This window comes from Oryza glaberrima, chromosome 11, assembly GCF_000147395.1.
Source record: "Oryza glaberrima chromosome 11, OglaRS2, whole genome shotgun sequence".
NCBI classification, from domain to species: Eukaryota; Viridiplantae; Streptophyta; class Magnoliopsida; order Poales; family Poaceae; genus Oryza; species Oryza glaberrima.
The window spans coordinates 11366791-11438879 of record NC_068336.1 but is presented as its reverse complement, the minus strand read 5'-3'; the positions used below and the strand labels follow the sequence as shown (position 1 = coordinate 11438879).

General features: G+C 42.1%; 1 protein-coding gene and 1 long non-coding RNA gene across 27 annotated transcripts; one reads left to right on the top strand and one right to left on the bottom strand.

Annotated features, from left to right (window-relative positions):
* Positions 1 to 5286: 5286 nt before the first annotated feature.
* LOC127754247 (probable pre-mRNA-splicing factor ATP-dependent RNA helicase DEAH4) lies at positions 5287 to 21159 on the bottom strand. The gene is made up of 16 exons (XM_052279734.1): positions 20857 to 21159; positions 20193 to 20285; positions 20009 to 20113; positions 18965 to 19182; positions 17324 to 17376; positions 16628 to 16744; positions 15247 to 15338; positions 14396 to 14482; positions 14051 to 14265; positions 12606 to 12698; positions 8518 to 8641; positions 8298 to 8439; positions 6981 to 7050; positions 6406 to 6563; positions 5788 to 5963; positions 5287 to 5703 (listed from the first exon to the last, which is right to left on the bottom strand). Exons 1-16 carry the CDS (start codon positions 21087 to 21089, stop codon positions 5553 to 5555), a joined length of 2127 nt encoding a protein of 708 aa, XP_052135694.1. The 5' UTR covers positions 21090 to 21159; the 3' UTR covers positions 5287 to 5552.
* A 29868-nt stretch (positions 21160 to 51027) lies between these two features.
* Positions 51028 to 61441, top strand: LOC127754504 (uncharacterized). Of its 26 annotated transcripts, none has more exons than XR_008012866.1 (18): positions 51028 to 51567; positions 51664 to 51960; positions 52176 to 52241; positions 52371 to 52459; positions 52580 to 52706; positions 52813 to 52877; positions 53037 to 53176; positions 53348 to 53436; positions 53553 to 53698; positions 53794 to 53940; positions 54049 to 54189; positions 55736 to 55853; positions 56398 to 56824; positions 58866 to 58982; positions 59231 to 59518; positions 60104 to 60211; positions 60952 to 61008; positions 61135 to 61441. It is a non-coding gene; the product is annotated as an uncharacterized LOC127754504 (long non-coding RNA). The 26 variants fall into 26 exon arrangements; XR_008012850.1 differs by lacking the exons at positions 52371 to 52459; positions 52580 to 52706 and adding exons at positions 56040 to 56175; positions 56262 to 56316 and having other exon boundaries at positions 51029 to 51567; positions 51664 to 51970; XR_008012859.1 differs by having other exon boundaries at positions 51029 to 51567; positions 51664 to 51970; positions 52816 to 52877.
* The last annotated feature ends 10648 nt before the right edge of the window (positions 61442 to 72089 follow it).

Here is a 72089-nt window from a genome sequence, read left to right as displayed (position 1 = left end):
TAGGAACTGGGCCAGGGCTAGGTACCAGAAACATGATGATGGCACAATCTTCATGCCAAATGCAGAAGATCAACGAGTATACGAAGCTATAGTAAGTGTCTAGTCAAACTAGATGTTCACATTGTTTCCCATCGTGCAGTTTATTTGACCCCACTAAATTGTAATGCAGAAGGAGTTGGTTGCCGAGCAACAAGCCTCGCAAGAGGCCTGCTCTCAAAGACGCGAGGACGACCTCCTCACGAAAGCGTTGGGCAACAAGGAACACCGTGGACGGACACGGGGCGTTGGGTCTTCTGTTCCCTGGAAGTATGGATTTCCAGACTACGTGTGGCAGTACAAGAAGCGGACTTCCAACAAGGCAGAGAAAGATGCACGCCTTGAAGCCAAGATCCGGGAGTCGATACGAGCTGAGCTGACATCTGAATTCGACGAAAAGCTCGAGTCGATGAGGGCCAAGATTAGGCAAGAGATCCGAGAAGAGCAACAGATCCCCCAGGCCGCCGCTGCTGCTGCGCACAAAGAGTTAGGAAGTCCCACCGAAAAACGCAGCAGTTGCGCATCAACTGAGTTGGCGGAAAATCCAACATCGGTCGACAGCGCCGTCGACCACATAACGGTAACCGTGAACTTACTCAATACATGAAAGACGTAACGAATCCATATGATATATAATATTCTAAAAAAATTGATTAATCTATCGCAGGAACCAACGAGCTGCACCCAAACAGTTAGGGTGATGCCGACCTTCACTGTTCCAGCAGCCGAGGGACTTGCGTACAAGCCGACCCCAGAGACAAGAGTGCATGGAGCGCAACTCAGGGCCGACTGTGCAAAAGTTCAAGTCGACTCGGTGAAGCCCAAATACGAGCTGTTCCCTCTGAAGTATCCACCGAACGACGAGGTCCTCTCACTAGGAAATGCCTGTGGTACCTTCATCCAATGGCCCAAGGACCTCATTGAGATCAGGGTTACAGCAAGGCCAACCATTGCACCAGGCGGTCGTCCACCAAAGAGACCCGCCTCTGCTCTTTCAGCCCCTCCTGCTCAAGATCGTCATGCACAATCTTACGATGTGCAGTTGCAGTACGACATGGATTTTGGGGAGGACCGAACGGAGGCCGACAGCAAGGCGATTCATGAACCCCCACCGATGAAGAAGAGCAGGAAGGTACACTCTTCCCCTCAGAGAATTACTCTCGATAAACCCGAAGCAAAGGGGAGAGGAAGAGGAGGAAAGGTGCAGGCCTCGCTTCTGGCTCCAAGAAAGCTAGATCTGGGCAAGGGCCAGGAAGAGACTAAGGGCAAAGAGGTCAAGAAGAAATACGTCGCTCCACAGGAGTTCCAACTAGGCATGCCATTGGTTGGAGATGACGTGCTTGCCGCAATGGGTATCGCTTGCAAGGACCTTCACTTATACTACATGGAGAAATCTAACGCCAGGAAGCCAAGTAAAGCTACCGATATCCTTGGACAGCACGATGGAAAGCCATTCCTTGGTCCAACAAATTATGTCGTGGTCGACTTCAAGGATCTTTTCGACCTCTACAGGCTCCGAGCGGTGGACACAAGCCTCCTTAAGTGCTACTCCTTGTAAATATTGTCGCCCAACTCATTCTGGTAATAACAATCGGTTTAACTTGCTTACAAGATCGTTGATCCTGTGTGTAGGTTAAGTTGTCAATGGTGTCAGAAGCATGCACTGGAAGTTGCCTTCCTTGATCCACAAGTGGTCACTGTTACAAATCTCCAGAATGACCGTCAAGGAATGGTCAACTACATCTACGACACCTTGTGGTCCCGCCGAGACAAGGAGTACATTATGTGTGCCTATAATCAATAGTAAGTGTGTTAACTAAATATACACAATAGCATGACACATTCCTTGAGTACTTAATTAACTTTCACTATATTAATGCCGTAGTGCCCATTGGATCCTTCTGGTCATAACACCTAAATGGAGTACATGTCATTACCTGAACTCCAGAATTGATAAGAACGCATATGATTGGACCCCAATTCAACTAGCGATAGATGAAGCGTGGGACCAATACGTGCAAAGAGGAGGCCTCAGGAAGACAGGACATGACACCCTCATCCACAAAAAAGACTTCCCGGTGAAGCAACAAATAGGTGACCAGTGCGGATTCCATGTGTGCCACAACATGCGACTTCTGTATAGAGAAAAGGTGAAGACTTTGGCTGAGTTTGAGGTCGGTGGTCTCAATTGTGATAGACTAACTACATTTTAGTACTTATATATGATCGATCAACTAATCTGGAATTATGACAATGTAGGGCACAATAACCAAGTCTCTGACTACCAGCTTTGAGGAGGTTCGCGAGGAGATAGCCAGCTTCATCCTCCGCGAAATAATTAACCCCAAAGGAATGTTTAGGCTTAAACTAAAATGATGAACATTGTTGAACTTCTATGTTTAGGCAATGATGAACACTTATTATGCAACTGTGATGATGTAACTGTGATGCTTATATTTATGTATATATTTCATATGTTTATGTTAAGACTTGCTAAATAAATATTTGATCCAATTAACTCGGTTTTGCAGGTGAAATATGATAAATATTTGAATGGATGTGAAATATGTGAATGGATGTGAAATATGAGATGGCTGTGAATGTGTGGTTGTGTGAAATATGTTGATGTCTGTGTATGTGAATGCATATTTATGAATGGGTGATGCTGGGGAGCTGGGGATATTGGATATCTGTGTTTGTTTCTGTCATTTTTGCAGCGGGCATGGCTAGCAAAGTCCTGAGGCTAGCCAAAAAACAAAATTTATTTTTTTTGTGGATTATAGTCATCTGTGACAGGCCATAACTAAATGCCCGATTGAGATGAGGTCATCTGTGACGGGCTCTAGCTTAGGCCCGATTGAGGTCACTAGTCATCTGTGACGGGCTCTAGTTTAGGCCCGATTGAGGTCAGCAGTCATCTGTGACGGGCTCTAGTTTAGGCCCGATTGAGGTCATCAGTCATCTGTGATGGGCTATAGTTTAGACCCGATTGAGATGAGTATCATCTGTGACGGGCTCTAGTTTAGGCCCGATAAAGGTTAGTAGTCATCTGTGACGGGCGCTAGTTGTGGCCCGATAGATATAGGTCATCTGTGACGGGCTATAGTTTGACTGGTCGTCTGGGTCAAAGCTATCGGTGATGGGCTTTACTTAGGGCCCGATTGAGATATATTCATTCGTGACGGTCGTTTGCCCGATTGAGATAACTCTTCACATCAGTGACCTCTAGCCTGTGACGAACGCTGTGTCCGATTGAGATGGGGCTTACCGCCCGATTGAGATGAGGGTATCCGTTCTAGTGGGAGAACGTGAAGCAAAGACCAACGACGACCAGCACAGCTTAATCGGAGGTTTCTCACGAGTTTAACTCGCGAGAGTAATTAACCAGGTGTCTTCCGAGACCCCGGGAAACAGGAGAACACAATCGCCAATTCAGATCCACCTTGCCTACAGGACATGGAGAGCATTTGACCAAGGATTTTGTACTTTTGTAATTCTTTGAGAATTATAATAAATGCATTTTCCTTCGTCTATTTTATTTGTGTACTTAGTACACTGCACGCCCGCGCATCTTATTTTATTTTATTTCCCTGTGCAGAGGGACGAAAATTTATTTTTTTCTCTCCAAACACTTTATTTCTTGTTGATTGCAGAATCAAATCAACTGTCACGCTCACGAACCTAATGGCAAGATTTTTGGACCTGCACTGGAGTTAAACAGATCTCCCAGGCCTCGTGTTTTTCGCATCAACACCTATATGCCATTTTATGTAAAAAAAATGATCATAAAAATCCAGGTTTGGTTAGATGAAAGTAAATGAATAGTTTTGGTACTGGATTTTTGGATGGTGCTCTAAGAGCATCGCCAACAGATGCTCAGCATGGCTTCTAATCTCAAAATTTTGGTTTTTTTAAGTACACCCCAACAGTTCCCCTCACTAACTTGCAAATGAAATCCCCTTCCCTATCCTTCTCATTCTTCACTAATGGGGAGCACGCCGGCTTCTAGTAGCACGCACGAGATGATGAGAGTGACACACGGGAGGAGGCGGGAGCGATCACAGGGGACCGAGAGTGACTTTCTTTATCCATTGGTAGTTTTCGGGCGAAATATTTTTTATATTAGTAGATGAAACCTCGTGCAGAAGTTTAGTATGATTACAGTAACAGTAATGTGTAATATAACTAGACATCTAGATACTGGAGAAACCATTTTTGATCGGTTGCCAAAAAGCCACAATAGTCCCGGTTCAACTAAAAACCGGAACTAAAAATCATTTTTAGTCTCAGTTTAAAAGTGCACAGGGACTTCATGATCTTTAGGGCCTGTTTGGCACAGCTCCATCTCCAGCTCCACCCCTCCTGGAGCTGGAGCTCAGCCAAACAGTTTCAGATCCACCAAAACTAGGAGTGGAGTTGGATGAAACTCTCACAAAATGTTCTAGAGTTGTGGAGCTGGGTTTAGGCAGCTCCACAACTCCACTCCAGACTCAACTCCTAGAGTTATATTTAGGAGTTGGAGCTGTACCAAACAGGCCCTTAATCCCGGACTAAAAATCATCTTTAGTCCCGGTTCTATTTGTGTTAGACAATGTTAGAGCACTGAGAAAATAGATCTTTAGTCCCAGTTAATATCACCAACTATCTCCCTCCCACGTCTTAAATAGATCGAACCACCATAGATTTAGACTTTCTCATCCTTATCTCTCCACTATCTATTTTTCCTCTATCCTTATCTCTTTCCTTCCTCTAACTCCTTATCTCTTTCCCCTATCTTTTCTCAGCGTAGGACTAAAAACTTGTTTCACAAAACTACAGATATATGTTGTAGGGTAAAAGATGTGGCCCTTGATTGGTACCCTCGGTCACAGGATCTTGCCGCCGCAAAGGCCGTTGCGCGAAGCTGCCAACGCTGTTGCAGCCAGCGCCGCCGCTGCACTGTAGCCATCATGTGAACCGCCAGTCATCTCTGCAGCTTCCACTTCGCTGAATAGATTCAAGAGCTTATTTGGATAGATTTTAGTATGCAAATTATTTGTTTACGGAAAGTTGGCAGTGGATGGATTTTGTTTGAAGGGGCGATGCATGATTGCAATGGTAGCAAGATTATCTTCCGATCAACATTTGATTAGCAGTAATCATCTAAAGCCTAACCCAATTTTTCCTCAGACAGCTGTGCGAAACCAAACAATCAAAAGAGACAGGCTGCCTGACTAGGCAAAATTCATCATCTCGGGTGGCTCTCTGGCATGCAAAATCCTCAGGCATATGGCACCAAGACACCAGCCAAACAGGCCTTTAAACGGTTACAAAGTTCTCAAGCTTGACAAATGGATGGATATGATGAAATTTAGACTCACATAAATGTCTCTGCTTGTACCTACAATACTTCTGCTATGGTAAGTAATAAGAGGTAGGGAAATATGATACTGAAGATTGTCATGTTATCACTCCCTGTTCCTCTCATTACGTATGGGACCTACCCTCCAAAGAATAGCTTGGTTAAGCACATACTGTCATTTCTTGCCTTTTCGAGCCAGGTAGCGCTCGCGAGCTGCCTGTATTTTACTGTCCACGTCAGATTGTTTAACATCCATTGCTTTCTTTGGGGAGCTTACTTGTTTATCCTCTAGAGGTTCTGGATCTTTCGATCCGCTGGAACCACCACTGTAATATAATTGAGATTATTACTGTAGTAGCATAAATTGCCATGTTAGAAATAGTAATTATTTTAACCCATATATTTCATACCTTAATTTGTTCATGTCCAATCTTTCAAGCTTCTTCAATATAGGTTTAACCCAAGACTGATCCACGGCACAAACATTTCTCATGAAAGGACGAGTAGTATTTATTAACTCATGGTAGACAACATATACCGGCAGTTTCCCATATTCATCACCTTCCAGTACGGAAAATGGATGCACCTGCAAAAAGAATATATAACAAACTGTAAAGGGTCAACAGTAATTAAGTTTGTAAACTAAAGAATGTAGTCAAAACCAAAATGACAAAATTCTACAAAAACAGCTTAAACCAGTCACTGTGAGATTCATGCGTTCCTGTTGCATGAGACAACTATTATTTGCAGCTAATATCCAGCATATCTAAAATACTTTGTCGACAATTACCCGAGAACAAACTGCATACTCTCAGCAAAGCATATTCAGCATATCTAAACAGTTCAAGTAGCAACTGAAAGTTTCATTGGCTTCTACATCTAGTAAAAAGTTTGGCACAAAAAACTGCTACCTTTTGGTTTGGTTAAGCTGGCTAATGTTTCATTCGCCAGAATCATCTCAATTTACCCTTGCCATTTATGCTTGACACTATAGCAAAACTAATCTGATAGATTGCAGAAGTCAATACCTGCACTAGTTGTGCCCTGTATCCAACCGTATGATAACCATTGTGATGCAGCATCCTCTCAGCGAGCTGGTTACCATATCCAACACATAGAGCTCTCCTTAATTTTCTATAATCAGGGTCACTCTTCCGCTCTTTCTTTGCTTGCACATCTGTTGAACCTAAATTTACAAAAAAAGAGGTATGTTTAGTAGCTTTTGATATACGGGCCAAACTTAAACATAATAGTTGAGTGAACATTGGAATACGTAATGCGCTGGGCTCTGGATCTATTACATATTTTGGTTGCAATACAAGCAAGATGAGTTCAGGTTATATTGCATCTGTAGTCGAGCACTGCATGGATATTACTGAGATTCTAGAGGTAGGACGTACATCTTCATGGAGGGCATATGTAACAATATCTTTGTGGTAGTTCCTAGAAGTTAAAATTCAAAAAGTAGAACAACGAATTGACAAAAGAGGAAAAAACAGCTCAACAACAGAGGTGTCCCAGGAAAGGAAGAAGCAAACAGGTAGTAGGTTTTTGAAAGGGTGGGTACACAATAAAACAGAAACTAGAATTACTGATTACCGACCTTTTGCAATTTTTTGAATAATCTGACTTAATTGGTTTCTCACATCTTTGCTGAATTTCATGCCTCTCACCTGCAAAAGATAGTTCTGTGATCTACATTGTAATCTAATGTCTAGAAAACTATCTAGGGGGTATAAAGTCTTTAAGTATCATGACAAACAGTATATGCAGGCATATAGATATGATGATCACACAATGTTATCCTTGTTATATGTTTCAAAGTTTGCATTGCTAGCATGAAAACTATAAATGCTAAAAGGCAATTTAAGATGGGAACGTATCATATGCACACAAGCTTCCGGTGCACACTTCATGCACACCAACTAACAAATATCTCCAAAAATTCTAGAAAAAAGTAGACTTGTACTCTCAATAGTATTGCACCTATGTGTGAAATCTCATGTTTGAATTAATTATTTTTAGACGTAACATAAAAGACAAAATTCTGATAGTATACTCTTATACCTGACAGTTTTTTCTTTTTTTGCTACGGCTAAAATATAATGAATTTTCAGATGAGACTTTACACATATGTGTAATACTCCCTCCATTCGAATTTGATCAACCTATTTCACCTGGGCTCCAGACTAAGGAACACTTGCATGCAAAATGAGAAGACGAGCAGCCAATTTTTATTCAATGAAGCATCCTATTTTTGCTCAATTGATTGGCTTGAATGAGAACCGAAGAGCCAGGCAATCCTTGCATGCCAAAGCAATAAATCTGCATGCAAAACTGATTGGCTAGCATGTAAATCAAAGAGCCACCCAATCCTTGCATGGGAAAACAATAAATTTACATGCAAAACTGAACAGCCACCACATCCTTTATGCACTGATCAATTCTGAATGTTTTGCTTTTGCACTTATCAATTCCAAATGGAGGGAGTACTATTAGGATTGCATGTCCAATTTTTTCTAGAATTTTCGAAGACATTTGTTAATTGCTGTGCACAGAGTGTGTATCAGAAACTTGTGTACATAGGATATGTTCCCATTTAACATGACATGCTTCGAGGAACAATGACAACTAGCAGTCCACAGAAATGGTACTTAAATATAGAGAAAATCCCATATGAACAAAGAATTGAAAGTAAACCTGAGCTTGTGGGGCATAATTTTTAAGCATGAAATTTCATGACAACAAAGATCAATGGCCTATTTAAAATAAAATTCAGGTATTATATCATGCTTTGTGATTCGGCTTGTTCTATGCAGGAAGGTCCAACACAGTTGCATTTATTTTTGCAACACTAGTACTTACTAATTTTATTCCTTTCACTGTATCATATTAGAATCAAAATGTTATTTTCATTCACCTGCAACTCATGATCTGAGCACCATCTTGGATCATAGCCTGTTCGATCCCAACTTTCAAATATCTGAAGCAACTGTATATGGTCGCCCCAACCAGAACCATCAGGAAGCTCTTGCCTTTTCCTCTTTCCCTCCATGTCTTTGCTGTAAGGGTGCAATAAGTTCACCATAAAATTCAATGTGTTACAGTAGCTTAGATGAATTACAAAACAAAATGCCCACCTTCTAGTTGACCGGAATGTGATTTCAGCTGACAGAACTGCAGCAACAGTCAATGCCTGAGATAGACATCCCAATTCGTTTGCTTCAATCAAAGTCCTTGAAAGAGAAGGCTCAAGAGGGAGCTCTGCACACATATCACGGGACAACATATCTTGCATAAGTCCATAAGTTACTTGACACTAGAATTTTGACGTACTGGTTCTTTTCTAAACAACATTCCAGCACCATCAACCCTGGTGCAGCTGTGCGACGCTGGATCCCGACGTGGCCATGGGTCAACGTCAGGTAACTGGAGCCAAGGGTTATTGGCACCAAGTCTTTTTAGGCAGAAGGGGGTGCGTTGGCTGCCACAAAAATTTGGCATCACCCTTGCACATTGTGTCCATCACAAATAATTTATCTATCAGTGGCATACACACAAATCATATCCAACAAACAGAATTCATCACATGTGAATAACAGTCCATCATGAAGCCATCATAATTTATCACACACTCACAATTTCAGCATCATCGCTACCCAGTACCCACTAGGTTCTGTTATGTACTCCAGTACAGATAAGCAATTGCAACATTTCTAGTAAAGGGGTAGGAATAATATAGCTACTTTTAGATGGGTACAAATTACTCTGTGGGTACCCGTTGACCCACTCTAGTTCAACAAAAGTAAAATTGGTTTTGTTGAACCAGAGTCAGTCAACAGGTACAAACAGAGTGACCCACACCCACGTCATACTCCTATATCTACTACAAGCACCATATTTAGTCTAGCAAATCATGTCGCGTACAATCATAAAATACAATAGCATGTAATGGGCATTACTAAGATAAGGGCCTTAGGCATAGTTGACCCAAGTGGCACATTGGCACCATGGAGGCTGTGCACCACAAGGGCAGGCAAGAAGATGGCGAGACTAAAGACACTTGTTTATCTCTTGCTTAATGAACAGAGATACAGCCCCATCCTTATATTGCCTCTTAAGAAACTTATATCTAAGATCATGGTAATAAATAACTCATTAATCTAAATTAAAGCAATCACGTGAGCTTCATATGTTTGAACAGTAACCACGCGGGTACTGTTCACGTGCGCAATGCTGCTGGACCTGGAGATATTGACCACTGCTTTTATATGGGAACTAATGGGCTCAGATGACATAGGTAAACAATTGGTTATCAAGCCTAGCAACCTATTGCAGGATTTAAGAAGTTATGAATTACAAGTAAAAATCTCACAACAGTTTTCTCATATACCAGTCATGTAAGAATGTGACCTGATGGAACACTGGCATGTGAAAAGAATGGTTTTCGAATATATAGTTGACAACTTGATACTTCTTCCTTCCATTATAAGTCATTATGGGTTTGTCCTAAGTCAATCTTCTATTCTTCTATAAGTTTAACCAAGTTTTACAGAAAAATGAATAGCAATATTTTCAACACAAAACAAATATAGTATACAAATAGTAATGAAACTAATTTGGTGTTGTAGATGTTATTACTTTTTTTCTATAAACTTGGTCAAACTTGAGAAGTTTGACTTATGACAAACCCAAAATATCTTACAATATGAAACAGAGGGAGTATTAGACAAGTTACTAGTTGCAAATACAAAATTTTCCCAATAAATATCATATATCTAGAAAATTAGAAGCAGATAGTACAAAACTGTGGAAATTTCCAGATCATTACAAAAGCAACAGCTTGTTCCCAAGACAGGTTCTATAACATTGTGGAGATATTCAAATTCCAAACATTATATAGACATGTAAACGGCTCATACTCAAGACAAAACAAGAGGAAAACTATGGCCATTGCACAGGGAACAAATCTTACTACACAAAAACTCACCAGACATTAAAAAACTAGACGTGCCCACGCGGCGACACGCCGCGCTCAGGCAATTACTCGTTTCACTTCAGTTTTATTTGGCCTAAAAGAATACTAAAAATATTTTATACACATGATGACAATCCACACATGGCTAATGTAAGATAAAATATCAACTTATAGAAACTTGATGATCGCACATCCACACATGATGATCACAGCACAGGTTAATATCAACTATCATATAATATTGCTTATAGAAACTTGTAAACATGCATATGTGCCGTGATTAACTAAAAAATTCACTCTTTGTTGTAAAAACCCCTAAAATCCAAATATGCTTTCCGTTCGCTCTCATGTGGTTCCATATTAGCCTGTTGTTCCACTTCAAAGCATTAAAGCAAGCATAGATATAGTACGTTTTCTAGCTTAGTAAACTAGTCTATGCCCAACAAGCATCTTGCGAGAACAAATCCATCTGGTTCATTGCTTTATCAGTTGATCAGATAACAGATTAGGAATGGAGTTTTCCTTGACCTGGAATTGCACTTAGATAAGTGTAAGAAACCATGGCACTACCTTGAAACCGAAAAAAGTGCACTATACACTCCTGAAGGCTGCTTCTGGTTGGAAACCAGTGGAAAAGACAAAACTCGAGATACTATATTTTGTAGTGTAAAATTTTGATACCTCGAGATACTAATTTTACATAAAAATTTTTGGTACTTCAACATATTTCTCAAGGATGGTACAAAAAAACCCAAACTCATAATCTTTTAAATTCCTTCAGCTCATGGATGAGATGAGAATTATTGAGATTTCTAGCCCTGTAGACATTTCAGGCTACCTGGCATGGGGTATATGTGGACGGATTCCTGCTGCTACCTTCATGCTCAATGAAGAGGCAACAATAGAATCATCAGAATCATCCAGCACAAACTATATGTAGTGCCAAGCAACCAGTGGCATACCCGCATAAGTGCAAAGCAAAATTAAGAGAACGATAGCAATTCTATCGGAGAACACACTGTGAAGTGTGAACACAAAAAGGATTTGAGTCAACGGGAGGAAAAACACACGGTTGTAGTATAAGGAAAAAAAAACTGTACAAATTATAAAAGTAAAACAAGAAACAATAAACAGACCATTGCCAGCTTGAAGATCAAAACAAGAACGGCACCGAACAGCAGCACAACGCGACCTAGCAACCGAAGATGACAACACAACGTTGATTAAGGAAACGTAACATACAGCAAGCATGAAAAACTTTGGGACGATCAAGGCTAAATAGATGAAAGGGAAAAAGAAAATAAGAAATAGGAGTAGAAACAAAAGGGTTGGGAGCAGCCACGTAAGACAGCATGGGCACACCCACGAGGCTACACACGCAAGCGCATGGCACCACGTGCAGGACGCATGCAAACACAAGCCGTGCACAAGCAGCAGCCGAACACACTAAGGAAAAAACACGCAGAGCAGAAATAACCAGGTAAGCAAGTCAACTACAAAAATTGTAAAAACCCAAAGACCGGCACGTATACGAAACCCCTGTAGAAACGTCAACAAACAAAACTGGACACCAGCTACGTCATTAAGAGAAAAAAGAGCCAGTCACAGCTAGGAAAGAAAACAGTTTAACACGCGGCAAACACTGGAGGGGTAAAAAAAAATGAAAAATCCCCAAAACGCAGTAATCTGACCGGAGGCTACTAGGTAAGTATTCCTGTTAGAAATACCAATAAAACAACAATGTCAACATAAACTGCCTGAAGCTTTGCACAAAAACATTAGACCTCTTAACAGTTGTATATATCAGACATTTCTGAATTGAAATATCAAAACATTGCCAGGTATGGCCTCCTTATATAGAACATTAGAGGTTAGACCGTTACATATTTAAGAGTATAAACTTCTTAAAATAAAGCCAAAAGGTTAACAAAAAGAAGATGACAAACACAGAAAATGATCATCCCTGTTCATGCTGCCGCTCCACACATCAACAGTTACTTCATGTGCTGGATGTGCTAACAGAGTCATCAAAAACGCACATGCACATATTGAACTAAAGATACAACAATATTATATTGGTATGCAACAAATAAAATTAGACCATGTGAAGTTCAAATAAAAGAAAAAGAAACCAGATATGCTCGTGATTTGATCAAACTTTAATTGCATACATTGTTCAAGAGTGAAGACAAACTCAAATAACCACCTGATTTCATTTCAATTGAAATGGGACAAGCAAGCTGAGAATACCTGCCATAATTCGTCCTACATCTGTTATTTGCCCATTTTCATCAATTGCATCGATGAGGTATAATTGCCTCAAAGCATCTTCTAATGATTCACCTGCAGGTCATTGTGCATCAAAGGTAAGAGATAGACAATATTAGTTTTTATTTCACAAGACAATTTGTACAGGCAAAGAAGTGGATGCAGTTTCACTGAGGATCTCCTGATACCAAACAGGAATAGTAAGCTACTAGTTGACATCCCCGCGCTTTGCTGCGGGATATGTGGATGAATGCATATTGTACATTGTATAAATGGTATATGTATATGTTTAAATAATGTAAAAATGATGTGGAGATAATGATTTGACATTGCTTGCATATTGAGTTCTAAAAATACAACAAAATTGTAAATGATATGTCATGTTTGCATGACATTTAAAATACTCTAGATAATAACTGCTATGGATGATGATGTGGTACACTTGCATGTGATTTAAAATATTCTAGATAATAAATGCTAGAGGGTGATCATGTGGCACACTTGCATGCTGGGCTTTAGGAGTTAGCGGGCATCAACTCCTAAAACAGGTGCATCAAAAGATATTATCATAATCCACCACAGTGCCAAATGGAGCGTAAGGTTAGTACTCTCTCTGTCCCATTTTAAGTGTAGCCATGATTTTATGTGTCCAACTTTGATCGTCTGTCTTATTGAAAGTTTTTTGGAAAAAAATTATAAACATAAGTCACACATAAAGTACTATTCATGTTTTATCATCTTATAACAATAAAAATATTAATTATAAAAAAATTTCAAATAAACGGACAATCAAAGTTGGGCACGAAACCTCATGATTGCACTTAAAATGGGACGGAAGGAGTAGGTCATATGCCTTTTGAAATAGGCTCGTCCAGCCACCATGAAAGTATTTGGGTGGAGGCTGGACCTAGAACAATAAATGTAATAACTTAAGTTAAACCATGCAGAACCAAGATTTTACCAACAGCTACTTATGTTGTGAATAGCACTACATTTGTATTCAAATATATGGCAATTGACTTTATTCAATCTTTGGTGTGCAACTTTGACCACTACTTGTCTATTAGAATATAACGATAATATCTAACAAATTATAATATTGTAAAAGTACTTGTAAAAAAAACCTACCGATATGATTTTTTATGTTTTCAAAATAAATATTTTGAGAGCTATTGATGGTAAAACTTTCCAAAATTGAACGAATAAAGTCAATGGGATCATATATTTATATACGAAGGGAGTATATATCTAGTTTCTGTAGATTAGGGTGTTCTTCTCGTTTTCCTTTGCCAATGGCCGTTGTCTATGTTTGCCTTTTGGAGCTAATCCAATAGATAAAGTGATTTCTAACAACAAAAAAGCATTAAAGATGGATGAAGATTGAAGAGCTATAATTAAGAATAGAGAATTCTGGAGTTTTATCTTACGAGATGGTGGGTCAAGGAAATCAAACTTCAGTATGTTGATATCAGGGAGATCTAACGATTTTAGATACAAAACACTTCCGGCAAGAGAAGAACGCTGGATTTCTGGGATTGTAGCCTCGAGAAACTCCTTTTGATAAATGGAAATTGGGTATAACCTATAGCACTTCCCAGGCCGAGTTCTTCCAGCTCGCCCAGCTCGCTGGTCAGCCTGCACTCTTGTTATTCAAGAAGTAGTATGGTAAATATTATGGATCATAACTAGATATCTCTGAACAGGATCATGATCTAGTTGAACAGATGAAGACAGTAGACAGATAACCACAGTGTGTGCAACATAGTATTTACCTGCTAATCTGAACTACGTCAAGTGAATACATTCCAGACGATGGGTTATACTGGCGTTGCTTTACATAACCACAATCAATCACAAACCTAGTGCATAAAAAAATATTTTAGTGATTTGCATACAAACCCAAAAGAAAAAGGAAAAAACACATCTCCAAGAACAAAATTGCAGCCATTCCAAGTTCAGCAGGGTAATAGAAAGATTGCAAATTTTGATAACACAATATCAGTTCAGCAGTTTCTTATTTATTAACAAAACAGCTAATGAAATCACAAATGTTCATCAGCACATTATTTTAATCGTAACACTAATTTCTCAGGATGAAAGATCATACTCAAATCACAACTTCGTACGTACATTAAAGAGCGAGTGGCAAAGCTATATTCAAGCTTTTTCCTCCTAGACATGTACAAGGTATCTCCAAGTTATGCATATTTCTTTTATATAAAATCAAATAGATAATTAGTTTGTGAATTCAACATATAAACCATATATTTTTTTCCTTTTAAGTTTAAGAATATAAGCATTCATGTGAATTTAATGATATTATAGCCATTTGCTCCTACCATTTTTTTTTTACAAAAATACACTTCAAAAACTGATACTAGCAGATCAGTTGATGTAACTCTCATAAATTTAATAGCATGTTACTAGTAGTTCATAACAAAAATTCTAGCCATTTCCTTGCATAACTCTAAAAAAAGTATTTATTTGCATATACTTTTCCACAAAATCAGCTAAATACATCATAAACACAATAATCTATCACTAAATAAATAAAAAAGGCTGAAGATGGAAACTGAAGGTATATGTGCACTTTAACTGACTATGTTTGCAGTTTGCTGCTTACACAACACCATCCACAGTAAGAGATGTTTCAGCTACATTTGTTGCAACAATGAACCGTCGACAATTTGGAGGTGCTGGAGCAAATGCCCGGACCTATTGTGACAAGGGAATACATCAGCAATGATGCTATAGAGCATCAAACATTTACCAACAAATGGAATGAAGGACAATTAATGAATATAAATACTAATAAGTGTGCTTAAACCCAAAAAGATTAGACCAAAACAGCAGCTTTGGCAACAAATCGGGATCGACCTTGCTTTTCAACTCTCAGTTGAGCCTATTATAATTCGCATCCATCAGTGCATCCATTTGTTAGAACGTGATCCCCAGGTAGTTAAATTTTGCTATCATAGCCATATATTGTTAGGGGGTTGGTTAAATATCATCCAAGGTTATCCTGTTGCAGCAATGCAGCAAACACAGAATAAAAAAGATACTCTAGTCCCCCAAGAAGGTCGATCAACAGCAAGCAATACACACAACAAAAAAGGAAAAATAAACATTGAAATATTCCTGGTTGGCAATTTTTTTCAGTGACATCACAAAATCTTACAAATTTTGCTTTAATATAATCTACTACTAGATAAGTAATTGTAAGGCTTGTTCAGAAGACTTTTGCCTGCTAAGAAATTTCACTTAGCTGCAATAGTGTAGGAACTGTACATTGCAATGCCAAGCTTCATTGATCAATTAGAGAAATGGAGAAGAAACATGGCCAGGTGTGTTTATTAGGTTCAGTAGCTATGGATCACTAGATAAGCTCATATACGAAAAATTAAATTGATTAAGTAACTGAAAGATTAAAATATATTCTCTGTTCAAATTTGTATTATAATCTAAAACATACACTCAAATTTCCTTAAATTCAAACATCAGTATATAAAAAACATATTTCAGGTGAAGTTGACATTATCAAATTTGTTAATAATAGTATTTCACACTCCGTCTATTCTCAAACAGATGATGTTTTAGAACGTGTGCAGTCAAACCTTGGAATCTTGACTCATAAACAAATGCAAACACCTCCTAATCGCTATAAGATTTATAGGTGAATGACATTAATAGGCCCGTCATGAAGAATACCTAAAAGATTTATAGGTGAAAATGAAATTAATAGGCCCGTCATGAAGAATACTTTCATATCGCTATCAATAATGAATTTTATAACTATGTCATGTCCCAAAAGTCACCAAAAAAGAACGGAGGTAGTAATATAAAAGCTCCACGAAATTTTCATGAGCATAATCAAACAAAGTATTCAAAGGCGCATATTGGAGACCACATACATGTCCAAAATGTCATATACAAGCATTCATGGGATGTCATATATGCAAGAAACAAATATAACAATACACTAGAATGGAAGATTAATGAATTACCTGTTGTTCAGGTGGCAAAGAACCGTGAAGTGGAAGGACAAGAGCATCCATACAAGAACCTTCCTCTAGATTTTGAATTCTTTCCTCCAATTTTGATACCATCTTATCAATGTCATCCTGACAAAATACCATTCAATTAATTCAAAAGGTCTGTATAAGTACGGAGTACAACAAAAGAAAGGGAGAAAAGTTTAGCAAAGAAATGGAGATCATCCATTGATTCATAAATGTTTAGTTAATCAGTGTTCCAAAAACAGACCAGTAAACGTTGTGTTTTTTTGCCATACTAGTAACATGCCCATGCATTGCAACATGCCCATATGATTAGAATGGGTTGCATGGGCCCATATGACTAGGGATGGGTTGGGAGTGTGAATCGAGACCCAACCACTTATGGGCGGTGGGGTGAGAGAAGGGATGGAGGGAAAATCGAGATACAACTGATTACACGATGGAAGAAGAGTAAGGAGGAGGACTCCGCTTTTAAGTAGTAGTATCTATACAATAAAGTAAACACGGGGCTGTTTTGGGGCATTAAATTATAACTAGATGAAAGCCCAAAAATCCAGGAGTATTACTGATTTTATAGCATATCTCTGACGATATCCTTAGTGTCAAATAGAACAAAAAAAATATCCTTCAAAGTTTCAGAAACATCAAGCTCAAGCATGCAAAAAAAATATATATTCTGCTAACCTTTCCTGTCATGAATATTAAGACATCACCAGGGGATTCCTTAACATGAATATCTGTTGAAGAAAAAGAATGTTTGGAACTGTTAGAAACACTAGCTAAATACCTGTGATTTGCTATGGATAAAAATGAATTATACATGTGCTAACATTGTTTGGAACAAGTTAATTGTAAGATTTTTGGAACAATATCATCCCTGATTCCCTGTGGATGTCTTTGCATGGTAAACATAAATTCTAGGGATGAAATAAGAGATTAACAATATGTAGAAGTACTGTTTTATAAAATTAAAGTACACAAAGGAGTAGTTGGTAAAAAAATACAACAGAGTTGGTGGGTGGCAGATTCACTGCCACCACCATTGTCTTCTTTTAAAGGAGTATAGATATCAAATAGTTAAGCAAATATGAAACACCATGGCCCAAAAGTTTAACAAAATATATTGTTATTATTTTCAAATAATAAAAAATTTGATTTTTCCAGCATGAATATAAATCATATGTCAGCAGACATACTCCTCTGACACTAATATGTGTATTTCGTTAAAAAAATCATGGTATTGTTAAGGCGGTAAGGCGTAAGGCGAGGACCCAGCACGCCTTACACCTTAGGCAGTAAGGCATAAGGCGAGGCAACGCCTTATACAGATAGAAAAATAGGAAATGAAAGACTTTTTCGTAATATCTAGAGTCCAAGGATTAAAATGGAAGATGAAAATAGGAAATGAAGGACTTCTTCGTAATATCTAGAGTCCAAGGACTAAAATGGAAGATGGTGACAGATATTTATCTATCCATCCCCATCCCCGTCCCCATCCCCATCCTCAATCCCATCGGCGCCACCTACTCGCCTCCGCTCCACTGCCGCCGACGGCAAGACCTCTCCGCAGCCGTCGCGTCCATCCCCTCTGGTCCTCCCTCTTCCCCTGCCGCCACCGCTCCTCATCATCAGGTGGTGCTGGGCATCGAGGGAGGTGGATCTGGCTTTGCCAGTGGTCGGGGACGACAGCGACAACCACGTAGGTCAGCTATTTTCATTCCTCCCCCTTCCCCTGCTGCCGCTCCTTCTCCAGGATTGGTTTATCCCCTTGATTTTGCCCTTTCTCTAGTTTTTCCCGTAAAGCGGAGGCAGCGCCTTACCGCCTTAGGGGCGCCTTAACAACCATGATGGTATCCCAAGATATGGCTTTAAAAAAAGTAGTTTTTTAAAATGATGTTTTATAATGTTAGTAAAACCAGTGCGGAGTGTACTTAACATAAATAAGAGCCATCAGATACAGACACATCCCAAATTCGCCAGAGCTTTAAAGAGGTTATTCATAGGTGTAGCAGGTCCAGCACTTATTTCATCTTTTTTTTTTTTACATTATTTGTCCATCCAACTTGACCATAGCAGGACGAATACTGTAAGAGAGATTCAAGGGAAACTGGCCTAGTTACCCTCTTGCCACTATAATGCTAGCCCATTCATGGGCACATATCAAAACCATCCATGACATTTGTTACATAGCTTATCTCTTATGACAATGATTGATGTATTCCAGTAGTGAAATAACACATAGTGACTTAATAGAGATGCACCAACAATATTCACATGTCATTGTCAAGGTTTAAAATATAGCTACATAAAGAAAATGATAATTACCTATAGCGGTTCTCAGAGAAGATTCTATATAATTCGTTGGACGTTCCGTGCTGTAAAACTTCTCCACAGGGAATAAGGTTCCAGGGATATTCAACACAGGACATCCAGAGAAGAACTTTGACACTTTCAAACCATCAAGAGTAGCAGAAGTGATCAGAACTTTCAAATCTGAAGCTCGATCCTTAATTAATCGTTTCATTAAACCTAGAAGAATATCACTGTAAACAAACAAATATCAGAACGCGACTAAAGCTTTCAACAAATAGCAACAAAATCCAGCGGTCGTGTGGCCGATACCAAACAAGAAAAAGTTAGTACTGACTATCGATCACTTCAAAAATACAATTGCTAGCTTACAATTGAAGCATCTGAGAACCAATTATAATAAATATGGGCAAAATATGGAGAACGAAAACCACAGTAAAGTTGCATCCTACAGTTAGTAAATAGTTACTAGGCATTTGCGATCCGAGGCCCTCCCATTCAAAGTTGTCCAGGTAAACATCTAATATAGAGAACTATCGATTATATCAAAGTCAATTTTGAGAACACATACTAGATGTCTACATTACTTGTGAGTGAAAATATCGTATAGGTACTAATTCCTAGCAGTAGAGAAAGAACGCATCAGAAGAAAAGGCAAAGCTAAGTTGATTTATATAAAATAGGTACAGGAAGACCAAATATAACCAATACATTTATGTTGACTCCCAGTTTCATGGCACACAGAATGGCTTCCCAGCACTGTTTTGTTCACTGTTCCAAAAACCGGACACATAAGCAACAAAAGTTCAACAGGCATGCAATCAATCTTGGGTAAATCTATGTAGTGTATAAGCAACAAAAGTTTAACATATTACTATAACTAAATGTAGTGTATGACCCATTCCCGGTAATTATCTTATTTTGTTTTCAAATCACAAGTTTTCAATTCAAACAACAAGAAATGGGTGTGGAATAACTGAAGAGTAAGCAGCAAACTTGATAAAGTGCTAAACTTTAATTCAAACTCTTATAGATCAGTTGAACATATAAAACGCATACGTGTTTAAACTGCGCTCGTGAGCTTCATCCAGAATAATTACTGAATACTGCTTCAACTCAGGGTCTGAAAGGCTTTCGCGCAGAAGAACACCATCTGTCAGGTACCTGCATATCCGAAAATAGAATGAGTTCGCATATTGTTCAAGAAGAAATTCAAGTCACATAAACACCCTCTGAGGCTTACTTTATGCAGGTTTTCTCTGAAGTTCTATCTTCAAATCGGATGGCATAACCAACTTCATCACCAAGGGGAACACTGAGCTCCTGTGCTACTCTCCTGCAAATATTCAGATTGCCAGCATTCATAATGGCATCCTAAAAAACATTTTCCACACTTGAATATAGGCATAGCACAAGACTACACTGGAAAACTATTCTTCTCTGTACATGTATAAATATGCATATGCTGTAAACATAGTGCTGCTCGCCAGGAAGAACCACTTCAAAATTTCTTAACAAGCAGGTTCTTAAGTTTTCTCCCCTTAAAACACTTCTAAATTAAAATAAATGGCTTGGCTATCCAGAAAGCAGCTGCAGTTTTTACAAACGATGTCCTCGTATCTCCACCATCACGATTCTAAATTTCAAGATGAATCTGCAATTTTCGTATCCCTTAAGTGCTAATGGCCAAAATCCAACACATCTGAGAGCTTTTCAGGCATAACCAGACCCACACGAACCCAGTAAGAATGTACCCTGAGCTAAAAGGAAACCAACATTTGAAAATAACAACATGAATAGAAAGGGGGAAGTTGTACTAAACTCCCAGGTAGCAGATAACAACGAGCGCGCGCAGGTGCGACCGTGCCACCGTGGGGGAAGACAAGCGAAGCACGGAGTCGGGTTACCTGGAAACCGAGACGGCGGCGACGCGACGGGGCTGGGTGACGGCTATGGCACCACGGCGGGTGTAGCCGCCGCGGTGGAGTATCTGGGAGAGCTGGGTGCTCTTCCCCGAGCCGGTCTCACCGATCACCACCACCACTGGGTTCGCCTCCACCGCAGCCATGATCTCGTCCTCGTGCTCCGAGATCGGCAGCGCCGGCGGCGACGGCTGCGGCGGCGGCGGCGGCGATGGCATGGCGGAGGAGGCAGCTGGGATGTGTTAGGGTTTTGATTTGTTTTTGTTTTTCCTCCTCTCTCTCTCTCTCTCTCTCTGGTTTTTCCGGCCGTTGGACTGCCGCCCGGTGATGAAAGGAAAAAGTCCACCGAAGGTCCCTCAACTTGTCATCCAGTTACAAAATCATCCCCGAACCACACCAGGTATTCGACGTACCTCAACTCACAGAGCCGTTCATTTTAGGTCCCTCAATGGCTTTGACCCCAATTTTTTCCTACGTGACGGCTGAGTCAGTATGAGACCCATATGTGCCCACATGTCAGGATGCCACGTAAGCTCCTCTCCCTTCCTTTCTCTCTCACTTCTCCTCTGCAGGATCACGGACGGTAGGGGATGAGTGCCGGCGGCTGGCGGAGGAGGAGGTCCTGCGCGGCGAGTGCGGCGTGCGCGTCCGGTGGCCAACAGGGGAGGAGGGCCAGCGCGACGGGCACGGGCGGTGCCCAGCATGGGAGGAGGCCCTGGCCCAGCGTGTGCGGCGGGGGCATCTAGCAGCCGGCAGGGGAGGAGGGTCGTGTGCGGCGAGCGTGGCTGGCGGCCGGCAGGGGGGAGTGCAGTGGAAAGGAGGGCCGGCGCGACGGGCGGCGAGGAAGGAGCAGGGCTGGGCTGACGATGGGCGGGGAGAGGAGCGGAGGTGGAGACGGACGCGGCGGCGGCGCCACCGGCGACAGCCTCTTCCTCGCCCTTGCCTCGCGTCGTCTCGCTCTCCGCTCTGCTCGACGGGAGGCGACTCCAGCGGTCGCCCGCGCGTCCTCCTAAACTTGGCGGCGTTGGCCCTCGTTGGCAGCAGCGACACTAGCTGGCGAAGACTAGCGGGGGAAGAAGCAGCAGCCGTCGGAGAGGAGCTTGACGTTGGCAGTGGCGGCCATCGGCTAAACCCAGTGGGCACCGTCCTCTGCCAGGAACGCGTAGCGGCGAGACCGGACGTCGAGCCCGGCGGGCTTGTCGGAGAGGTCGAGCTCGACGCCCATGGCGTGGGCCTGCTCCCCGTTTCCGTCGAAGAGGAGGAGCACCTCATCACGGCGGCATCATCCGCAACTTTGCAGACTCACCGGCCTCCCCGCTTCGCCCCGTCGGCCTCCTCCCCACCTGCTGGTTGCGGTGGCGGTGGCGGTGGGGGCGGCGTGGGGGGAGGCCCTCCTGGTCCGGTGCTCCCGCGCCGTCGCTTCCTCTCATCTTCTTCTCCATGGCCACTATAAATACACAATACACCTCGCCATGAACACTCCCAGGCCCAGCACACAGCAAAGCAGCAGTAGCAGTGCAAGCTCGAGCTAGCTACAAGTACAAGCTAGCAGCCTAGCAAAGCTCGATCTATAGCAATGGCGGCGAAGGCGGTGCTTGTTCTAGCGGTGAGCCTCCTCACCATGGCCGTGGCGGCCAGCACCGGGTCGTCGTCGTGCCCACGCGACGCGCTGAAGCTGCGTGTGTGCGCCAACGTGCTCAGCCTCTGTTGTTCCCTGCTGCTCGCTGCTCAACGACCTTCCCCCGTGTCACAGCCGCCGCCCGCTGCCTCCTCCTCTCCTGCCTCGCCCTGGCGGCCTCCTCCCTAGCTGTTGGCCAGCTCGCCTAGAGAAGAGAAGAGAAGAGAAGAGAAGAGTGAGAGAGAGAGAGGAGGAGGAAGGGAGAGCGGAGAGGAGGGGAGAGAGAGGATGATGATGTGGCATACTGACACGTGGGGGCCCACGTGGGTCCCACGCTGACTCAGACGCCACATTGGATAAATCTAGGGTCAAAACCACCGAAGGACCTAAAGTGACCGGTTTTGATTAGTTGTGGGACGCCGGATATCTTGTTTTATGGTTCAGGGATGATTTTGTAACTCGATGACAAGTTGAGGGACCTTCTGTGTACTTTTTCCATGATGAAATGAAGTTTCGGCCTCCTAGGCTCGTAGGCTTCTCGAGCACAAATGTTAACAATATGGCCCATTCGTTTCCCTTAATTGGATCCATGCCATTGTAAATATGCCATATTGGAAAAATGCCACTACTATTCATGAAATCGGGTATGTCGGAGATATGGGCCCGGGGGTATGTGGAGTAGAGGGGAATTATTTTCCTTCCGGCCACGTGACTCCGCAGGTTGGCCCCACTCGCGCGCCACGCGAGTCGTAGAAGCGCGCGGGGGGGGGGGGGGGGGCCTCGGGGCATGACGTCATCCCCTCGGGCTCTCCCGCGGCTTCGCCCCAAGGCCCTCGCCCGGCTGCCGCGCGGCAGAGAGAGAGAGAGAGCAAGAAGGGAGCGCAGGCTGAATAGCCATAAATGTGCGACGCCCCAACTGTCCCTCACCGCATTTAATGCGGTCAGGACAGACGTGCGGCGCGCCTAGCTAACCCCTATCTATCGGGTATGACCGGTTTGTGACCGGCCCGTCTCCGTCCCATCCGATGGATAAGGCAATCATGTCCTCACGTCGCCCTTGTCCCCGGTGGAGTGGGAGTGGGTATGACCCATCACATTCGGACGCTACTCGAGGAAGGGCTGTTGCATGTCATCGTTCATTTATAAGGGAATGACAGGGCTGACCCCCGTGTCAGGGGAGACGGCGCCAAGTTCCGCGCAAGAATCGGTTATTGCTTAGCTTCCGAGAGAAGGCACGGTTTGAAACCCAAAAAGGTGGAGTGGGGTTTCCCCCCCCCCCTCCCATGGAGGGGAAGTAGAGGTGGACATGTGGTATCCCCTTAAGCTATAAAAGGAGGACCCTGCCCACCGAGGAAAGAAAAGGAGGGGGGAGAGGGCCAAAAAAAGAGAAAGAAAACCCGAACTCCAGAAGAGAGGAAGCAAGTGCGCTCTCTCAAGGAAAAGAAACCCTTGTAAAACTCATCCATAATCCCAAACACAGGAGTAGGGTGTTACGTTCAATAGCGGCCCGAACCTGTATAATCCGACTGCGTGCATTCACTCCTGAGAGTCGTAGGGACGAGCAAGCGACTAACGAGAGACGAGCCTCCGCCCCCGGCCGAACTCACGAAAGGGGGGTCTCACGACTCCCCGCTATTGAGGGTCTTCCCTCGATAGGGTAGATACCATTGAAATCTTCGAAAATTAGAACCATGCCACTCCATCACATTTTCCGTCATTTTTGTCACATTTTCTATCACGGTGCCTTCATCTCCTTGTTGTCTTCGTCTCCAAGCAGCGTCGAAGGAGGACGAGGGCACGACGGCGATGGGGAAGGGACAAGAGGGCAGGACACGCACCCCGGCGAGGGCGGTGGCGAGCAGGACACGCACCCCGCCGCTCGATGGTACTGCTGCTCACTCGTCGCTCGTCGTCTTCGCCTCTGGGCTTCAGCCTGCGCCAAAGGAGGAGGAGGGCACGACGGCGATGGGGAAGGGGCGGGACGGGTGGAGAGCACCTCGGCGAGGGCGGCTGAGAGCGGGACGCGCACCACGCCGCTCGCCTGTCCCGCCGCTCGTCATCTTCATCTTCGTCTCCAACCTGCGCCGGAGGAGGAGGAGAGCACGACGGCGATGGGGAAGGGGTAGGACGGGACGCGCATCCCACCGCCGCTCGCCGGTACCACTGCTCGTTGTCTTCGTCTTCGAGGGAGGAATGGGGCACGACAGCAATGGGGAAGGGGCGGGACGGGTGGAGAGCTCCTCGGCGAGGGCGGCGGCAAGCGGGACGTGCATCCCGCCACTCGCTCGCCGCTCGTCGTCTTCGTCTGGGCTCTAGCCTGCACCAGAGGAGGAGGTGGGTGCAACGGCAATGGGGAAGGGGCGGAAGGGCATGAGAGCTCCTCGGCGAGTGGGACGCGCATCCCGCCACTCGCTCACCGTTTGTCATCTTCGTCTGGGCTCCAGCCTGCGCCAGAGGAGGAAGTGGGCACGACGGCGATGAGGAAGGGGCAGGAGGGCATGAGAGCTCCTTGGCAAGGGCAGCGGCGAGCAGGACGCCCATCCCGCAGCTTGCTGGTCCCACCTCTCGCTCGCCGCTCGTCGTCTTTGTCTTCATCTCCAGCCTGTGCCGGAGGAGACAGAGGGAACGATGGCGATGGGGAAGGGGCGGAGCGGGAGGAGAGCTCGTCGGTGAGGGCGGCGGCAAGCGGGACGCGCATCCCGCCGCTCGCTGGTCCCACCGCTCGCCAGTACGGCCGCTCGCTCGCCGCGCATCCTGCTCGTCTTCGTCTCTCTAGCCTACGCCGGAGAAGGAGGGCACGACAGCGGATGGGGAAGGGATGTGGATCTTACGAGGATGAAAGAAAAGTGAATGGCGAAGAAATGATTATAATTTTACAAAATTTCAGTGGCACCAAGTGGATATCACGAATTGTAGTGGCGTTTTTCTGATTTGACACATTTGTAGTGGCATGGATTCAATTAACCCTTGTTTTTCTACACTGATTGACTCAACACCCAACAGCTTGCATTAACTCAAAAAGGAAGTTCCTTCTTTATCCAGAGTCCTAGTACTAGAGCACTAAATTGCACACTAAGCGACAAACCTGCACCGATGAGAATATAACTCTCTTAAATAAACTAATTAAAGAACATAAAGAAACTCGAACACTTACTTTGACAAAAGAACCATCCGCCGAGGTACAAGTGAGAGAAGATGGCTGACAATTCCGACTTTCTTCGAAACTCCGTTGCAAGAATGTCAACACTCCGGCACTCCTCCGTGAAATTCTTGGAGGAACTTTGATATTTCGGAAAATTCCTTCCAGAGCTTCCCTTCACTCTCTACTAAGCCAACGTACTAAATATTAAACTACAAGTGAGCTATACTCTAGTTGAGCTCAAGTTGTGTGTGTTGAAGGTGCATGAGCTCCTCCTTTTATAGCCTCTATATGACGGTTGTAACAGTTATCCAGGCCGAGAATCGGGCATAACCATCATTGGAAAGCCACTTGGGACCTAGACATGGAAGGCTAGGATGAGATGCGCCAGAGGTGGTTTGGCTGAACCAGGGGTTCGGGTGACCCCTAGGCTCCACCTCCTAGTCTTCTCTTTTGACTAGTAGACTGATTGGTGGGCCCTTATGGCGGTTAGGATGGTTTGGCCCCACTTTAAGTCGGTTTCGTTTGTCAGGTGGGCCCTCTAATCCTGGTACTCGTGCATGATTGGTTGGAGGGTCATTTTCATCGCATGACTAGTGTATTTTCTCATTAAATGACCTGCATACATATATTTACTAAAACTATTGGAAGTGATTAGTAGTAAACTACTACGATTAAGTTTTGATAATATATTTGATATCTTTGATGCATGAATTGATACCTAAAGTTTGCACTTAACGACCGTTAACAGCCAAATGGACTGTAGATTTGAAACACATTTATCTCTTTTATTATAAAATATAGAATAATAGCATCCATCCATATTTTGCCATTTATAGAAGAAAACGTAAAATCTATAACGAGAGGCCTCTTGAGCTGGTCTTACGCAGTGATACCTGGCGCGGCCATCCGATTTAGTCGAGAAGCATCAGAGTTTAGAATTTGAGAGAAGCATCAAAATGTTAGGCATCCATGTCTTTTTTCCCTTCTTATAAAATTTTCTCTCAAATTACTTATCCGGTCTACAATCCGATTACACCATTGTGTTCGTTGCAATTAAATCTTTACAACAAGATCTCACATGATTATATTATGATGAAAACTTACAAATTACTTTTATAATTGTTGATGTAAAAACACGAGGCCTGAGAGATCTGCTTAACTCCAGTGCAGGTCCAAAACTTGCCTTTGGGTGTGTGAGCGTGCCAGTTGATTTGATCCTACAATCAACAGGAAACTAAGACAAAGAAAACCGCGGTTAAATCCATAAACGATAGCCGATCGGCTAAGTGCCGATGACATATCATTTATCCTTGAGCCGACGTCATATTTGCATCGATCGACAGTCATTAAGAAATAACAGAGAACTAAATCTACTCGATCGGCTGCAGATATTAACAATATATAATCCTTAGATCGATATATACTTAAATCAAGTGATTGGGATAGATCGGTCGTCATGCCGAGACAGTATAAATCACTTAGATCGAAATATATACTAATAATGAGATTATATGTGTTCATAGCATAGCCGATCAGATAGATCTAGCATGTATCGGCTAATACTCCGATACTACTCTATATTAGGATATTAAAGCGAGTAGAATATATCAAACAAAAAGCCTAATATACTTAAATGCAACGAGATCTTAACATAAAGGGCAAATTTAACATGTCAAAGAAGCATGTAGGATAAATGTAGTTAAATCAGATAAGATCGGCTGAAACCCCAATACTACCATAATCAGCAACCAAAGACAGGCTAGAGATTAAGATTCTAATCACGACTCATAAGATCAAACTCAACTGATGAAGCTATAAGTATGAAAAGAAGGACAATATCTAGACAATCAAGTCGTCGGATATGTCATAGAGTGGTAGATATCCTATATAATCTAAGTCAACATCAGTATTTAACCTAATCGGCTGCCTTCTAGTAACAAATGTTAGCCGATTGTAGGTTAGATAGCGATATTGCCGGAGATTATATAAGATATATGATAACTCGTCGAATTACATAAACAAGATTAGAGTATCATGAAGATGGAAGCATTAATCCCGAGAACGCAAGCCACCATAACAAGTTTTACCTCTTGTTGAAGATCGAAACCGATGCAGCTCAACCTGAAAGCAAGAACTCGTCGAAACAAAACGAAAATAAAAGGGTGGCGATGCGCTGAGATTGTATTGAACGTGTGTTAGTTTGATTACATGGGGCTCGGGTCTATTTATACCCGAGAATTACAAAATATGTTCATATCAGACACGACTCTTATCTCTAACAAACTCTAAGATACCATAAGTCTTTGCAGCAGACTTTTGCCCAAACATATCTCTAAGGAAATTACATAAAATATCCTAACTAATAGATACAATTGCCTTCTCAGGACTCTATCCATGCGTGGCAATCATCATGAAGCACGTCAACCTAAACCGACAACATATGCTGTGTCATATTGTCGGATTCGGCTCAATCGGCTAACCCCGTCCGAAACTTCAGACAAAACGAAAGTAACTTTGTCATAACATTAGGGGTAATTCCATTGTAGGGATAAAAACATAACTCTATCTAGAAACTAAATTAATCAGCACAAATTATGGAATTGACTGAAAACAATAATAGGTAGTCACCTCGTAGCATTATGAATGTATAGGAAGTAATTTAATCAAATCTAAAAGTACTATATATATATAGACACACACACACACACAGATATATATATATATATATATATGTATATATATATATATATATATATGTACATATATAGCCAATAAGAGAGCGCCAGTATGCATGCTTATGGACGGACCCAGAGAGCAGCTTAATAGAGAGAAGTAGAAGTGAGGGCGCTAAGCTGAAGGAAAAGGCTGAATGCTCCTAAAAAACACCTGACCTCAGGTGCTTTTTTCTCTTGCCTTCTGGATGGTTCTGAAGTAGTGAACAGCTTCCGACCATTATGACCTTTTATTGAATTTTTGATTTTGTGGTTCGATATGACCAAGGAGAGGACCCTGATCACCTTGCCAACGAATTCAAGGCCTTAGAAAAATCATACTACAATGGACCATAGGGACTGAGAACGAAGAAGACATCAAAATCAGGTTAGGGGGGCTTTCACTTCGACACGTCTTCGTTCGTGATCGCTTAGAGCCCCTTTTCCATCAATAGGTACTCCCAAGGCGTCGACCACACGGCCTAACATGGCCTTTCCCGCAGGAAGCAGTGCAGTTGCCTACTTTCTTTGTTCACCTACATTTTCTTGTTCTTTATTGAATTGGATTTGACTGAGGACATCGTTGTCTAAGCGTGCTTGCTTTGCGCACCGGCACAGCTGAATGAGAATCCGCTGGTTCAGATTGAGTGGCTCACTTCCTTGAGAAGGGCTTTCTATTCAAGGATTTCCAAGAGCAGATTGAAATCTGTGTTATGGTTTCAGGGTTTGTCAACCAAGTGCAGGAGGGCGGGTCTCGCTGCCGGATCAATGCGCAGGACGCATGATCTACAAAGCTAGAATTTCCAATAGTGAGACCAGCTTGACAAGCTACCTTTCCTCTTGATCTGAGGTGCGAAGAGAAACATCTCTTTTTTATGACTTCCACTTCTCGATCCCGGCCCGGAAAAGTGACCGACCCGAATGAAAAATAAGACCTTTGTGACCGTGACAGATGCTAGGGGGAATAAAAAGACTGGGGCCTCCGCAGGTGGGATTGAAGAAAGGGATTTAGCCTTTTCAAAAAAGAAGCTCTGTCGCTCTCCTAGTTGCTAAAGAATCCGGAGCTCTCTACGCATTCAGTAGAAGAAGAGTACTCCCCTTCATAATGCTTCCTTCTTCAAGTCTTTCGCAAGTGAAGTTGGGGGAAGTTGGGGGTAGCATTTTACTTTTGTTAAGTCATGGACTGGTTTCTTCAGCCCTTTTTCTATGTGTTAAAAAAAGGTGGGGGTCAAGGTGTATAATACGAGCTCCACTTTCAGGCAATGAGCTAGCTTAACCCTGATTGCTTAAGGTTTAATACAGTTGGATAAGGGTGCCAGTGAAGAAATCAAGAGAATATGCTTTGTGTGGTCACAGGAACAATCGGCGGTCGTAGCATGAAAAAAAGAGTACCTTCATTTTACAGCATATAGAGGTATTAGGGAAAACAACCCGGTGGGGTAAAGTCGTCAAGTGAACTATGGTTCCAACCAAGATTATTATTCACGCACCTACGATCCCTTTCTTAAAGAAAAGAATTATTACTTGCTAATCTTCCCCTCTAATGCGGGCCGGGCCGGGCTTAGGCGACTGGGGAAGCTGAGGAGAGATGGGGAAACCCAACTGCTGCCGGTCGGGACGGACAGGAAAGGTGCAGGGTTATCGGAGTGATCGGGGTGATGGTGATAGTTGTTACGATTCGTAACTGGTGATGAACCGCAAAGGTTTTTGGTTAGTTGACCCTGTTAACCATAAAGAAAAGGAGACGAATATTGGTTGCCGGATGCTATTCACATCTTAAAGCACAAAAGGTACCTCAAAGTTTATAGTTCTAAGCTGAAGAAATAGCCTGAGTCAACTTATCTTCTTTACAACCTCCAAACAAACGATTTAGGAAATGGAAATTGGAACATGAACGAGAACATACTTTCAAATTGTGGTAGGGGCGAACCTATCCGGGCGGGTGGAAGCCGTAAGTATCCTATTTTTGGAATGGAATTTCAGTAAAGTCTTTTTTTCTGCTTTATCCTTCTCTCAATCAAAGAAACACCAATTTCTTATTCCCCCCTTTTTTCCTCAAAATTTCTAACTGGTAAAGCTCCTCAGAAATTGCTTTTAGGAAAGATGCGTGTTCGGCCGCATAAGCCAGATAAGAGGCGAACCGTCAGGTCCTTAGTAGCGTTGACAAAGAAGAAGAGCTATTGAAAAAAAAAGAAAGCTCGAATGAAACTATCCATGGAATCGTGCGCCGTGTGAAACGTAGAGGCAATCGACTGCCTACAGATGGTTGAGGAGACGAATCATGAAGGAGGATTGTGCGACTCCACAGAAGAGTACGCGCGCTAGAAAAGGCAGCCAGCTTAAAAACGCTAAGAGTATTCACGCTCTAGGTTGGTCTCCCGCGTAGGACTCGAAACGACAAGAATAAACCAAGTTATGAGCTTTTGGTTGAGTCGAGGGTGTATTATTACCCGTTTCACTGACATCTGCCTTCCCTTCTCTGGAGCAGTACTGAAGTTTAGGACTACCTAGTAGGATGCACCTAAGCAATGGTTAGGAGAGAGAATCAATGTTTAGTAGTAGGCCCGGTTCACCAGGTTCTACCACTGTTCGGCCCAATCATAGTCAAAATCTGAGTTTGCGAACAACCATCTAACCGTCAGTCTGAACTCCCAGTCCATCAGTAAGAAAAAGCTTCCGTTTCCATCATTTAGCAGTGGAATGTCTATCGATCAAATTATTGGACCCGTGTTGGATGCCACTTTTCCCCCGGGCAAGTTACCTTCCAGGGGAGTTCCCTTGCTCCTGCTGCGTACAATTAGCCAGTTCTCTAATTCTACTTGAGTGAGGAAGACCTTTTGTGGCTAGACCTCCATTTTACATATAGTCAGCTGACTTGCCCGCAGCGGATCCGGAAGGACCCGCTTCACCAGGCCCAGGCCCTGGTGGTGACTATGGAAGGATTCCGTGGTAGTCTCTAACTCACTCCAACTCAATCAAGCAAAATGATCAGCGGTCTCATTTATGCTATGCCTCACAGGAAGAAACCCGGGACCAGAGCATGTCGTGAAAGACGCACACGGGGCGGGCGTGCTTCATGGAAGAGTTTGGGGTCCAAAGCCACACCTTCTTTCTCCCATAGGAACAGAGGTCAGGAGATGCCGGCAGGGCGCTGCTTTTAATTTGACTGATGGCTCAAAGTCAAGATAACGAGCGTGGAGCCCGCTTGGCAGGCGGCAGGAGCTGCGGGCAAGTGCATGCTTCCGGCGTCGGCTTGTAGTCTCTGCAGTCGGCACACGCACGCGCCTGCCACTACCCTTTGATAGATAGCAAGCAGCTCCTATAACTTGATTGACAGGACCCAACCAACTAAACTATTGATTGTGGCAAAGCTTGGAGAGGTTGACCTTCCTTGGTAAAAGAGCTTCATTAGTACCTTTAATAATAGCAATGGCAGCGGCTTCGGATCTAGGAAAATGAGGGGGGCATCATCCGCATCAAGGGCTCTCTCATCTCCTATTTGTTTGAGCCATTCATTATGGTGGTGGTGCCGGGGAGGCAGCTGTAGGAGGTGAGAAGGGCCCTGACTCCGTCCCAAACAGTGTACTACTATCGGCCCTAATCCAAGCCAAAGCACCGGATAACTCTTACTGAAGGATAGACGAAGAGAACCGGTTGGGTTGACACCTGGTGATGTTAGAAAGAAGACAAGTGCTTATAAGGAACCCCAAGGTGAGCTTATAGCTCTTGAATCTTATCTCAACGAAAAAAGTGCTCTCTGAACCGAACATGAAAGTTGTTTTCCATCAGACGGCTGTTCACGTAACTCCACTCTCGGCTTGGATAGTCCTCCCCATAGTACAGATGTTTTCCCTTCTAACTTGTTGCTCCACCTCCTCCTGTATCTACTATTGGTTGACTGAAAATAAACCAAAAGCAAGGGTGGTTGCACTAGCTAGCCACTCTCTTCGTAGAGAAAATAAAAGCAACTGCTGGATAAAAAATAGTGTTTTTTCGAATCTAGAGCTGTTTGGCGTTCCAATCCAGTTCCAACAATGCACTTCTCGGCTCGGAGGTGTGGCCGGGTGAGCAATCTACGGAACGTTTCACTGCCTGGCCTCCCGGGTTTCTGAGTGCTCTCACTACGTTTGATGATGAAATCTAGACTTTTTCGCACATCTTCAGATAAAGCCCAAGTAGGACAAAGAAGTAAAGACGCATTTTCTACGGGATCCCGAAATCACCAGCCACCCCGACCTAATTCATGATGAGCCCACCAACTTCCCGGCGACTTGTGCATAAGCATAGCATTTCTGGTCGAACCACCGAACCACACATCTTTTTTTGGTGGGAGGGTACCATAATAATAAATAGAGTCAATGGTGACAGAGCCGTGGGAAGAGCCTCTTCTTTTTTGCTGCGGGGGCTTCCATTCGCCAGCGCAGACACCGCAATCGAGAAAAGAATGCATGTTCGGCATTTTTGGTCTTCACATTGCTCCGAGAAGCTTCTTTTAGTTAGCCAAGCGGGTCATGTGGATGGGTCAAGAGATGCGTAAACGTGCCCAACAAGGGGTCGGGAGTGCTACTAGGGACGAACAGAGTTTTGGGGCCAGAGGAAGGGGAACAAAAGGTAGAATATGCGGGTTATCGTAGAATAGAAGCGAGTCGCTTCCGGCGTTGGCTTGTAGTCTCTGTAGTCGGGTCACACGACAGGTGCACGATCGACTTTGTACGCTCCATCCTTCGGCCCTTCGCCTATAGGCGGCTTGGCGGGCAAGCTACCTTAACCCTGCTTTCACGTGGCGAATCGGTATGTGATCACTTTACGGTAGACCAAATTGGCGTATTACCAAACCACGCCCCCATTAACACAGCCCGAACCCCCCTCCGAGAACGTATATGAGAATTTCATCTCGTACGGCTCTGACACAAATAATCGACCTTCCTGGTACAGTGAGACTAGTGGATCTGATGGCACATGCGCTACGAGTGGAGTCATATGAGCCTCATTCCTGAGTTCTCGCTTCGCCCCTTCTCCCGCTTGGCGGGCTTGGTATGATGTCGATTGCTCAACCGTACTTTTGCTATCTTACGTAGAGCTGAATTAGGTTTTTTCGGTAGTAGAAATGGGGTAGTGCATTGACCTTACTCAGTTTATTAGTGCGCTTGCTTGCAGAGAGTCACCTCTGTCCCTTCATCTTTATGAAAGGAATCAAGGCCCGGCCCGGCTCACGAACAGTAATGAAATGTCTCTGAATCTGGTATCCAAACGTTGTACCATTCTGGGCACTCCTTGATTATGGCATAAATCTCAACCGGTGGTAGCAGACAGAGGGGCGCTCCCGCTTAGGCATTAGGCACAAGAAAGGACATCGTTCTCGGCCGTCCCTTAGTTTACTTGTTCTTTTCTTAGCACTTTATCGAAGATACTGTAAATATTCAGGGATATTTACTGTATCATAAATATGATCTATCAAAGGAGGAAAATCCAAGCGAAAAAACCATGTTACCAATAACGTCACCAATATGAGCATATTAGTGATTACCAGCTCCTAAGATTCGATCGGTCCAAAAGGCACATTTGCACCTAATCAACTGAAGCAGATGCAGGATCCGAAGTATTTGACTCCGGTCCGGCTCAGACGAACCGAGGGATCATCTCCACTTGCGTGCTTTCTCCCCCCCCCCCCATCGTTTCGCCAACAAAGAATGAATCCCTTGAGTCTGGCCCCCCCGGGTATCGACACGCGGCTTAATCCCGATCACATCCTGAGGCAATAATAGAGCGAATAATTCTGAGAGTCTATTGAATTGGAATGGAGCTCACGACCATGAAACCCCTCGTTGTTTCTTGATTGAGTAAAAAAGGGATATATGAAGTTCGTTCTCTTCCTCTGTGCATCTCCCTTATGGGTAAATCCCCATAATAAAGGGACAACTTTCGTGTTACCCTAAGAAAGAAGTCACTATAAAACAGCTTGCCCTCCTGAAGTACCAAAGGTGCGCGGAGCTCGGTGAAGATGAATTTCCCAATTCACTACTAAGTAAGTTCGAACGAATACGAAAAAAGTGCTCTCTGAACCGAACATGAAAGTTGTTTTCCATCAGACGGCTGTTCACGTAACTCCACTCTCGGCTTGGATTATATATATATATATATGGGACACTCATATGGGGCACCATGGTGCCCGGGCACCATGGTATCTAATGCACAAAATCACTCAAATTTTTCAAAATTTTCAAATTGTGAGTATATACCTAGTTATAATAATTCGATTCATACCTATACCTATCAACAAAACAACTCAAATTTAACTTTATTTCACAATCCATGATTACATATCTAACTAATTATATATATGGATGCTATATAGCTAGAATCAAAATCTAACAAAAACAAGTTCAAATTCAGTTCAAACTTGCTTTGAACTAGTTAGTAAAGTAGTTAATGTTAATACCTAAGTAATTGAAAAAGTTTCATACTCATTTGAATTGGGTATATACTCAATTTCAACAATGGTGCCCGGGCACCATGGAGCACCAGACAAATTTACTATATATATGTACATATATATATATGTATATATGTATATATACATATACATATATACATATATATGAAAATGTCGTCAACCTAAACCGACAACATATGCTGTGTCATATTGTCGGATTCGGCTCAATCGGCTAACCCCGTCCGACTCGAACTCTGTCGATCTTAGTCGTAGCCGATTCGGACTTCAGCCAATCTTCACTCTGTTTCCGGGACAATCTCTATCTCGATTTCCATCTCAATTCCTCCTTCACATCCGATCCTTGGATTACCAAATTTGGTCGTTAACACATGCCCCCCAAGTCCGGAATATTGGATAATGTTTCGGATTTGCCATACGCCGACTCCGAGAGAAATCCGCACTTGCCGTTTTTCGACCGTTACACAGTGCTTTAAATACTAACCTTCGTCCCCGAAAAACTTCACCCCGTTACTTCCGTCTTCACTGCCTTAGCTGACTTTGTCCTCTCTCTCTTCGGCGATTTCCCCGACGCGCAAGGCGATTTCCAGGCGTTCTCATCTCCGGCCAGATTTTCGCTTGCAACGATGTCGTCTTCCGCCAGCCCGTCTACCGTATCATCAACCGAGTACGCGGGGGTAAGTTCTCATCGGCTAGATCCTTCTTTTTCGCAATAGATTGGTTTTCGTCTTCCTTATCTTATTTTCCCCTTTCTCTGTTCTTTTGGATTTGTAGCATCTCTCCAACCTGGTTGCAATTCCAAGCCTATCCCATGAAAACCATTACTTTCTCGGCCTAGTCGGCAACCTTGATCCTACTGAGTTCATCATTGGCCAGACCAATAGAATTCCTTTCAGATTAGCCAACCCAAATCTAGGTCACTGGAAAAATACTTTTAAATCTTGGCCATCTCTTGAGAAAACTTCACCTGAGAAGAGCTGGATTACATGGTACAAGCGCATGTCGACTAGCAAGAAAGTTCACTGGGACGAAATCGGAATCGGCCAAGCGCTTGACCTTACCATAGCCAATTCAGCTAAAGATGAACCTTTAATGGCTGCCGCCACCTATTTCTGGTCTAACACCATCAACGCTTTCTTGTTCAACTAAGGGCCGATGACTCCAACTTTAATCGACATCACCATGATTACCAGATTAGATATAACTTCATCGGCTAACCTTATGAGTCTGAACACCAAGAATCAGTATGACTTTTGGACCAAGAGCATAGGCGGTTGGTCTGGTTATGTGGCAGCATATATGGGCCAAGGATCTGTCACTCCCCAAGAGCATGTAGCTTTTCTGCTTATGTGGCTGGAGAAATTCCACTTCTGTGGATCAAGCTGCGACCCTGCAACTAACTGGCAGTTTGTAGCCGAGGCCTTGGAATCAAAGAGACAATTCCCCTTAGGCAAAATCCTCCTCGGCTATTTGTACCAAATGCTGAACAATGCATCAGCTAAGATAGCCGTCGGCTCAGTAGTTGGAGCAGGTGGACCATGGTGGCTACTACAAACTTGGCTAAACCTGACGGTCATGAAATTCGTCAATCGGCCATCTGTGACAGAAGCCGAATTCCCAAGACTGGAGCCAATCATAGAAGACGATGGGGAGGAACGCACCAACCGTAGATGCACATCCTATGGAGAATATGCTTCCACACCAGCCGACGCAGGGGCAAAGCTATCAGCTGAACTGCTTAAGGACTAGTTCTGTAACTTTTATGAGGGCTTTCAGAAAGATGCTCGAATTTGGTTCCCCTACGAAGACTCAGCACTTCTAGAGTATCCATCGGACTTTAGATTTGAAGACATCAACCATGAAAGATACCAAAAGTCCAGAGAAGTCTTCTCGGCTGCAATCAGCCCATGCATCCTTCCTGTTGGCATTCATCAAGGGAGGAATATTCAAGTCTCTTATGAGTTCTATCATTCGATGAGTGCTGCCAGACAACTTGGGATGGGTCAACTACCAATCGGTCTGTTCTTTGCCAATAAAATTCAATGTCGAGGGGAAATTTCATCGACCCTAATGATGGATAGGCTGCTCAATCTTCACGGACCTCCTTTGGGCAGTATTGAAAACATAGAGTTGGCAACCTTTAGGAGCAGATCATTTGACAAATGGTGGGGCGAATGGAAGCTGCATCTATTCCATCAATCGGCTTCTATGTACATGACAGATCTCTTCCCGAACATTGTCCCTCAGGTATATCTTGGCTTTAATCTCGCTTGAATAAGTGTTAGCTGATTCACAACTTGACTAATTTTCTTTTCTGTTTTGCAGACAACAGAATCTTCCCCTCCACACCAAAGCAATAGTAGCAGAGACATTGAATATGTCCCAGGTCTAATTCCAAATGGAGGTGGGCCATCTCCCCCCGTCATCGGCTATCATGCCCCCAAGACTTCAACTCTTCTCCAAGGGCTTATTAGAGAACCAGCCGATACCGGCAAAAAGAGAAAAACCATAGCATCGGCTGTAGACACATCGGCTCTAGCCCCAAAGAAGAAAGCTAAGTCAAAGAAGACCAAGCCAACCGATGACTTGCCTGCCCTAGATCCATCCATTGAACAAGCTCTGGATGAAGAAGAGATTGGAGAAGATGTTGATCAAGCTGCAGCCGGAGTGAGCGATACAGAGAAAACACCATCGGCTTCGCCCAAGCAGACCCCTCCAACTCCTTCTGCCCCAGCTCATTTCTCGAGGGTAAATATCTTTCCCTGGTTCCCTTTTATAACCATTTTATCCTCAGCCGATTACTTATTAATCTTGCCTTTGCAGAAAAAGAGAATCGTTGTGAAGAAGAAATCGGCAGCAACAACTCTCAAACCGGCTCCACCAGTAAGATGTTCTTAATTTTTTCACCAGTTGATCTCAGCCGATCTTATCTAATACTTGTCTCTTTTCAGCCTCCTCCTCCTTCTTCCCCTGTACAACAATCATCCAGTGACCAAACTCCATCGGCTACAGGGAGTCACCATGTTGAGGAAGAAGAACAACCAGCCGCTCCTGCTATCCCAGTAAGTTTCCCTTTGATACAAGAACTTAGATCGGCTATGTCTATTTAGCTCCTAACTCTCTTGAAATTGTTCTTGCAGGTCTTAGCCAATCTATTCTCTTTTGACATCAAGGACAACTTTGATGAGACAGAAGAGGACACCACAAGCAAAGCCTTAGCCCCCTTATCCAATGATGTGAAGAAAACTCTTGAAGATATCTCTCATCGGCTAGAGGCATCTTCTTTAGACAGCTTGGTGGTCGACTGTGGATCAATTAGGACTCTGCTACACGAAGTTCAAGCTCTGATTCCTGAAGAAATAGCCGATGTCCTTACTCCAGCTACTTATCTTGAACAGCATCAATTCAAACTGGAGAAAGCCAAGCAGAGATTAGTCGAACGCCGAGAACGCAAAGAGATTGAAGCTACCTGTCACGCCCAGAAATTCCCGAATAGAATTCTAAGCAGAATGTGCATTAAAATCCCCGTCCAGGACCGGCCGGGGTACACAAATGACAATGTTGACATTCAGATCCACGTCTTACAAACATCATAAAAGTCTTACATAAATGCAGCGGAAAAACGAAAGATAACAGGAGCTACGCCTTGACTTGATCTGCAGCGGGAACACCACTCCACAGGCATCCTCGACGGCACGGACGAAGCCTACTCCTCGGAGAAACCACCATCTGACACATACTCGTACTCTGGGGTTGGGGAAAATAGAGCAAGACTGAGTACTACCCACTGTACTCAGCAAGCCATACCGGAATAGGGGTATGATGCAGGGAATTATCAAAGGAGAGCTAGAGTGGTTCATTTGCATAAAGCGAGCATTTAAAAACAGAAGTTGAAAGAATTAAACAGTTGTAATAATTAATCAATATTATTCATCCACTGTCCAACGCTATACCACGTTGCGACAGGCCCAACCATCCACCTATACTATCCAATTTCATTAGACTAAACTAGGGTGAGACTAATCACGGTGAATCTGGTTGACCACCGATAACCGCGGGCACGGCTATTCGAATAGTTTTACTCTGATCAGAGGTGTACAACAGTACCCACAAGACACAGCCCCACGACATGTTTCCGTGCGCCGACATGCCACCACGACATACCGGAAAGAGGCCGTGACAGGACCCTTCGCATAACCCCCTCTAGCCAAGCACACCACACCTCAGGTTTCACCCCCACTCCTCGCAAGGCAGCGGGCAGTCCCCTCTCGTGCCTAGGTGAATCCGGAAGCGACAGAGGCCGTCGCAGGGCCCGCCCCGCTCCATCACGCCCACCCTTGCCTGGATGCGTCAGCTAGAGGAAAGCTACACTACAAGCCCAGCCGTTGCCCACGCTGGCTTGTGGTAAGCACGATATATTCTTCCAGGGTTTCCCGCGAACCGGTCCTTAATTGCCATGGGTGCGACTAGCAAAACCATGCACCCACAGCTCACCATGTGATTCATTTTAATTAACCAACACCGAAGCGGTGTCACTAATCCAACAATACCATTAGAACCAACAGTCTAAACATTAATAGGATTTTCCCCATTGTGTACTAGTTGAACTAAGCATGGCTAAGCAATCCCTAGTCCAAAGTCTATTCATGTTATAACCCAAGCTAACAAAGGAACATGGTACCAAAATAGTATGGCTGTAACAATAGGTAAACATCCCATAGTAACATTATAAAACGATGCAGTATTTGAAGAAAAACAATAGAGCATTTGCAATATAGGATCAACATGTTCAAGTGACAAGCATGACTTGCCTTGCTCTGCTACTGGAGGAACCTCGGCGACTATTTCGAAGTACACCGGAGCGTCGGAAGAACCGGAATCTAAGCGACAAACAAAGCAAACAATACAAACAGGCTATAAGACTACTGAAACAGAGAACAAAACCATTTTTAATGGATTCTACACATTTTTCTTGATTTACTGAGACTCGAATGGGCTTAAACGGAGCACGGATGAATTAGTTATGAATTTTAGAAGATTCACTGTATTTATTACTATAACAAAAAGTCCTTAAATCATTTATTGCGCAATAAATCCCAGGGCTGACGTCATCAAGGGGGGCGGCGCCGACGGGCGGGGCCCGCATGTCAGCGGCTCAAGGGGAGAGAGGGGCGCCGGCAAGTGGGGCACCCGGGTCAGCGACCCAAGGCTGCCGGTCCACCGTGGACCGGGACCACGCGGGTGGTCCACCGCCGGTCCACGGGACCGACGGCCCAGATCGCCCCGGGGCCGATCGGACGGGCGGCGGCGACCCGGCTCAGCTTGGCTCAAGGCCAGCCGACCGGCCACGGCGATGGCGACGGCGCGCGCGCGCACGTGTTGCCGGCGACGACAACCGGCGGCGGAGGTGGCGGCGCAAAGGCGACGCGAAGGCGGCGGCGCTAAGCGGCGGCTAGGAAGGAGAGGGAGGGGAATAGAGGGGAGAGGACGCCTCACCAAGGGTGGCCGGCGCGGAGGAAGACGACGGCGAACGGCGACGGCGACCACGGGCAAATGGCGGCGACGGGCGGACGAGGTCCGGAATGTCCTAAGAGAGGAAAAGAGTGAGGTTAGAGGGAGGGAGATGAACCACGGCGATCGGAAACCATGGCCAAAGGCGGCGGACATGGCGGCTCTCACCGTCGCACGGTGGGAACGGCGCTCCGGCGGCGAACCTCGACGGAGGAGGGGTGGACGGGGTGGCCCTTGACCACGCGAACCCAACGGCGGCGACGGCGCGGTGCGGCGGCGAGCCTAGCGGCGGCTAGAGGCGGCCGGAGTGGCGGGAGCGGCGGCGGCAGGTGGTTGCACGGCGCGGGAGCGATAGGGAGCACGAGGGAGTTCGGCGAAATGGGGAAAAAGAGACAGGGGGTGGCGGCGGAGCTTAAATAGGGAGAGAGGGGGCCGGACGTGGCCGGGAGAGGCGGGAATCCGCCGGCCAACGCGGGAGAGTGGGAGAGGAGAGAGAGGCGGGATTCGAAAATCGAATCCCGGCCATCTCGGGCACGGGCGCGGGCGGGAGAGAGAGGGGAGGCGGGCGCGGGAGGTGTGGCGCATGCGCGGGCGGGAGGGCGACGTGGACGGCGTGGCCCGGGAGACGCGGACGTGGGCGCGGCGGCGGTTTCAGCGGTGGTTGCAGGCGCGGCGGCGCGGCGCGAGGTGGGAGACGGGTCCGACAGGTGGGCCCCACCTGTTGGCGACCCGGGTGAGAGGAGGCGGGCGGCCGGCCCGCGCGACCTAGCTGGGCCTTGGCCTTCGGCCGACCCAGCGGGAGGGGAGGAAGGAAGGAGAATGGGCCGGCGGCCCATTCAAAGAAAAAGAGAAAGGAAAAGAAAGGAAAAAGAAAAAGAATTTTCCCAGGGATTTAAATATTGCTTATGCTCAATTTTAATTGGTTAAAATTATTTCTAGGGCTCTGAAAATTCCACTAAAAATCCTGTTAGCGAATTTCGACATATAGAACTCAAGAAAAATTCCACATGCTAATTCCGATTATTATTTGCATTAATTTATTAAGGTTTACTCTTGCTTTACACATGTATTTTCTTGAGACCATTTATAACTTCAATTTAGGCTTGGGAAAGAACTTCGGGGTGTGACACTACCATCCAGGCCAATCAGCAACTCGTGCATGAAGAGAAGTCCAAACTTGATCAACTATCTGAAGGCCCGATCATGTCTAATATTGATCGGCTTGAAGCTCGGAAGATTGAGCTCTTGGCACAACTCCAAGAATGCAATGCCGAACTGGATCTGGAACACAAGAAGCTAGCCGATCTCCCATAGTCTGTCGAAGAACAAAAGGCAAGGCTGAAATCGGCTATCAAGAATGTCGCTGATATGACCAAGTCCCTAAAAGTCATCTCTGGAACCGATGCTCAAAATGCTCAAGCCATTGAAGAAGTAGAACAAATTAGGCAAAGAGCTATATCGGCTATCCAGCGTTACTTGTCTCTGTGATATCTTGTGTAATAGATCTTAGGAAATTTTGTAATCGGCTAAGAAACTCTGGCTCTTTATCTAACTCATCTTGATAATCTTTATGCCGATTCAATATAACTCCACATTTTGCTCAAAAATTTGCAACTTTTCATATATGTGCCCCCCTAATTTTACAAAGACGAAGGCATTGCTAAAATTATAAGTTGAACTAAGGGCGATATAACAATATCGGCCATTGCACATCGGCAGACCACAACCGATTACAATATGAAAACAACTAAGGGCGATATAACATATCGGCCATTTCAAGGCGATGTAAATACATCGGCTATCATGTATCGGCAACACCGGCCGATCATGCATTAACCCAAACACTTGGGTAATATTTCTTCAACTATTTTCCATTTAGCGCTCGTCCATAAACTTCTCCATCGAGTCCTTGCAACATGTAAGCTCCCTTAGATACAACCTTATAGATTTGGAACGGTCCTTCCCAATTTGGTGACCACTTGCCGAATTCGTTATCCCGAGTCCCAATCGGCAAAATCAACTTCCACGCAAGTTCACCTTCCGAAAAAGTCTTGGGCACCACTTTCTTGTTGTAATGCCGAGCAACTCGTTCCTTATCCTTGGTAACCTTTGCAAGGGCTCTCAATCTAGACTGAACCAAGTCTTCCCTATCATCGGCCATGAGATTATAGTATTCATCGGCTGCCAAATCACTTTGCAACTCTGTTCTTCTTGAGCCGATTCTAACTTCCCATGGTAAAACAGCCTCATGTCCATAAACAAGCTTATAAGGAGGGACTTGGATCGATCCATGACAAGCCATCCGATAAGACCAAAATGCTTTGGCCAATCGAGTATGCCACTGCCGAGGAAAATCAGAAATCTTTCTCTTAATCAATTTGATCAAACTCTTGTTAGATGCCTCGGCTTGCCCATTAGCTTGTGCATAATATGGTGAAGAATTCAACAGTTTGATACCCATGCTATCGGCAAATTGAACAAACTCATCGAATACGAAGATTGAACCTTGATCGGTTGTAATGGTTTGAGGAATACCAAATCGATAGATTATATGCTCTTGAACAAATTGTATAGCATCCCCAGAATCAACCTTCTTCAAAGGAATCGCTTCTACCCACTTGGTAAAATAATCAGTTGCCACCAATATAAACTTATGCCCTTTGCTTGATGATGGATTAATCATGCCGATCATATCAATTCTCCAACCTCTAAATGGCCACGGTTTAATGATAGGATTAATAGCCGATGCTGGTGCCCTCTGAATCGCTCCAAATTTTTGACAATCTTGACATCCTGTGAAACAATCCTCTAGCATTGTCTACCAAAAATACCCTGCACATCGAAGCAACCACTTCATCTTATGAGCCGATTGATGAGTGCCACAAATTCCTTCATGAACCTCACCGATTGCAACCTTGGCCTGATCGGCACTTAAACACTTAAGCAACACCCCATCAATCGTCTGATAATAGAGCTCATCATCCAATAAAGTATACTTCAACGCTTTATATCGCAATTTCTAGGAAGCCGATTGAGATGGATTCTGTAAATATTGATGCACATCATATCTCCAATCATCAGCTGTTAACGCTGCAACCTCAATTTTGACATCTTTGATCATCGGTTTATATCCCGACGCCCCTTGGGTCAAATCATTAGCTTCAATATTCTGCTCTCGAGATACATGCTTCAAAGTCACCAGCCAAAACTCTTTCATCAGCTCTCGGCACTTCTCATTATAAACTATTAATGTATCATTTTTGCACTCATACTCTCCTGCCAATTGACTGATCACTAGCAAAGAATCCCCCATAATCTCAATAGCATCGGCTTCAACTTCCTTGAGTAATTGCAACCCTTTGAGAACTGCCTCATGCTCAGCTTGGTTGTTAGTTGCATAAGGTTTAATAGTATAGGCAAACTCAAAATATGCCCCCCGAGGAGAAATTATAACTAAGCCGATACCACAACCATGAGTGCATACTGATCCATCAAAGAACAAAGTCCACGGCACAACCTCAACCGAGCCGATTGAATCATCACGATGATCAACAATAAAATCGGCTATAGCCTGCCCCTTGGTTGCCTTCGGTGACTCATACCGAAGATCAAATTATGTTAAGGAAAATATCCACTTTCCAACCCTTCCATTCAAAATTGGAGCCGATAACATGTACTTAACGACATCAGCTTTGCATATGACAGTGCATTCGTTGGACAATAGATAATGCCTTAACCTTATACAAGAAAAATATAAGCACAAGCACAACTTCTCCACACTGCATCCAAGAGCCGACGACTTAGATAGAATACAACTCTTTCTTTCCCTTCAAGCTCCTGAATCAAGACTGAGCCAATCGACTTCTCACCAGCCGATAGATATAATCTAAAAGGTATCCTCTTTTGTGGAGGAATCAAAACTGGAGGAGAGCTAAGATATTCCTTAATACTATCCAAAGCCTTCTATTGCTCTACCCCCAAGTATACTTTTGATCGGCTTTCAATCTTAACAATGGCGTAAAAGGCTCTAATCTTCCAGACAAATTAAAAATAAATCTTCTAACGAAATTTATCTTGCCGATCATTTCCTGTAACTCTGTCTTATTCTCTGGAGGCTGAATTTTCTTGATTGCATTAACACTCCTTTGAGTTATCTCAATCCCCCTCTCGTGAACATGAAATCCCAAAAACTGGCCAACCGATACACCGAAAGCACACTTTGTCAGGTTCATCTTCAGGCCATATTTCCTAGTCCTTACAAAAACCTTCCTCAAATCGGCTATGTGGTCCTCTATCTCTTTAGACTTAACAACCACATCATCAATGTATATACTTCAACCAAACAGCCGATCAAATCATGGTATATATAATTCATGGCCCGTTGATATTTAGCTCCAGCACTTTTCAAGCCAAAAGTCAGTATAACCCACTCAAACAAGCCGATTGCACCAAGACATCTAAAAGCTGTCTTGTGGATATCTTCTTCGGCCATAAAAATCTGATTGTATCCTGCATTTCCATCCATAAAACTCAAAATCTTGTGCCCTGAAGCAGCATCAACCAGCTGATCGGCTACTGGCATTGGATACTCGTCCTTTGGGGTAGCTTTGTTTAAATCCCTGAAATCAATGCACACCTTGACTTTGCCGTTTTTTCTTGATAACCGGAACTATACTATAAACCCACTCAGCATATCGGCAAGGACGAATAAAACCAGCATCATATAAACGTTTAATCTCAGCTTTGACAGGCTCGAGCATATCGGCTTTGCATCTTCTCGGAGGTTGTTGGTGTGGTCCAACCCCTGGTTTGATAGGTAGCCGATGTTCAACAATCGATCGGCTGAGTCCTGACATCTCATAATACTCCCAAGCAAAGCAATCCCTGAATTCCTTTAAGAGCTCTATCAACTTGGTTCTAAATTCTGGAAATAAGTTCTTACTGATAAATGTCGGCCTTGGTCGATCACCTGGACCTATATCAATTTCTTCCAAATCATCAGCCGACATGAAACCCTGTCCTTGCTTGTCATCGAGATCATCTACTGTGTCCTTGGTGTAGACGTTTGAACCCTCCACGACGCCCTTAAAATAATAACTTGGGCTCTCCATCTTTAATTGACTGTATATCACAATCGGACACTTTTAGAAAATCTCCATCCCAAACTTTTCCAGATAAGCAATCGAGACCATCCATCTCCCAAAGAGTTAAATCGGCACTGGCAACATTAACTGACCTGTCGGCTGGCACGATTTCAATCTTGTCGCCTTGCCATTGAATCAAGCATTGATGCATGGTTGAAGGAATACAACAATTGGCATGAATCCAATCCCTTCCAAGCAACAAGCTGTAGGAACCCTTCCCATCGATGACAAAAAATGTTGTAGGGATAGTCTTACTGCCGACTGTCAGTTCCACATTGAAAATTCCTTTGGTTTCTGATGGATTGCCACCAAAATCTTTGAGCACCATGTTTGTCTTGATTAGATCCTCAGCATTTCTGCCCAGCTTCCTAAATGTAGCATAAGGCATCAAATTCACTGCAGCCCCACCATCGACCATCATCTTAGACATCGGCTTCCCATTGACATAGCCGTTTACATACAATGGCTTAAGATGCCGATTATCTGTCCCTTCCGGCTTCTCAAAGACTGCTTGTTCCGGTGATAAAATCAACTTAGCCGATTCTTCCTCCACTTCATCAACATCGGCTTGCCTGGCCCCAAATTCTGCAGGTAGTGTGAAAACCATGTTAACCGATGCAGTCACAACACGTTTTCCTTTAGCCAATCTTTTTGCTTCTCGGCTGTGACTTCATCGGCTATAGGAAGCCGATTCTTAACGCGCCACTCCTGCTTCGGCTTCGTTTTCTTCAGCCGATGGTTGATCTCTTTCTCAACCTCCTGAAAGCGTTCCCTGTTCCTCAACCTTTGAACCCTTCTCTTCTGATTCTTTGTAAAAATACCAGAAGGACACCATTGAGTCTTCCTGCCTTTATTGTCTTCTTGGTCATGGTCTTGGTTCACTGGGCCCAATCTTTGATGAACACGAACTCTCGCTTACCTTGGCCGATTGCCTCTATTATACAATCGACTTGAACTTTCTGCAACATTACTGCACCCAGGACAGTCTTCAATAAATGGCAACCTCATACCTTCATTCCAACAAAATCTAAAGAACTCACAACCCCAATGAGGATCAAAGCCGCCATTATCTTCTTCATAATGCCTCTCCTGCTGCTTGTCATACTTCTTTTGATACTTACTGATAATCCTAACCAAATTCACCTGAAAACCTCTAGCTCTTCCTCCATCGGCTGTTCGGCCAGCTGTGTGCACCATATTAACAGGAAAAGGATTGCCATCGACCTTCATCGGCCTCTTGGAGTCATCAAACTTGATTTTGCCCCCTTCAATAGCCGCCTGGATCTGCTGTCTGAAGACTTTACAATCATTGGTAGAATGAGACCCAGAATTATGCCACTTGCAATACCTCCTCTTGCCTAATTCCTCAGCCGATGGAATTGTATGACCAGCAGGAAATTGAATCTGCTTCTCCCGAAGTAGCAAATCAAAGATCTTATCAGCCTTGGTGATATCAAAATCATACCTCTCTTCTTTTCCAGAATTCTTCACCCATTGGCATGGTATAAACTTCTTGCTTCTAACCCATTCGGCTGTAGCTATTTCAGAATCATCATCATCATCATCATCATCAGATCCATAGATGTAGGGAAAGACATGATTGACCTTTTTAAAGCTTTTCCTGGCTTCTGCAAACCTTTGCTCATGCAGAGTTACCTTTTATACAAGATGTGACAAACTATCAAAGTCTTGAGACGAGAACTTCTCCCTGATCGGAGCTATCATACCCTTAAAAGCCAAATCGGCTAACTAGGCATCAGTTAAACTCAAGCTGTAGCATTTATTCCTCATCTCCCTAAACCTTTGGATGTAATCTTGCACAGGTTCATCATGTCTTTGCTTAATCGCCGTTAAATCCGACAGTTTCATCTCATGAACCCCACTATAGAAATAGCTATGAAAATGCTTCTCCAAATCGGCCCAACTGTTGATTGATCCACATGGCAAAGAAGAAAACCAAGTGAAAGCCGATCCAGACAAAGACAATGGAAACAACCTGACCCTCAGGGCATCCACAGCCAATGCTTCCCCATATTGAGCTAAGAATCGGCTAACGTGTTCACAGGTTGAAACGCTGTCCTGTCCTGAGAACTTTGAAAAATCTGGAACCTTGAATCGGTTAGGCAATGGAACCCTCTCAAACCGCTCAGGGTATGGATGCCGATACAAGTTTCCAGCATTCTTCGGCTTGAGCCCAAACTGTTCTCTTATCACATCTGCAATCATATCGGCCCATGGCCTTTGCTGAGACACTCCCTGTGCTTGTTGTGGCACGGGCTCGAATTGATTGTATTGAGGAGCGAACTGAGGCTGAGCCGATACTCCTTATTGATACTGAACTTGCGGTGATGGAGGCTGATATTGATAATTCAAATTGCCCTCTTGATAATTCTGGAAGTTTGGCTGTATATTGCGCACCAAATGTTCGGGAATCACTTGAGGTATCACCGTTTGATCTGGTTGCACATTATGAACTAAATGCTCTGGGACAACTTGATTTGCAGCGTGCTGCCTTGGCTGATTGTCGGGCGTTCTGAACCCGGCCAATGCATTTAGCAAACCTTGCTGCTGAATCGGCTGCACAACCTGCTGCCTTGATGGCGTTTGCTGAATCGGCTGCACAACCTGCTGCCTTGGTGGCGTCTGTTGAATCGGCTGTTGCTGGACTAGGTCAACAGTAGGCTGAGGTGGTAAAAACATAGCTGCAACTTGGTCTTGAGTTAGCCGATTCACATTTTGTCCACTATGCTGTGGCTGCTCTCTTACCAACAATCGAGGATTAATTAATTGACCTGGTGTCGATGATGGCGTAGCTGGTGTAGGAGCCGATACTGGTGCTGTCGGTTGAGCCGATGGTGCATTGGGAGGAATTGGCTGAACAGCTGGCTGATTATTAGTGATCAAGGGCCGATAGTTTGGGAAAACACCTCCTAGCAAATAAACCGGTCCTGTAGCCTGGTATTCAGCTATTGAGCCATCAACCATCGACTTCACCATGTTTGACAAAGTGTTGACTAACACTCCAGATTGATTAATCAAAGCATGTTGTAGGGCATAGTCAATCCGATCTTGGAAGTTGTTAAACTGTAGCTGTGCCGTGTTGCCATCTTGGTTAAGATTCTCACCATGAAATCCCTGAGAACCGTCACCTTGAGCCCCTTGAGAACCACCACCTTTGTCACCTGAGCCATCTGCAGCGCCTTTATCGCCTGATTGAGTTGTACCATCTGAGACCTGTTGTACTTCTCCATCCTTGGAAGAATTTGTCCCAGGAACATCTGCAATTAATTTCATCTTGTACCTCTGAACAATTGTTCCTTTACGGGTCTCCATGAATGAATTCAAGAATTGGTGTTGTGTTTGCTGCATCATCAGATTGAGCTCATTCTTCTGCTCAGGTGTTAGCTTGTCTATAGTGACGGGGACAATGTTTCCTTCGTGAACCTCAAATGCACCAGACTTTAGATTCTTGGCAGGGGTCTCTTTGCCAGCCGAAGATGGCGATGCTGGTGGTTTCTCAGCCATGAGAGAATGCTATTGCGGTTCTGACTTCTAATCGGTCCCACTAGGCGTGCCAAAAGCGTGTTGATGTAAAAACACGAGGCCTGGGTGATCTGCTTAACTCCAGTGCAGGTCCAAAACTTGCCTTTGGGTGTGTGAGTGTGCCAGTTGATTTGATCCTGCAATCAACAGGAAACTAAGACAAAGAAAACCGTGGTTAAATCCATAAATGATAGTCGATTGGCTAAGTGCCGATGACATATCATTTAACCTTGAGCCGACGTCATATTTGCATCGATCGGCAGTCATTAAGAAATAACAAAGAACTAAATCTACTCGATCGGTTGCAGATATTAACAATATATAATCCTTAGATCGATATATACTTAAATCAAGTGATTGGGATAGATCGGTCGTCATGCCGAGACAGTATAAATCACTTAGATCGAAATATATACTAATAATGAGATTATATGTGTTCATAGCATAGCCGATCAGATAGATCTAGCATGTATCAGCTAATACTCCGATACTACTCTATATTAGGATATTAAAGCGAGTAGAATATATTAAACAAAAAGCCTAATATACTTAAATGCAACGAGATCTTAACATAAAGGGAAAATTTAACATGTCAAAGAAGCATGTAGGATAAATGTAGTTAAATCAGATAAGATCGGCTGAAACCCCAATACTACTCTAATCAGCAACCAAAGACAGGCTAGAGATTAAGATTCTAATCACGACTCATAAGATCAAACTCAACTGATGAAGCTATAAGTATGAAAAGAAGGACAATATCTAGACAATCAAGTCGTCGGATATGTCATAGAGTGGTAGATATCCTATATAATCTAAGTCAACATCAGTATTTAACCTAATCGGCTGCCTTCTAGTAACAAATGTTAGCCGATTGTAGGTTAGATAGCGATATTGCCGGAGATTATATAAGATATATGATAACTCGTCGAATTACATAAACAAGATTAGAGTATCATGAAGATGGAAGCACTAATCCCGAGAACGCAAGCCACCATAACAAGTTTTACCTCTTGTTGAAGATCGAAACCGATGCAGCTCAACCTGAAAGCAAGAACTCGTCGAAACAAAACGAAAATAAAAGGGTGGCGATGCGCCGAGATTGTATTGAACGTGTGTTAGTTTGATTACATGGGGCTCGGGTCTATTTATACCCGAGAATTACAAAATATGTTCATATCGGACACGACTCTTATCTCTAACAAATTCTAAGATACCATAAGTCTTTGCAGTAGACTTTTGCCCAAACATATCTCTAAGGAAATTACATAAAATATCCTAAGTAATAGATACAATTGCCTTCTCAGGACTCTATCCATGCGTGGAAATCATCATGAAGCATGTCGACCTAAACCGACAACATATGCTGTGTCATATTGTCGGATTCGGCTCAATCGGCTAACCCCGTCTGACTCGAACTCGGCCGATCTTAGTCGTAGCCGATTCGGACTTCAGCCGATCTTCACTCTGTTTCCGGGACAATCTCTATCTCGATTCCTCCTTTACATCCGATCCTCCTTCACTTTTGGTTATCACTAAATTACTTCTTAGACATGCAAAAGTAAATTCAATAAAGTCTAAATGTAATTTACATATGTTATAGAAGTAACTTCAGACAAAACGAAAGTAACTTTGTCATAACATTAGGGGTAATTCCATTGTAGGGATAAAAACATAACTCTATCTAGAAACTAAATTAATTAGCACAAACTACGGAATTGACTAAAACAATAATAGGTAGTCACCTCGGAACATTATGAATGTATAGGAAGTAATTTAATTAAATCTAAAAGTACTATAAAAGTAATTTAATCAACACTAAAAGAAACCTTTAAGTGTGGCGGGCTGGGCGGCTGGGGAGCACGCCACGTCGGATTTTTCAAAAAAACTCTCATATTTGTTTGTAATTCCGTATAGATCTCTCAGTAACGTATTTGGAGAGGAGAAATCGCGGATAGGAACCTATATGTAAAAAGTGAAAAGCATAGCGGCTTTTTCACAAAATAATGCCCACTACCTAACTCCCCAAACCCTCCGTTGCCGCCCGCACCCTCTCCCTCTCCCTCTCCGGCGCCGCCGCCGCCGCCACCCCTCGCGCCGCCACCTCCGCCTCCCCCTTGCGCCGTCCCCATTGCCTCGCGCCGCCGCCTCCGCCTCCCCCTCTCCCTCTCCCTCTGCCGCCTCGCGCCGCCGCCGCCGTCTCGCGCCGCCACCGCCTCCCCCTCTCCCTCTCCCTCTGCCGCCTCGCGCCGCCGCCGCCGTCTCGCGCCGCCACCGCCTCCCCCTCTTCCTCTCCCTCTTCCGCCTCGCGCCGCCGCCGCCGTCTCGCGCCGCCACCTCTGCCTCCCTCTCGCGTCGTCATCCTCTCCTCCTTCCCGACTCACCCTCTCCCTCTCCTTCTTCCGGCGCCGCCACCTCCGCCTCGTGCCGACCCCATCTCCGAGCACGGCCGCCACAACCGCCGCGTGCCCGTCGCCGCCTCCGCCTCCGCCGCCGCCGCCTCCGCCGCCAGTGAGAAGAGATCGGCGCAGGTGGTGCGGCGGTGGGCAACTCCATGGAGTCGAGTACTGCCATACCAGGTACTAAGAGTTGCTTCTTCCCCTAAGCCACTCTACAATTTGCTTCTTGACTGTAATTGCCATTGGCCATGGACGTTGACGCCTGTTGCTTCCTAGCTGCTCCTTGGCAGGACCCAACCCTAGGTGCTACTGTTGGTGGTGTTTTCCCCACCAGCAAACACAGCTAGATGGCGGCGGTGGTGGTGGACGGGATTGGGTGCCGGCTGTGCTCTCCCATCTGAGCCGTAATCACCACAGCCGCCGCCGTCGCCGCCGCTGTCACCATTAGAATCGAGGACAACCGATGTCCTCTGCAGAGCCCACGGAAGAATCGACCGCCGCCAGCGTCCGCAGCCAACCACTTCCGCTTAGAACACAAATAGCCTGACAGAAAGGCCAATAACATCGACGATGGTAACTTCAGGTTCACCTCCTTTACCAGGGATTGCAATCCCATATCCAGCATTTTTTTAGTTTTAACACAGCGTTTTTTATTTCGATTGTTTATACATTATGGCATTGTCGATTTGGCTTAGTTCACAGACCTCTGCTTTTCTGTATAGTCTTTTTGTTAGGATTACCATGTTTGTATGCTGAAATGTTAAGACCGCATATTGCTGTGATTCCAGGTGTAAGTTAGCTATTCCAAACTTCCAATCTTGTTGCAGCAACGCAAGGCATCAGCAGCCATTAAGGTATGCTTTTATACTTCTATTCCTCCATCATGCAGTTCAGCTCTTTACGAGGCAACACAGAACGATGTTGTTTATAGAAAAGAGGCAAGGATGGACAACAGTCCTGTAAGATGAGTATTCATTGTACAGAACAGTACTGGGAAGATTGAAAAACTAGCCAGTTGGATCTATAAAGATGTGATCGAGGTCATCGATAACAATTTTTGGAAACTATTAAGGTAGAACTGTAATATGTTGCAGATGAATAACAAAAACCTAAGCTGATTATGCAGTTCAATGTTTCCTGTTATATTTCAATTTGACATTGTTTGTCTAATACTCTAATCGGCTTCTTTCAGTAATCAGGTACTTGAGTGCCATCTATAGTATTATTGTCTTTATTGCCGCAGGGCTGCATCACATATTTTAGGTATAGGTATCAAGTGAATTATCATGCTTGTGACTACATGGCATTGAGATAAAAAAGTATACATTTTTACTTTCTATTGTTTGTTTAGGCAATAATACCTATTTGGTTCATTTTATGCTTTTGTTAATTGACACTTTTGCCATTTATCTTCCTTTTATGCAGCAGGGGGTGATCAAGATGGTGATATATATGAAAAAGGACTAGGACCTCATAAGCTTCCATTTGAGGTAAACAGTTCCTTAAAGCATGTGCCAAATGTAAAACTGCAATATCTCTGTAATTAGATATATATCACAATTTGATCCATGTACATACGTTGCTTGGTAATTCTTTAACATGTGAACTATATTATAATTGACCAGAATATGGAAATTCATATCTTACAGATCTCTATTCGTCTGCGCGGTGTCCCGCTCCTCCGGCCTGAAGATGTGAGAAGCGGCCACGACCAAAGCTCTTGAGTGCAGAGAGTGACAATATATGTCTATCTAAGTTCTAGAACAGAGCAGCAAACTGCACACAAGAGGTGAGTGAGCTGAAGCTGCCAATATCTTGTTTCTCTCATAGTTGTTAAAGGTGTGCTAAAGCATGATGCTTGCTGATCTTACTGTTCTCTTTGTACTCCGATCCTATATGCCCAATAGAGGTCTTATCTGATTGATACCTTTAACAGCAAAGTTGTATTTGCCGTTGACAGTCGAAACAATTGGAGGATTTCATGATGGCATTGCATTTTTGAAGAAGGGCCATGCTGAACAGGAGGCATGAATTCAAGACTGATAAACGGTGCATTTTTTAACTTCCTATATGCTGGCTATTATACACTGTGTTTAAAAAAATACTGCTGTCCTTATCTCAGATCAGTAATAATGACATGCTCCTTTTCATTGATTTCCTTCCAGAAAAGGTTATTGATGGTCTTGACAGTATGTGCTAAACATGAAGAATGGCAAAGTTGCTCTTGTAATAGTTCCCGAATATGCATTTGGTTTTTGTCCACCAAACAACCCTGTGATTCATGAAGTTGAGCTTGCACCATTTTGTGAAGGTATACTTCTCTTTATGTTATACTTGTGTGCAGTTCTTTGACTTGATATGATGAGTGCAGAGGATAACCAATTATTTCTGAATCCTGATACACAGGGTAAATAATAGTGGGACTTGAATAATGTCGGTAAGATTGAGACTACTGTTGCAAAAAAAAAAAGGAAGAAGGAAATACATTGTTCAAGCTGGGAAAATCTACCAGCTTTTCGTAAAAAAAAAAGGATTTCTAAGCGATATGAGAAGGTCTGGCATGCTTTTTTTTTTCTTGCACAATTGTTTAAATAACTTTGCTGCCATTAAGGTTTTTGTTAATCCCTTATTAACTGATGATTAATCTGTTTTTGCTTCAAGCATTCATCAAGTAATTGATAGCACATTTGGTGAAGAAAAGAAGAAGCAATACAAGTGACTGATGGTGCTGCAACTTGAACAATGTTGCATGCAAGTTGAAGCTAAAAAGATTACAAGCAAGCTGAGAAGCTTTGCACTAAGGTACACCCAGATCTTCCTGCAAAAGTCCCATCTGATACCGCATCTTTTGGTAGACCAAGGTGACATTTCTGTGTTCGTTGCTACTTTCTGTAAATTTGATAACCAAAATGCCACGGCTTTATATAGGAGGGCCTGAGCTTATATTTAACTTGCTAACCTGGAATATATCATGCGGGTCATGGATGGGTGTTTTTAACTATGCTTTAGTTTATTTTAAAGTGTGGTAACATGCTAATTTGTTTAGAGTAACCATGTCTATGTATTAATCCTACTCCTAAAACTGCAAGGAGGTTGAAAGCAACTGAAATTTATAATGATACATTGTAATTCATATATTGAGAGTCTAAGTTCCATTATACTCGTCGAATATTGCTTCGTAGTGGATGTAATACATAGGACATATTGGCTTTTACAATGGTTTCAGTGTTTGATTATATTCCGATGGAGTATTTTATTTAAGGCAAAATTTGTTACAGGACATCCAAAATCTGTGTAATTGGCTGTAGGACATTGTAAAATCGTGTCATTGCTGAGGGACACCATAAAAATGGTGTAATTGGCTGCTGGGCACTAGATCTATTATTTTATTATATTTGATGCTAATGGAGAGAGAAAAACCGTGGAAAGTACGAATGTGCCCCTGGCACTGTTCTTCTTCTTGCTTCAGCTCAATATTGAGCAACAAATGGGATGGGTTTTTGGGGTCGGTGTAGGCCGACCTGATGGTGGAGCGTCGGCGGACAGGGTTAGGGAGAGGAAGCGGTGGAGGCGGGGGCCGCGTCAGGGAGAGGAAGGGCAGCGACGGCGGGGTGGCCGGACGCGAGGAGGCAATGGTCCAATGCAAGCGGCAGCGGCGGCGATGCGGAAAATTTGGTATCGAGCTTTACATTTTGTTTCCCCTTTGCAACCCGAGCTCCTGCTCCATCATCAGCAGCTCTACTCACAATCGCACGCGGCGTTCTTCTGCGCCCACCCATCATTCGACTTGGCTTCGTGCTCACCTTGAAGCCAAATACGGAGGCGGCGAACGACATGGTGGTCGCAACGCTGGAAAAGCTTTCGTGGCGGCGGTGCTGGCCGAGACACCCCCACGTTTGGGATACTACTGCTCTGCGCTGCCTTGTACTTCAAGTTGAAAGAGGTTAATTTTGGGCCTAGCGCTCTTCCCCACCGGCAATGATGCCCCTGACCGTCGGCAATGACGCACCTCACCTCACCCCTGCTCAAGCGGCAGCTCATCCACAATAAGTGTGTACTTGGCTGTGAACCAGCGCTTGGATTGTGCAATTAAGAGGCAGGGGCAAACTTGTATTTTTAAAATTTCTCTCTCCACTTTTTGCTCGAAAATGATAAAATAATGCTTCCAGTGTCCAACAGCCAATTACATCATTTTTGTAGTGTCCCTTAGCAGTGACACGATTTTGCAGTGTCCTTCAGCCAATTACACAAATTTTAGATGTTCTTTAGCAAATTTTGCCTTTATTTAAAGTTCCACTAATTTTTGGTTTTGAACAAAAACTAACTCCATCTCTTCCAACATGAACAGATTTTGAGATATTAACATTCCTATGCAACCCATTCTTGTGACAAGAGCTAGGCCATTCTAGCCAATAATGGTCTTCCTTTGCATAAGATTTAAAGCTGGATATCCAGTTTTTCAGAAGGTAACAATTATCTATAGGATCTGCTTGCTTGCTGAAAGCTTTCAATTCTTTTTAATCAATCAATGTGCAGTTTGAGTCACTTATTATTGTAGAGATTAGAACAACGCGCCTCCTGTACATATTCTGTTTAGTAACTTGTACGGAGTTTGGGTATAACTTGTAAGCAATATAAACTCAATATGGCAGCTTTATATGTTGGATGGATAAAACAGAATATACATATTCAATTGTTGAGAAAACATCATTGGTCCTTAATGCCTCATTGCAAGGTGAAGTCCAATTGTTGAGAAAACATCATTGGTTCTTGATGTCTCATTGCAAGGTGAAGTCCTTGTACTCCATGAGTCCATGTTCCTCCATGCCAACTCAAATGGTCCTTGTACTAATAAATCTTATTATTCCATATAGACAAATGGTACCTCCCTAGATGCCAACTCAAATGGTCCCTCAAATTTTACAAATGGTCTGCTTTCCAAAATTCCAAGTTTCTCGTTGAAGGGTGCTACAACATATTTACATTGTTAATTTTCTTGTTGGTTTGTAGGAAATGGAATTCTAAGAATTTGTACAGAGGTCAAATGCGTATGCCAAGATTTGCTCAATGATTGGCCCTTGAATTTATGGTCATTCTGATGTCAAGAAAGCTATCACATGCTTGCTGTTTGGTGGCTCAAAGAAGGTGTATATATGATCTTATCTGTGTGTATTGCTGTCCCGGTCTCCCTCGATCGCGGGGAAGGAGGAGCAGATCCATTCGAGAAGGTGATGGTATTGGTGAAGAAGATGATGGCTGCCGTTGGCAGCCCTCACTCTAGGGCGGCGGAGGACACGCTGATGCAGGCCAGCAGCTAGTGTGGTGAGGAGGAGCTGGAAAGGAGCAACATGACGCTGCTGAGGTGTTGGTCTCGACCTAAAAAATTGGCATGCTGACTTCGTCAAGGTTGAATAGCCACCCTCTTCGACTCATCTTGGTAAATCTTCCTCCTTCGGCCCTATCCGTTCGTTCTTTCTTCTTGAATGGATTCATATCTTGGAGATCAACGTCTTCAATGCAGTTCCCAAAATCCATGCAAGTTTATCATCTGTTTCCACTTTCCAGACTATACTTGCGCATTTACGTTTCAAATAAATTTAGAATCACGCAGATCAAGATCTACTCTTATAAAGTTATTATTGCCTTTAGTACCTCATATAGCAGTTATAATACTCATAATCCTCCTCCGTTACATTACAGAAGCATCCTCTGAAGGCGACACAGATAAATTATGTAACCGTGATGATCAATGCAGTTACAAAAATTCATGTGAGCTTAGCATATTTTTTCAAACTATCCACGCACATATGTATTTCAAATCGATTTTCATATCTTATCTATTTTCAGTGTATCCATCAAAAGAACAAATAAACTGAACGCCCATTTGAGGAACCTACGAAGTGACACAAGAAGCTTCATAGAGGAAATATCAAAAAGTCCTTGACCATTCTAAAAAATTTTAGACGGTAACCATTAACAAGACAACCATTGAGCAGCGAAGTTTGAAAACATGCCAAACTGACTGTTGCTTTTCTCACCAATATTTCACAAGACAGTATTCAACATGACATATGGCCACTAAGCCAGTTCAAATTAAACCATTCAAGTACAAGCTGGAGGAGACCCAACCACCATACTCACGTCAATAGATGGTCATTGCAACCTCAGAATGAGATGGATAGATTTCGTGGCAACCAATAGCATTCAGATTGGAGCAGTTTGCATCTCCCATTTCTACGTTAAGAAGCGCTTGGAAGCAATCATATATATTCTCTGAAGTCTGGACTATCTATTGACTAATACTCTTATCTCGTCAATCCATTGGACTTGTGTAATTGTTACTTGTCATGTAGATTTAGCAGGGCTCTGTTACTTGCACGTTTTGTTGTCAACACAGAATGTAATCACAGGCACGACCAATTTTATGCAGCGACTCATGCATAGTCTGACTATTTATCATTCAAATAATGCACCTTTAAGGTTTCTGTCATTTTTCTTTCTTATGTACGAAGTAATACATAGTAGGTACCACTGCTCGAAACAGCAATTCGAGCAAACTATATATAGGAGGCGTGCCAAGGCGCCCCCAGCATTTATATACATGATATGCTTGTCATTACCTGTAACCATATTTAAATTATCATGTTGTTTGATTTATATCATGTGGTTGAAAATTCATTTTAGCATGAATTACTTATAATGATTTAGAATTTTTCAAATTTATTTTAGTACACCATGGTAGAATAATGTGCTATTTCAAAATTTCCATTTAGTTGCATTTCTTGAGAATGAGTTTCAGTGATTTGGTTGGATTATCTAGGTGCAAATGCTGTTGTTACTTGTTGAAACCATGGAAATATTTAGTATGGGATGCCATATGTTTTATCCTCTAATTGTGTTGCTTCAAATGAAATGGTGTTTTAGATAAACCTCAGCATATTTATTTTTAGTCAACATGTATTCATGCTAATTTAATGTACTGATGGATTGAATAGTAGAGCATTAGTTTACATGTGCTTTTGTTATGAAGACGAAGAGTTATTTTGTAGATGGTGCCAAGATTGCATTTTTCTACTGTTTAAATCACAACGGCGTGCCAATGATAAAATTTTTCCCAATGGTGTAACATTATCTATTGGTTCATTTTTCTGATATCCTAATATTTCTATAGGGCATTGCTTTGGATTTTTTTTATCTAGCAGCTTTGCCAGTCCCAATTTTCACTTTTAATCTTGTAGTGCTGGTAATTTTTTAGGTCAGAAATTGATAGTTCATACATATTAGCGTATTGTTACTTGGGTAAATTTTCTTGCAAGTTGAAAAATTACACCCATGGGATTGTCTTGTTTCGCTCGAGATTTTTTTGTACTTTCATTTTTCTTACGGTTTTAGTAAGATGCTACTATGCTTGATTTAAGTAAGATATTACTAAGGTATAAGTCATAATTAGTCTTTTCACATGGAAAATTCATGAGCAGCGGCATTAGATGCAAGTAGCCAATGGCGTGGTGGAAAGAAGAGGATCTGAGGATGGTGGCGAATCTGGAGCCAAGGTCGATGGGGCGGGCGGCCGATCTAGGAGGCACACCACCCGGGTTTGTTCTTGGCACCTTCCTGAATCATAGTTCTTCCTATTACAATGCACTTGTCTATGTGCCTCTTGGTTTCTCCAGGCTGATGAACCAAAGGGCCAGTTTTTCCTAGGTTTGCTTCTCTCCCTGGGGGGATTTTGTTGGTTTTGTTCTTTTTTGCACGTCATCAGGCATTTCATCGCCTGTGCTTTCAATCAGTTGTATGCTCTCTTTTGTTTCTCTCATGTCTTGCATTTCATGTAATTCCTTAGAGGCAAGTGACCTCCAAGTTCCTGACTTCCTGTGAGCCATGGCTCGGAATCTAGGCCTATCGTAGGCTAAGAAGATAACCAGTGTTCTCACGGGCAATGGTGGGTCACCGTATATCACGTAGCCATGCTGGGGTCAATCTAAGAGCCGCTGAACGAGATGGTCGGAGGCTGCGAGGTGTGCTACCAGTCTACCACTACCAGAAGAACATCACCGTGGAGGACTACGCCAGGTCCGTCGTCTCTAACAAGCCAGAGGGGAATTTTTTTTTGGCACTACAAAGATTAATAGTAAGTATCAATTAATTAATCCCGTCACCCCTAGGTTGTGTCGAGTTAATTACACATGGCACTTCAATTTAAGTAAAAAGATCTGTCATACTTTCGGTTTTAATTTGTAGGTTGGCTCAGCTATATATTAATGAAATAACCAGCTTATAATTACTTATATAACTGTATATATCATCTAGGCTGATATATAACTGTAATATCATACACAGTTTATAAATTATAATCGGTCTGATGTGTTGTAACACATTCCACACACCCATTACAATAAAAAGAATAAGTACCATTAGCCTGATTTACTTATAAAAATGTGCCTTTTGTATATCTGTAATTTTATCGTAGAATACTACCACTATATATTACCAGGAAATAGCTATTCGGATTGTTTCTTATTAGTCAATACATTGTTGTGGAGTGGTGATAAATTTTGCTGCATCATATTTCATTTGCTTTTAGACAAGATATGATGGAAATTTTTCTATATGAAATCCGCTTACACATACACGTTTGGTATGCACTTCCATCCTGATTATGGCTTTTGTCTGTTCTTTTCAATGCACTCTATGAAATGGCGCCTTTTAAAATCAGTAATTGACATACCACATGGCTGAATCTTTTGGCGCATCATGGTGTCCGGCTCGAGTGGAACAGAAAACAGTAGCTGAGCTGAAGAATATCGATCCATGGGAAACTGAGGTAATGTTGCAACAAAATTCATTGAACAACACAATGCTTTTGACTTGTACATGTCACTTTTTTTTCTCTTTTTTTTTTTCAAAATTTGCTTTGTAGTCTGCCAGCTCAGCTGTTGCAAAATAAAGCCCATCTCAGCTGTGTTAGTTTTTATCATGCTCTCGCTATCATAGGACAGCAAGTCCATATTGATCTAGCTATTCTGGTGGTTGCTCCTCAGTGACTGCGATACCAAAGTAATGTTCCTACTTACATTTCCTGATTTATTTTATTTTGCATTGATGCAATTGTTTCCTAACTCTGTTTATGTATCAGGTACAAGTACATATTTGTATTATATCACGTTTTTTCCATAGTATGTGTATTTCGAACTATAGTTATAGTTTCAGTTTGTATTACTTTTAACTATAGTTTGACACTCAAAATCTATTAATTGTGGTCAGTTCCAGTACATATTAGTATTAAATTCACACCCCAATCAATTTCTATTACAATTTAGTTGTCATGTTAATAGTGCCTATTATCTCAGTTATTTATTTGGCACTACAGCAGCCACATAGAAATTGTGAGCAATATTTATAGCACATTAGCTCTTGTGTTCAGTAGGAAGAAGCTGTTGTTCCTAATGGAGGAAAGAAAGAAAAATATAGTGTTATTACACTTTACTCTTTGAACGTACTTGGTTGAGCACATCTATTTTAGATTGACTATAGTTAAATGGTTATGTTATTTGCTTTATTCAGCAGCCATGCAACTTCGGGTTACACTCAGAGGTCCAAGGCTGTAATCAAGAAAGAAAAGTAATTCACTGCATCCCTCTTTTGGTTTAGTGGGTGCTTTATATGTGGTTTTTTTTAAAACTGTCCATTTTTACAGTTATAGTGCTACTGAATACTTATAGCAATTTATATATGTTTGTTTTGCAGGCAGCATGGTCACTCTTCTACTGTAAATATGATCCAGCATAAGTGCACTTCGTATGTACATACTATCTAGAAGCTTGATATACTATCTACCAAAGAAAACCTAGGCTTCCTATTTCAGCTTGTTTAGTTCGGTTAGCACTGGGGTGAATGAACATGGAAATGCCATACAATGTCTCCTATTTCAGCTTGTTTAGTTCGGTTAGCACTGGGGTGAATGAACATAGAAATGTCATGCAATGTCTCTGCGTATGTAATCCAGAGCGCTGTGTGTGCTTACCTCTGACGATAATTTTCGTGTTTGCCTGCATTCTTTCGACTATTCTAATTATCACCTGTTCTTTTTAACCTAACTGTGCACAGACGGCGCGCCATTGGCGCGCCCCACCCTCTAGTATATATGAAAATGTCGTTTGGACCATGGGAGCATATGCTCCCACGTCCACAGCCGTTGATATGCGCTGAGATTGGTAGAGCATCCTTGGAACGGCACAGGCTGCAAACAGTGACCAATTAGATTGGTCAACAGCCGTCAACAGTAACTAGGCATAAAAAACAAGAGATTGGAACGCACATTTACAATTGTAACCCCTATGCAACATTTGTATATATAGGCACATTTAACACCAACGTTCCCATGTTCCCATTCTTAGCCATTTCACTCATGTGACCATGGCTACTATAGATACAACCGTAGTTAACATCAAGATCAAGTTGACAAAGTTCTGGAATCCAATTCGGCTACCTGCTACACTGCTGACTTCAAGCGGCCGCCAAATTTGCATACGAGCTCCGTTTTGGGTCCATGAGTACTTGATGGAAAGCCCTCCAAGTCCTCTTTCCAATGGATCCAGTCTTGTCCCCAGATTCGAAAGCCCTCCAAGTCCTCTTTCCAATGGATCCAGTCTTGTCCCCAGATTCCATCTCAGTCGACGGCAATCGTAGAAACAAGGTGCCGCGTCACCTATATTGAGCCAATAGGACCCTGGCCCAAGTGGGGCCCATGTGGGGTGCGCCCCAACCAGATAGAGCACAACTCTAGGGACCCCTAGGTCGTCGTCCCACCTCCTTAAATAGTTAGGTACCCCTTCAAGATTTCTTGGGTTTTGTTTAGATTAAAGTTTAGCTTTGCTACTTTGCCGGGTAATCCCGTGATCGGTTAGATCGCCGGTTTGCTCGTTACGGAACCCCAAACTTATCATTTGTACTTGATTCCTATTTGCAATTCAGATTGCTTTTATCTTGTTCTTGTTTGTCTTCGATTTGCTTGCAGGAATAAGGTTCATCTGCACCGGCAAGATCAACAACCCACGGAGAGGTGTATCAATCGCTAAGGCGCAACACAACAACGTTTAGTACGGTTGTAGTGGGGTCGTTAATGTTTCTCCCAAATCGTAGTTATCATTAACTCACCGAAAGATCAGAACAACAGCCTTGAGTGTCTTGAGTTGAGCTCAGGGTTCATCAGGTGGTATCAGAGCTTTCGTTGCTCGGTGAGTTTTTATCTACCTATAACAAGAAAATTGCCATTCAAAAAAATTGCATCCTGTACCTAGCCATATTTGTGCCATTGCATTGTTCATTCAGTTTTTGCTTTTTTGAGTTTTGCGTTGCATCGTCGCGTCGAGTTGCTGGTCTTAGTGTCTAGTCCGTTTAGAGTTTTGAGTTTCTAGTCACGTTTTGTACCACTACCGTCGCCGTCGTCATGTGCTTGTTGTCGTCGGGACCTACGAAAACGGAATCGTCTTTCCGCCAGGGTTCTATTTTTCTAGTTTTCAGAAGTTTTTGCCGGTCGGTTTTGGAGATGATAAGTCGCATCTAGTGTTTGTTACGTATTATATATATATATATATGGAAAGTCACATATGAACCGAGGTGCATCTGCACCATGAATCTAGACCATTGAAGAATGCCAAGATTCACGCATATGTATGGACTTGTGCCTATATTCGGGTGTGTGCTGAACGCATTAATCAAGGTGAAAAGCTAGTACAGGACGGCATGCATGCACAGTTTTTTTTCGAGCGGCCGATAATACCCTTCGACTCCAAGCTATCTGATCAACTCATTTTTTGGTGTCCTGTTGCTTTGCTCGAGTAGGATCGGATAGGACGCGATGACCCTTGTCTTTCATGTTGACCTGCTAGGGGAGACAGGGAAGCACACGGCGAGTGTGCTGCTACGTGCAGGTTTTATTATACTAGGTGAAACCCCGCGCATTGCTGCGAAAATTTAGTATGATAACAATAAAAAAAATAGCGTGTAAGATAGCTAGATAACATCAGATTAGTAAATTAATGTGGTTTATGATAATTTAAATTTAAATAGTACGTAGAATGGTGATTCAAACGTAAATACTAAGGTGATATGACTTTAAGGAAAAAGAAAAGTAGGGAGATAGTTTGGACCGTAGATTAATCATCTAAAGGCTAAAAACAATTGATGTGATATGACTTAATTAGAGAAAAAAGAGAAAGATAATTTAAACCATAGATTAATTATTTAAGCACTAACTAAGTGAGGATGAACTATACAAGTATATATGATATCATAAAACATAATAAAGATATACATTGAAACATTATGTGAATTATGTTGGATGATAATTTAACATGTTTGTATTTGAAAAACTCTTTAATTATAAAAACTGTAAAAATATAGCATGTTTGCATGATGTTTAAATGTGATGATTGTTAGTGGATGATGATGTGGCATCTTGTTAATTAGTGGATGATAATGTGACATCTTGTTAGTAGATGATAATGGGGCATCTTTGCATGTTAAGGTTAAGAAGTTAGTGGGGGATAACTTTATACTAAGATAGGATTAGTAGAGCTCATTCCGTTACAACATATAAAGATTTGGCCTTTTATATTCACTTACCATGTGATAATATTCAAAAGTGACATGTATTATGCAAGTATATCTATTATTATTATCATTATTATTATTATTATTATTATTATTATTATTAAAGGAATAGAAAAAAGAGCCTCCACGTTTGCTCTTACGGCATAGAAATTCTCATATTAATCAAAGAAAAAGAAAAATAGAGTCTATATAGAAATATATAATTTAGAATAACTGAAATTCGGAATGAATAAATAAAAAATATTAGAAGTAGAGCATAGAGTCCATATAGGAATTTAAAACTAACTAAAATTCGGAATAAACATAATAAAATTAAAAGTAGAGTATAGAGCCTGTATAAAAATACAATTTACAACTAATTAAAATTAGAAATTAAAAAAAACATGGGAAGGAGAGTCTAAAGTCAATATAGAAATACAATTTAGAAGTAACTGAAATTCGAAATTAAAAATTAAAGAATATTGAAAGATATGTTCAGAGTCCACATGGAAATACAATTAGAAATAATAAAAATTCAGAATTAAAAATAAATAATATTGGAAGAAGAGCATAGAGTTTATATATAAATACAATTTATAGATAACGAAAGTTCGGAATTAAAAAATAAGAAATATTGAAAGACGAGTCTAGAGTCCATATAGGAATATAATTTGTAAATAACTAAAATTTGATATTAAAAATAATTAATAACTAACACGTATATAAAATACAATATGAATATACAGATTAGTAGTTTCGTAAAGTTAGTAAAATTTAAAATTATATTGTCATTTGAATATATTTTAATAATAAATTGATAAAACATATATGTTATTATATGAGAGAAAATATAATGATGCTAGCCGTGTAATCTGCGCGGGCCACCATGCTAGTTATTATTATTAAAAACAACCGGTACCCCCGTTGATATTTTGTTCTTCACCGTGTGATGTCCAAAAGTGAAATATACAAAATGACAACCTAAAGTGTGCACAAATTATGTGTGCTCATTCGCCGGTCCAAAAAATCATTCATAAATGGTGTATCTCTGTTATATCTCCATGCTGACATTTAGCTGAACATAAATCTGTCATCTGTGCAAGCATATAAAATCAAGGGAGCATATAAAAATATTCAGGGGAATATCATCAACCAAGAGATTTTCTTTTTCATGCAACCAAGAACTTTCATCCGTTCATAGAGGGAAAATGCAAAATATAATATACTCCGTATCAACATAGACGCAAGCTTGTCAGCAGGTTTCTCGTCCCAGTTCAAATGACATTGAGAAAATAATACTCTATATCCCATAACCCGCACAACATGTAGAGCTTTGATGCCAAATAAATTGACCATATAAACAAGGAGAAAAAAAATACTGAACTTGTTAATCGAGAGAACACAAGATCCATCCAAGGAGAAAAGATCACGAAGTATGTACTATTCAGTCAAAAGCTAAACCACATGGCGGATTCAAAGAAAGATCATTTGTGTGCACTACTGAACAAGAAAAATTCAGAAAACAGTGAGCCTATCAACTTCTGAACTGGGAAATTTAGTCTCACAAGATACTGACATATCTACTTAAATCTCAGAAGCTACTAGTAACGAGAACATCGAAATTTATCTCCCCGAGCACCAAAAGCCAAAAAGTAAAGAGAACTACTACATGTGACTTATCACTAAATCCGAAAATCCATGTAAAATTCAGAGCGAGAACCTATACATATGAATCTTGCCGGTAAAAAATGGGAGGAAAATAGTTCAAGATCCACAGAAAAGCAGCGGCACCAGAAACTTCCGGTGCTGCCCAACAGCAAACTGAACCAGAAGGGGTATAACCCGCACGATACTTTAATTTTGTGCTCTTATTTAAATTTTGTACACATTCCAAATGACATTTCACAAATGTTATCTATTTAAAATACATAATATTCTATGCATGATATTACCTCATTTCTTTTAATTTGCCAACAATATAACTCTAGACGACGATAAGAGCATGACATATCTATAAATGACACTCTGGGTTTGATATTACCTGTAAAAATGAGGGCCACAAACGATATATCGTATAATGAACTAGAAACACAAAACAAAAATTTGCAGAGTATATGAAAAAAAAAGATAGATATATGCCCCAATCAGAAATCAGGTGACAGAGATCTTAAAAAAATAGATATATGGAAAAAAAGCACATATACTGAGATTTTTACTCGTGGAGCTGACAGGTGAGAGAGACCAGAAATTAGTTAGTATGACTAACCACCAATCATAAATCAACAATCCCAGCTCACTTGATCTGTTCCTCTCAATTGAATCAAGAATCCTTACTAATCCCGAAATTACCAATCATAAATCATAATTCATGCTCCTTTGCAAGTAGCTCAATATTTTGAAAATAAGTTCACGACAGCATGCACTTGCAAGATGGAAGAAATATAATATGCAATATTGCTTTCCAAAAATAATAAACAAAAAGGTTGAGCAGATGTCTACCTGCTTTCCTTAGAGACCAACATGCAACCCAAATCAGAAAACTTAAAAAAACCCACCAAAAAAATCAAATCAGACAGTAGCAACAACCTCCACTGCCGTCATCTATACTCTAGCACAAATCACCAACCAAAAATCCAAGAATCCAATATCACAAATCACAAATCACCATCCAAATCCTTGTTAATTATCTTGCAGGCATGCAGCCCCTGCTCACCTCCCCACCTCGCCGCATCAAAGTCGCACAGACGTGGCCGGCCATCGGTAGGATTTATTGCTACCTACTTTTAAGAAGTATAAGGTGTATTTTGTTCTATTAGGATGTCTCGATACAGTAGCATTTTCTACATTCGAAAAAAAAAAATCTCATCTTAAGACACGATGTGATCTATCTTGATACAACAGAAAACCTTTCTCCAGTCTAGACCTTTGGTCAGTCTAGATTCTAGGCCTAGGACAAAACCTCAAAATGTTGTCTATGCTACCTATGAAGACAACTCCGACGAACCTTCAATCTCAGACTTCGATATCAACGTTATCGAGCTTGATGTTGGCTTTGTTATTGCCATAGAAGAAGATGAGTTTGAAATTGACAAAGAATTGCATAGGAGAGAACTAAGACTCCCCAAAAATAGAACTAAAACTAAAAGATATCTAGAAGAGGTTGACAAATCATTCAGAATGAAGATAAGAGAAGTTTGGCATAACGAAATGAGAGAACAGAGGAGGAATATTTTCTTCTTTGACTGGTATGAGAATAGCCAGATTATATATTTTGAAGAATTTTTTAAGACCCAGAAGAAAGGAAAAGGGGTATGTAATGAAGAGAGAAAACAAGAACATGACAAGTCAGTAATTAAGGTCTTTTCAGATTATGGGTCAACCAGTAAAACGTATATTACTTATTCTCCTTTTAAACTTATTCAACAATCTCAGGATATCAGAGGAAAAAATTGTCTTCCAGAAAGCACTTATGAGAAATCCACAGAGAATAATTTCCTAGAATATTTAGTAGAACAACAGAAAACTCAAGATCTATCCCCTGAACAACAAGATTCCAAAACAATTCCTATGGAACCCATTATTCTAAGAAGCCATGAAGATCCTTCTTCCCACTCTCAATTTGAGGTATCTAGACCTCAATCTGAAACCTATCTTTTGCCTTATTCTTATCCTATTACAACTATACTTATTCCAACTGCCAACAACGAACAGCAAAAGGGCAATTTTATCACCACTCCTAAAGATAAGGTAGCCAAATCCTTTGATATTCCCAACAATTTTCCTAATACTAATGACCAGATGTCTAATTCCTTGACAAAAATCCAAGCATCATCTTACAATAAATTGACGCTCCAAAAAGAAGTTTCTACCTTTTATAATAAAATCGACTCTTCGGTAAACAGAGACCTCGAGAGTTATATTACCAGAGTCATCAATACCTCTTTCTACAACATAATCGATGATCCTAAAGGTATTACCAGATCAAAATTTAGATTGTTCCATAATGTTCTCATCTCCAAGATCTATATCCAACCTAATCCAAATAAAACACTTTGTTACCATTCTCGAACCAAAAACTCCTTTGAAAGAAAATCTCAGAATCAAATCTCGGCTGAAGCCTTCTGCACAAATAATGAAATCCTAGTCCATAAGCAAGATCTTTTTGGAAGCATATTTGTTATTTCTGATACAAATCAATTTGGCACTTTTAATCCTGAGGAAGAAAGGACCAAAAGAAAACTTAAGATTAATGACCTCTTCCAAGAACAAAATTATACTAAAAAGGAATTAAGAGACCTAAAGGGTAAAATTCGAAGTCTAGAATTACAAAATAATAGTTGCATGGGCCAAGATGAAGAGGTTGTCAACTCCATCAATAGTTATGTTAAGCAGAAATGGTATGCAGAAGTAAGGTACAAATTCAATGATGGATTCCAATTCAGCTATAAGACTTTAATTGATTCAGGAGCTAATGTGAACTGTATTCGTGAAGGTATTGTCCCATTCAAATACTTTGAAAAATCCTCCCATAAAATCCATGCTGCAGATGGAAATTTACTAAAAGTCAATTACAAAATCCCTTCTATTCATGTTTGCATAAATGGAGTCTGCATTAAAACTTCCTTTTTGCTTATAAAAGATCTAAAGCAAGGAGTTATTTTGGGAACGCCATTCTTATCCCTAATAAAACCCTTTATTGTTACTGAAAAAGGTATCCAGTTTAGAATCAGAGATAAAAATGTGAAGTTAAAATTTTCTTCTAAACCCGAGCAAACCATGTTAAACTATTTAAAGGAGATTATCACACAAAAAGAGCAATTTGTGAGTGACATATCTTCTGAAATAAAAAATGCTAGGATTTCCCAAACCCTTAATGATCCAAGGTTTCAAGAAAAAATTATACTGTTAGAAAAAAGGTTTATAAAAGATATATGTTCTGATTTCCCATCAGCTTTTTGGCATAGGAAAAAGCATGTTGTAGGTCTTCCTTATATCTCTAATTTTAATGAAGATAAGATTCCCACTAAAGCAAGGCCCATTCAGATGAATAGTCGACTTTTAGAAATTTGCAAGCAAGAAATAAAAAACCTGCTAGATAAAGGATTAATAAGGAAAAGTTCCTCTCCTTGGAGTTGTGCAGCTTTCTATGTAGAAAATGCTGCTGAAAAAGAACGAGGAGTTCCTCGGCTAGTTATCAATTAGAAACCTCTCAATAAAGTTCTACAATGGATAAGGTATCCAATACCTTATAAGCATGACTTAATACGAAGGATTCAGGGTTCAAAGATATATTCTAAATTTGATATGAAGTCTGGGTTTTGGCAAATCCAAATAAAAGAAGAGGATAGATATAAAACTGCCTTTACTACTCCTTTTGGTCATTATGAGTAGAAAGTAATGCCGTTTGGTTTTAAAAAATGCTCCTTCTGAATTCCAAAAAATCATGAATGAGATTTTCCTTCCCTTTACATCCTTTATTATAGTTTATATAGATGATGTTTTAATATTTTCCCAAGATGTTGACCAACATTGGAAACACCTTAATATATTTTATAAAATCGTAGTTCAAAACGGTTTAGTAGTCTCTGCTAAGAAAATGAAACTTTTCCAAACTAATGTTCAGTTTCTCGGTTATAAAATTCAATATGATCAAGTTCAACCAGTAGCAAGAGTAATAGAATTTGCAGAAAAATTTCTAGATGAGATAAAAGATAAAACAGAGTTGCAAAGATTTCTAGGGTGTTTAAACTATGTCTCCAATTTTTATAAAGATCTTGCAAAAAGACAGAAAGATTTTAACCGAGAGGTTAAAGAAAAAGCCTCCAGCTTGGACAGCTAAACATACTCAAGCTGTTAAGAAGATCAAAAGTAAGGTCAAAACCTGGCCCTGTCTTTATATCCTAGATCAAGTTGCCTTCAAAATTATCGAATCAGATGCCTCAGATTATGGTTATGGAGGAATTCTTAAACAAAAAAGGATTCCAGAGAGCAGTTGGTTAGGTTCACCTCTGGGACCTGGAATGAGGCTCAAAAAAATTATTCAACCATCAAAAAAGAAATATTGGCCATAGTAAAGGTCATATCAAAATTCCAAGGAGAATTATTGAATCAAAGATTCTTGCTGCGTATAGATTGCAAGGCAGCAAAAGATGTCCTCCAAAAGGATGTGGAGAACTTAGTCTCCAAACAAATTTTTGCCAGATGGCAAGCAATATTATCATGCTTTGACTTTGAAATAGAACATATCAAGGGAGAATTAAACTCCCTACCAAATTTCTTATCTCGTGAATTTTTACAGGGCTATGGCACCTAAAAGGGACTTATCAGCCCAAGGGAGAACTACAGAAAGTTCACCAAATAAGCATAAATATAATGAACTAGGAAATATCATTCCTAGAACCCCTACAGTTCGAGAAAAGTATGGGAATAATTCATCTTATATCCTCAATATAGAGGAAGTAATTCTGCCATTAGAATTTGGAGACTCTGATCTCAATATTATCAAGATTATGGGAAAGTATTTCCCACAACACCAATATTTTATCCCTGAATATCCACGGAAAGATCAAAATTATTATGAGACTATTATGCGAGACAAGAAGTGCACAGATATTCCATACAAGGAATGGTGATGAATTGGGATTCACAAAATTATTGATCCAAAAAATTATAAGTATCGATGATTGGGATAAATCATCAAATCCTTATGTAGCCAGGAATATATATTCTACATCCTGTGCAAATAAAAGATATAACTATTGGGATTATCAGAAGGCCTGGGAAAGAGTACTCCTCGTACAAAATTCCCAGATGAAGCATTCATGGTTTATTCGCTTCAAAGAAGGATGTGAGGAGATACCACTGTGGTTTTTCAGCAAATGGTGGCTGAAAGCAGGGGTCATTCCTGAAATCCTACCACAAGAAATCATCAAAGTTATTACACAAGAATCAAAAAAGGATCTCAAGGAATATCCTTTTTTTCTTATGCAATTTTGTGCCGAAACAGGGATGCCTTGGATACTAAAGTGGGATCTCAATATTCAAAGAATGGAGTTCCCAGCAACCTTAAAGCGAAACTATTATGCAAGATGGTGGGATAAGTTTGCAATCACACCAGTAATTGAAGGAAGAAAGTTTTGAGCCAAAAACAAGAAATCTCATGTGGCTCAATTAAAAGAAGATATAACAAGAGAATTATTAAAGGCAAGACCCGAGTTGACAAAGGGAGAATTGCAACTTCAAGTATATGAAACCATGTTTAAAAGATTGGAAGAATCACCAAAATCTAGTTCCACATGCAGAAGTCTAGACGAAGATATGGTACAATACAGCCAAATTAAGCCATCTTCGCCAATACCTCCTTATTACTCAATTAAGCAAGATAATGATTCAGATGAAGGAACATCAGATTTCAATCCAACGCACATTTAGTGAAGGTATGACGACAGATCTTGTCACCAAGATAATGAATAAAGATCCTGTCATCCCCGACAAAGATCACTATTCAAGATAAGGAATCTACACTATTCCAGATAAGATAAGCCTATAGTCAAAAGGCGATATTATGACATCTTTATTAAAGGTCAAAAGCGTCATCACCAAAGATTCTCTCCATGAAGTCTAAAGGGATATCATAAACTCTTTGAAGTCAAGAAGAGATATCATGAAGATTCTCTACCGAGTGCTATATAAGGGGCTCACCATCACATTCCACAAGCATCGCATTATTCACAAGAACAACAACCACAACACATCTCACTCAACCATTCCTCTCGCCTCTCCACCAGCCATCACACTCCACTCCACTCCACCTAAGTGTTTGTACTATAGTATAACCTAAATAAAAGACTCATGAGAGTCTAAGTGTGAGAGTCTATGTAAGAGTCCTTGTGAGAGTCCTGTACCTGTATAATTACGAACGTGTTGTACCAAGTCCTTGGTGTAATCTTCAGAAGGATCTACCTTCAACTTATCAAGGTATATGAATGAACATCTGGACCGTTCTATAAAAACCTACTATGTTCTAAGTATCTAATTTACATTATATCTTGTACATAATTCATATTTACAGCTTGTCTTTATTTCCTGTACTGCATTTATGTTTGCAT

Bases quoted from the DNA above. Each gene is read 5' to 3' on its own strand.
- LOC127754247 (XM_052279734.1), bottom strand. From the start codon at position 21,089: ATGCCATCGCCGCCGCCGCCGCCGCAGCCGTCGCCGCCGGCGCTGCCG. The intron at 19,183-20,008 runs GTATGCGTTTTA...GTTTGTTTACAG, and splicing joins CACGAGCGCAGTTTAAACAC to TGATATTCTTCTAGGTTTAA. The intron at 15,339-16,627 runs GTAATTCATTAA...TTGTCACAATAG, and splicing joins CTTTGCCACCTGAACAACAG to GTCCGGGCATTTGCTCCAGC.